We start from the raw sequence: 60,948 nt of genomic DNA on the forward strand, positions 1-60,948 counted from the left end.
CCTAATTTGGGAAGGTGCATCCAGTGTTTTAGGGGGAACTGAGCCTGCAGGGACCGGGAGCTTGGCATCTATTGAGTCTGTTTCCGGCACGCTATGCTGTGTGGGCAAGTGTATAATGAAGCATGCTGAGTGTGTGCTTGCGTGCGTGTGTGTAAGAGAGAGAGGGGAAGGAGAACGAGGGGGAGGGGCGACAGGCGAAAGTGTACGTCTGTGTGTGCATGCATGGATTTAAGAGGGGGGAGGAGGGCTGAATATGACCCACTATTCTTTTTTTGGCTTGAAATGACTAATATTGTCACGCTTGACATATTTGGGCTAGGCTATGCAGGGCAAATCCAATGGCCAATCATGCAGGTTGAACTCAACAAAATCTCCACAAAATACTGTAGGGCCAGCAATCCACCCACAAAACTGTGTCTGAGAATTGAGAATTATCAAGCTCATAAAGACTAAGGGACTTGGAACAAATACGCTAAATGTGTTTATTTTCATACACGTTATTCATTTAATGTTTGTTTGTATATTTGCAAAGCCTGTCCCTTGATGGGTTAAGAGAAAGTACAAAACCCAAACTCAACAATAAATACATATATTAAAAAACACAAATCTCATGTTCAACAAACTATAATACTGTACAATAAGACACCATAAAACAAGAAGAAGAAGGGGAACCAGAAGCACGACAACAGCACGACAACATGGCTGCTTCCTCTTCAAAACTGTTTCAGTTTGAGTTTCAAAGGACTCCAATCAGGATCCATTTCTGAGCTCTGCAGGTAAGGTACACGACAAGTTGATCCCCCAAACAGAACAGGCTGTTTGTAAAAATGAGGATTTACTTAAGGGCACCCTATGATTCCTGTTGGATGCTCGTGTTGCTGAGCTGAAACTCTAAGTGGAACCACGAGGTCACTGAACATCTGAGCAGCCTGATTATGTAGGCATTCATAAATGAGTTTAAGAGAAGCAAATTTAATAAAATGATCAAAGCTTAACACATTTAACTATAACATTTAATGTGAAAAAATCAGAGTGCATGAAAACTATTTGCAGCATGAAATGGTAGGCACTTTCAAATAGGCCTAAATGTATGTCAGTTTACCTTTGCAACCTTGCTCACCATTTTAATGTGCTTCTCAAATTTTAGGTGTGAATCTAATATAAGCACAGGTACTTATACTCTCAAACCTGTTCAATACATTGCTTGTTAATCTTTTGGCTGATGGAGCCCTGGAATAAAAGCAAAATGACACAGTTTGCTTAGTATTGAGTGTAAGACTTCAGTTCTCAAGCCATGCTGCTATGGACCATAAATGATATGAGAGCTGTGCGGAAACTGACAGAGCAGTTCTACCAGATACTTGCATGACTGTATCATCTGTATACATCTGAAAACCTGCTCCAAGACATTATTGTTGTAAGTCCCATTAATTCAAAAAAAAGAAATGGACCAAGAACAGAGCCCTGTGGGACTCCTTTTTTTTTCATTATTAACAATAACACATTGTTCACAGTTGGATCGATGAGATTTAAACCACTGTAAAGTTTTATCACAGAAATAAAACCATGACATAAACTCCTCTGCACTCACGGTTCTCTTGTTCAAGCAATGCTCTACTGTGCAAGTGCTGGTCACTCCGTCTAAATGTTAGTCTTGTAAGCCTGTTATTTGCATCACTGTGTGTAGCCTCCAGATCCTGTTTTGCCAGCCACCCACAGGGCCTCTGTTTTTCCTGTTCCCTTTGTTAATAGAAATAAAAAAAATATCAGATTCATTAAAAATGTGCAGATGCCTATGTAACGGCAGCAGTTCTCACAACTATGTGTGAAAAAGAACAAATGACACAACAAATCCTAATTAGAGCCCAACAACCATGAACTTTACAACTTGTAGAACAGAAAAAAAATATTTTCTGTGTATTTTTGATATTCTCTGACTTCCATAGGTATGCATTGTTCTAAACAAACAAGTTTTAGAGATATTTTTTTTATTTAGGTAGTTTGCCTTGCGATAAAAATTCCTTGCAGCAGCAATCATTCAGTGAGAGAGCCTCACTAGCCAACATTATGGTGTAGCTAAGCTAGTTAGCTTATCTAACTGCTTCACAACAACTTTAAATATGAATCTGTCCGTCCAGATAGCTGTCAGTTTTATTATGTGTGCCTCTGTGTCTTCAGGTTGATTTGTACGTCCATCTTTGTCTGTCTGTCTGTCTTTTGTCCTTCAGTTTGTTTGTCTCTCCAGTTCACCAGTCTCTCTCTGCCTGAATCTTTACATGACTCTCTGCTTGCTTGCCTGTCTGTGTCTCTGTCTTTTTGCTTATCTGCAGGACTATTAAGTGTGTGCATGTGTGTGTCTGTGAGTGAGTGTGTGTGTGTGTGTGTGTGTGTGTGTGTGTGTGTGTGTGTGTGCGCGTGCGTGCGTGTGTACTGAATGGATTTGCATGAGAGCCAGTGGGGTGACCCTGCTATCTCACGCCAAGGCTTCTGTGGAACAAATAGGACTAGTCGGATGTCGTGACAGCACTCACATCAGTTTAAATAAGAGTGCTGTGCTGCAGCCGTGTGTGTGCGTCTGTGTGTGAGTGTGTGTGTTTAAGCAAGCAGCCAGGCACGCATTTAGTCAGAAAAGCTTTGTGAGGCTTTGTATGTGTGAATGTGTGAGTATGTCTGTGTGTGCAGGGCTGTGTGTTTCAGTCACTGAGCATGCAATATCTTGTGAGGTTTGAGGTTTTGTGAAGAGGAAGACAGCGATATTAACAGTTTAATGAGCTCAGTGGGGTTCACACACTCTGACATACAGGCCAAATGCGCCACAGAGTTCCTTTGAAAAGGAACAGGTTTGTCCTGTAAGGCCAACCTGCCCTCTGAATAAATGAACGCTGTCATGGGGTTAACCAGAGTTCACTTTGACATACACCACTGCAATATAAATGAGTGCCAACCACAATTATGAATTATAACTCCTCATTTTAGTTATGATGCCTGAGAATTTCAATCATATTTTAAAAGGTGCAGTCGGGGCCTGCCAAATGTTTGAAATTAAGTTAATTATTTTTAGACTGTTTACCTAAACAACGGTTGATTTTATGTTTGTTTCCTTCCCTGCATGCTCCCATTCTGTCACATAAAATGATCTTACTTTTCATTTCCTTGTTTATGCCACATAGCCACTGTATAATTTCCTGTGAATATAAAACCTCAACATGCTCACCTAATATGAAAACTTATTTTACAATCTTCCATGAAAAGACTTGTTTTTCTCTATGAGAGAAAAAAAGTGTGAGGTGAGGTGATTTTTTTCTTTCAGCACGACTGAACCCTGACATCTCTAACTATCCTGTGCAGACAGTGTTACCCTTTGAGGGTGTCAACAGCATGTGTTTGTATCCTGGCTGTTCACTGGGCCTTGCAACTGTGGGAGAAGAACCATACAAATGCGCACTTACACACTTTAAGATAATGACAGTTTTTGTCCTTGTGGTAGCGTAACTACATTTTCTAGTTTTAGATTTATTGTACAATGAAAAATGTTTGTTTTGGTCACAAAACCAAAGACAAACACTTTATGTGTTTACAGTTCATGCTTACAAAAAACAATGAGCCTGGAAATTGCAGGTTCAGCTATTCAGCTCAAATGAATCCATGGGGAGTTTTATTCTTTAATTCTTAACTGTTATGCAAAAGGTTTAGGACATACAGTATAATGCTATGCAGTAGCGCAACGGGTGGGAAGAAAAGCTACATTATAAATAAAATAATTCAAACAAAATATTCATCTGGTATAACAAATGGGACAAAGGATGGTCCTGGTTTATCACAGCGTGGGTCTCATTTTCATAGGTCTGGGAAGATGAACAGACAGGTCATAAACAAGCCAGCAATTTGTAGGTAAACTGTGAGGGATGTTTACAGTTTGGGTGATAATTAATCTCCATTTTCTCTTCAGTTTGGGGGATTTGTTTAAAACTTGTATGATCATCTGACTGCTCATGCTTCTTGTCCCATTTGACCTTCTTTTCGGTAATGTGGCTGGATTTCCAGATCTCAGTGATTGATTTGGTGAGCATAATGATACCACTTATGGGAAAGCTGGAAAATAAGATCCAAGCTATAATAAGCCGCAATTATCTTTTAAGAGTTCCCCTACCTAGTTTGTTTGCAACTTGATAATGAATATATATTTAACAGCTTTAACCAGTTTGGGTTTTAACACTGTCAAAAAAATAAAATGTCTTTTATCGTGAGGGCTTCCCTTAAACTGACCTCCTGTGAATCTTGTCAGGTAGTCTGGAATCAGGATGCCCACACAGCTTCTGCGTCACCACACACCCTGAGGCGTGACGGCTGATGAGACACAAAGAAGATATGCGTCACAGTGGCAGGACGGGGGAGAGGAGTGTGCTGCATGCAGCGGATGACTCTTTCATTGGAAACTCCATTCACTATATGGCAAGTCACGAAGGCATTTGCGTCTCTTTTTTCACCCTGAAGCTGTAAAGGGACTCCTCGGCAGGGTAGCAGCCACATTGCATGGCTAACACTGCGTCATACACACACACGCACATGCACTGCAAGACACCCTGAGGGGACCACGACTCTGGTCTGCTGAGAAAAAAGAGAGAGAGTGGGAAAGAGGAGAGAAAAAAGAAACAGAGTCAGGGAGACAGGGAGTCAATATATGTGTGTGACTGGGAGTGAGCTTGCTGTGAGACATAATTACAGCAGATTAGTGAAGCCACACTGAGAACCTGGGTTGGAGCCGTCTGGGCCGAGAGACAATGACCTCTGCGATAGAGGTTCTCACACGTCACACACACATTACACATAACACACAGACATGGTCACACACACACACATACACACACACACACACAAACTAGATTAGAGTTCCTCACAGAAAGGCAGAGTGGAAAAAAGCTTTTCCCTTGCTTGTGAATTCCTATCTGAAATGCATGTTTTTAGTCTGTCAGCCAGGTCGTCTGTTCATGAATCTCTGAGGAATCACAAAGTTTCAACATGAGTAACATCAGTAAAGCAATGACATCAAGTACATTTTGATTAATCATCGTACAAAGGGCACCTGTCATCCTTAGATACACATACTACTGCGCACATGGTGGAGGGCTGCTGTGGTGTTAAATTTGGTTTTGAGTAAATGACAGTTGCTTTGCTTTAGTGAAAATGCAAAATCAAACAAATGAACCAAATGAAGCTGAGATATGTCATCAAGTCTGTGAGTGTCAATTTTGAACATCTGGAGCCAGTTTGACAAAAGCACTGCTTCTACACAGATCTCAAATGGCGTCATGTTGTGTCATCAGCAAGTTGCAGATACATTTGTGTGTAAAACAGGACACCAGTGAGGTCAAATATAGTAAAAGGTTTCTGGGTGAAAGAAAAGATGCATTTTGACTTTTCCTCTAAAAGTTGTAAGGTGTACATTATCAGACCCCCAGAATGACAGAACCAGAGTCTGGGGTTGTATGAACTAAATGCAGCATCACTGTAGACCTTAAGTAATCAATAAGTCAGGAACATAAAGGGTGAGGAGGTCACTGATGTAGTCTCAAGCAATTTATTTGAAAACCGTGAGAAGCACCTTAAATTACTCAGACAGCAGTTCACAGTGCACTCAGGCTAGATATATTGAATCAGTTGGAGATGTTTGATCAAGTGATTAAGAAAGATACATTTACATAAAAACAATAGCATGTTCTTTAGATGGTAAAAGGCTACTTCAGTAGTGTTCTGAATATGTGCTTCAAATCTTTATTTGCTATCAAATTTTACCCCAGAGATGTAGATGTGAAATGAGGTTTTCTCCATATCCCTGATAGCCAAAATCTGTTCCTCATTTAACTGAGGAACATTTTGAGCTGACCACTCGCTAACTTCTGCAATGCAGTTTACAAGGTTGTAAACAGGGCTCAGATCATCAAGTGAAGCTGAGATGTAGAATTGTGGGTCATGTGCGTAGTCATGCCATGTCAGCGAATTATACAACCCAGTGGGAGCATGTACAGAAATTAAGGGGGACCTGGACTAAACCTTGGGGCACACCACAAGAAATATTCACTCTCCCTGGACAGAACTCCCCAATGGAAACTTGGAGAACATCTTGATCTATTTGTTAAGACCTTAATCAGCCTAGAACTGTGCCAGAAACCCCCTGCCCTGTTTTATAATACAACCTTTGCATACCTGCTTCTATTTACTCTCAGATAGTTAACTAGAGTAAGAAGAGCCACCTATAGACAGAAACATAAATAAAAACTGTTTTCATTTTTGTGAAGATAAAGGATAGCTACTTGTAAAAGATGCAGTGAGGAAAATGACAAACGTGAGTGCAGTAAAACAGTATATAGACACTCATGTTGCAGGCCCAATACAAAGTGTACGAGCTTGTTTAACAGAACAAAGAACTTGCAGCCTTCTGTTTCCACTCTCTTCTTTTTCTCTTCCTGTGAAAGACTGACAAACAACAAAGAATGCAGATTTTTTTCTTTTCTTTCTACAGAATGCCTTTTTAATTTCCTCCTCATTACTTTGAGTGTGTATGTGTGTGTGTGTGTGTGTGTGTGTGTGTGTGTGTGTCTCGGCAGCGCTCCAATCTGTCATCTCAATCTGATCTCTATCACCCACGGCTGTCTGGCTGGGGTTATCTTGCCAAAGGACCACCCCTGCTGAAGGGAAGAGGAGTGCAACACAGAAGCACCACTTGTCCTACCCAACATTTTTACATCCTCCTTCCCACTTCCTCCTTTATTTCATCTGTGTCACTTGTCATTCATTAACACCTGTCCTATTCTCGTCATTGTCCTCTCACCTGTTCTTCTGTTCTTACGTCCGCCAGGATCATGCGTTTGGTTGTGTGTGCGTGTGTGTGTGTCTATATATATGGGCCGACTGTTTTATAACGTCACTGACTGCTGACTTATCACGCCTCTTAACCGGCTGGTAGGGGCCACAACTCATCAACAACAGCTTCGGTCTGACATCACAAAACAAAAGAAATTTCTAGCAAACGACTGCGCTAAATGACATCCCACATCTTCCTTTTTTATACAAACAGTACATACAGTAAGTCAGTATAAACCAGAACATTATGGGAAACACAGTTATTTACTTTTTTGCCGAGCATTAGATCAAAAGGTACCCTCATATATGGAGATGGTTATCTTAGTTTAGCGTACTGAGAGCAGGAAGAGGCTCACTAAATACATTATCTTGTTTGATTTATTCATAGAAAAAATGAGGTGTAACACCTTGTTGTGGTTTCATGGGAGGTTATGTGCTGGTCTATCTAATGATCTTTATAACTCCTGTCAGGCGCTTTACTTTTCACAGAGCCAGGCTAGCTGTTTCCTCCTGTTTCCAGTCTTTATGCTAAGCTAAGCTAACCATATCTTCACAGCTTTGTATTTAATCGAGAGATAAGAAAGGGTCAGTCTTTTTATCTGAAAATGAAAGAGAACTGTATCCCTTTAATATTATGTACTAGGTTATGTACTTCATGTCAGATAAAAGTGTTACTGTATTCTGAAAATTAAAAAGCAGATAGAATGACTTAATTTGAGGTCTGCTTCCCAATATGTTCTGGCACATGCAGTTTTCATACATGTATATCACACGTACACTAAGTCTGTCTACTCTACATTAATGTACATACCGTTTTTTTCCCCTTTGGTTTTGTTTGGTGGTCATGCATGCCATTAAGCCTTGAAGCCTGACCATGAAGTAGTGATAATAGTATTTATTGTGTGGCCCTTGCATGTAGCATTAATCCTGAGAAAATCCCTCTCTCATCTAATTTGTATCCATGTTGTAATGCTCGGTGTCCAGATTAAAAAAAAAGAGGTCTAGACAGGCCTATAGCCACTAGAATAAGCGACATTCTAGACCCCCCAACTAAACTAATGGAAAACTGCATAAACCAAAACACAGACGACTCACATTGCAAGTGGCGCACCCTTTGTGTCAGTGTTGATGGTTCCTTCCTCACTTCCTTGCTGCGAGATAAGGAGTTGGTCCGGCCCTTTGGAGGGGTGTGTGTCTTAATCAAGATCACTCAGTACAAAAACACACACAGAGTGAACAAATTAGACTTGGCAGAGACCAGGGGAGAGTTTATTAGGATTGGGATCTTGGAGGGCGTACGGGGATATAGCCTTATATACAAAGTTATCCATTTTAAATTTGCTACTCATATTGTTTTGTCTCTTGTTGACTCTGGTGGGGCTGCCAACACTGAGGCGTAACATTTCCTCTCTTACCACAGTAAAAAAAAAATGTAGAAGTGGGGAACAAATTGCTTTCCTCATAAGAAAATAGGTTCAGGTTTAAGTTGCAGAACATCTTTCAATTTCTCCGCATTTGCTTTTCTATACCTGCCTAATCCATTCCTTGTAGTTAATATCTGGCAAATGAATCCTTAATTCATCCCAGGCTGCGATCCAAAATCAGATTATAATCCTTTGATCATTACATCTGCCACTGAAAGCTACACTTTATAGTGTCAGTCTGATCTTTTGCATGGCTAGGCAAGGTGTTTGCATTTGAGCTGTTCCAGATCCATTTGCCCTGATCCACAATATTCCCTTCATATTGTAGCCAATTAACACATACTGCCAAACACACATAAGGAAAAAGCTGACATTGCAAATACACACTTACACAGATGTGAGTTTTGGGTTTCACACAGACAAACATACACACAACGCCCCCCCCCAAAAAAAAGCCAGCCATGAATGCTTTCTCTGTACAAAAAAGTGCACATTAACACATCTTTAAAACCTGACATTTATATCTCTTGACTCCCCCTCTCAAAATTGTTTGCTATATTGGCTGTGGTGTTGTTAGCCCCATTTAAATCCCCAGCTACTAATTAGGCATTTGTTTTGAATTTTTCTCTTGATTTTGCCTGGTCGCTACTTTTCCCACGTTTGCATGCACGAAGCGTGGGCACGCCCAGCCATTAAAACCATCCCAGGGCTCTCTGGGAGAACGACACATGACTGACATATGAGAAAGAGAGAAAGGGAGATGACAGATTATCAAAGCCACATTCGTTAGAGGTTAAGAGGTGGAGCAACATAATGATAAATGTCTTGTTACTTGGAATAGAAAGCAGTGTTCACACAATCAAACAATTATACTACTATTATATATATATATATTAGAAAACTAATAGGAAACATGCACAGATACATCAATATGATTCTATATGAGGATGTGTTTTTCTAGTGTTGTTGGACACGCTGCAACCAATACATCATTTTTAAAGTCTGTGTTAAAGTAGGACACGAGCTGTGAGACTGAAGATACGGCGTCTTATAAATAAAACTCGTGACGTGCTGCCAACTTTAGATTCCCACTCATCAGCTGAAGTCGTGAAAGGTTCCTCTGCTCCGGCCTACAAACACTCACGCTGCAGAAAGAGCTAGAGTGATGTATTTACTGCACATGTCTGAGCATGTGTACGTACAGCAAACTACACACATCACCTGTGTGTCTGTGTGTGTGGCTCCTGTGTTGCCTTGACAACCTGCTGCCATTTCTTTTTTGGTTTGCCCTTGGAGCCGAGAGCGGACTCACACCGACGCAGGGGCAGGAATCGGAACAGAGGGAGGACGGAGAATGGCATCATCCTGTTCTTTTCATCTCCCCTTTCGAGTGAACGACGCCCACGGCCCTCCCACCTGCTTTCACCTGTCAAGCAGCAAATGTAGGCTGATCATGCTGTTATGTCTACAGGGAGGGAAGAGGGAAATGTGTCTCATCTGTGAGCTACGTGTTCTCAGGAAATGTTTGAACTGCTAAACTGTATGCAACATTAAGGTCCACGTCGGAGGTCAGCTACTGCACCGTGTACTGTCATGAAATGATTCAACATTTTTGGAAATATGCTTACTCGCTGTCGTGTCTGGTAAATTTAGGAATACGGCCAGCAGCTGGTTAGCTTAGCACGAAGACTGGAAGCAGGGAGAAACAAGTGGAATTGGCCCTGCCTGAAATGAACGTCCACTTACCATGAATGTATGAAGCTCACTAAATAAGAGTACAAGTTGCTAAATCGCTAAATAAGGAATAAGTTGCAGTTGAATTACAGCTGAATTAGTGAGTTTTAGCGCTCATAGGCCAATTATGATACCTAATTATGATTCACACAAAGCCAGGCTAGCTGATTCCCCCTGTTTCCAGTCTTTATGCTATTAAACAGCTGCTGACACCTGACAGATGAAAGAGTAGTAACAAAGTTCTCCTCTAACTATTGTAAAGAAAGCCAATAAGCATATTTTGCAGTACATCAAACTATTGCTTTGAGATCCACGGCCCTAAGAGGTCAGAGGTCAGAGGTCAGGGTCGGCTATAGAACGGTTACTACTGTTTGAAGGGCAACTTCCATTGCCAAAGAAAAGAAAAGGACAGAAATGGCAATGGAGCAGAGCAAAGCTGTTTTATCTGTCACCAGATTATAGGCAGAAACTAGTGTTTCTGGGGGCCTGTACTCCAATCTGAATCTGAATTCTGAACAGATGCAAGAATTTGAAACAAGCTAACAAATCACCCTTTGAGGGACTAGCTGATCAGTCTGTAACACAACCTTTAACCTCTTAAGACCCGAGCTCTTGTTTGATATGCATTTTTTTTATTTCTCCTTGCTATTTGGGCTTATTGGACCCTGATAAGTATAAAACCTAAGCATCATCTTTTTACATGGTTTACAGTGATGAAAATGTGTATCGTGCCCTTCATGCTGCTTTCCGTTCTATCCCACAATCTCCATTTTACCGTGCAGCTGTGTTTGGCAGTAAACATCAGTTGGCTAGTAAGTACAAACAGCTTAAGACTGAGTCAGTGAAAATGACCTGAAACAACTACCGTCCTCTGCAGCAGAAATGCTCTGAGAGTTTGGAATAGAAACAGAGCAGGTAAACCAGCCCCCGGTGAATACGACGATCTGTTCCTGGAGCTCTGGTGTTTCTCTCTTTACGTCTCCCTTGTTTAGGGTGTGTGTAGGATATTTACCAGAGAACCAGACACTGTAGCCCTGACCTCACCAATATCCTGTAAACCCCCTTTAGCACCTTGTCAAACTACAGTATGTGTGTGTGCACATGTGTGCAGTTCAATCAGGCGGGACTGCCAAAACGATATCAGATGATTGGGGACCATGACGCCCCCAAGGCCTGTTGCCAAGGTTTCGAGAGAAAAGAAATAACAACAAGCATTTACTAAACACAGATGACAGATTCAGGCTGTTGATGCACTCACTACTGGCCCTCTTTCCCTGCATGTTACAGTAACGGCCTCTTGTTTTCCTGCTAACACTGATGGAGTCAATAGCAGCTACCTTTACATATAAAGCCTTTACAAATTGGACACGAAGTGTTTTCTCCTGGACACTTGGTCAGGAAACATGGCAGTAATCAGTAATCCTGGTGCCTACTAAGTAGTGATGTCATACATGAGACCTAATTCATGAATGGATTACGTGCATTAAATGCAATATTCATATAACGCAATAAAGACTTTCCAACATTCAATCACACCCGCAATGTTTTCTGAACCATAACCAAATGCTCTGAGCCTAATGCCTAAACACAACCAACACATTTTTTTTTCTTATATTTGTTTCATTATTTCTATTAATCTGTTGATCTGGTTTTCCCTAAACCTAATGACAAGCTTCATTCGTCTTCAAATTAAAAAGGACAAACTTACAGTCCGAATGCAATTAATTATCAAAATAGCTCCCAAAACATTTTCTGTTGATCAACATAAATGTGACTTCTCATTTAGAAGCCACCTGACTCCAAAATGTTGGTTTTATTGTGGATCTCTGAGCGATCAGTGTTTAAAGAAATAATTGGTGTATTCAGGTGTAATTTGTTATAGTGTGTATTGTATATTGTATTGTGCATAACAATAGAAGGAAATCTCTTATCATGTTAATACAGGATGGATGATTATCTACTGAAGAGGCTGCGAGAGGACCCTCACCACTGATACAGTTAATGTGCTGTTCATTTAGAAATAAAAAAAACAGAACATTTTCATTCCCCTTTTTTTTAGAAACAGAGAGAGTAGAACATTGAGCTACTCTGTGAACTAAATGTCAACATTTTTGTAACTGTGTGACGTGGCTCAGAATCTGGAGACACCATAGGAAAGTCAAAGTCAAGACTGACAGCCAAAGAGACACAGTGTGTGTTATGATACTACACCTCTGTCACACCAGGCCAGTGTTTCCCAACATGAAGCTGACCCACGTGGGACCCATTTACACTAAATCTGATGACCAAGCCATTTATAGAAGATGTGAACCAGGCACACGAGTCATACAGTGAGTCACACTGTGCAGTCATTGTTTACAGACTCTGACATTTCCACAACTTCTATTTTCTCTGGGAAAATATTTTGAATTTAATTCTATACACTTTTGAAATGAAAAACACAATAGAAGTATTAGTATCCATATTAAATTACACACAGTCTAATTAGGATAACAAGTGTTTTTTTCCTCCCTCCCACACATTGCTGGGTACTGCATCCTAAATAATTGGAAGTCAGCTTTGAGGCTTTATTGATGAATCATGTGTCATTTACAAGGCATCAGTATAATACTTTAAGATACATTTCAAAGCTAATTATATGCATTGGAAAATGAGATTAGTTGAAAACACCACAAAAATTGAGACATTTTTCTGTACAGAATTAAGTTGAACTGGTTCACATTATCATGTGGCAGACATCGTAAAGTGTGCACAGCACAAGACTGGAAACTGTTTTCATGTCAGATGTTCTGGTCAGTGGTGGAGGGTTTTCACTCATGGAGAAAACAACACATGCTGTAGGCATTTACATTTACACTAATGCTTCTCCTTTACCAGCCATTTTTAAAATGGCCTTCCTGCCGGTCAGGAGGTAATTTGGCTGAAAATGCGACCATCCGGCTCATTACACCACTGAATGGACACATTTAAGATGCTTCTTATCAATGCTAGTGCATGATTTCCAACATGACTGATCTGTTTTATTATCATTATTATTACTGTTCTTATTATTATTGTTCTTCTTCTTCTGCTTCTTGTTCTTCTTCTTATTATTATTGTTGTCGTTGTTGTTGCTGTTGTTATTGATATTATTGGTCAAGTGAATCACTTTGGCTACAAATTTCAAAAAGTAGGGAACAGAGTTTGCAGGCTGACTGCAGAAGGCTGGAATGCAGGCCTGCTGTGGCTGGTTAGCCAGCCAGAGCTAAGCAGCATGGAGCACAATGAATAAAGTGCAGTCTGTACTGTTCTTTTACATGGTCTGCTCTGTTCTGGTCTCCAGGATAATCAGGACGAATGGAGAACAGCTGTTTTTCGGGGGGGTGGGGTGGGGGGCGGTGTGGGGTCTAGGGAACAGGAGGGGATGTGCGAGAGCGAAATAGAGGAGGCAAGGTTTTTACATGGGAAAAGAATGTGGATGAAATCAATGGGAAGGGAACATGCCCAAGGCTACTTGTCAAAAAAAAGTAAGATCCGGCCTCATATATGAGAGCTGCAGTGATATAGGAGGCAAAAGTGCAGGTGTAAGGTAAACGATACAATTAAAAGTCAGATGAGAGATTTCTTTACGGCTTCTCTACTTTTTGAGATACTTCGCCGCAGGAAGAGTGTGTGACACACAGGCCAACAAAGCAGCCCTTGAAGCCCTGGGCTGCACGCTGTAGTCATTCACAGGACTCCCCTGAGATCCCCGGGTGACTCATGCTACGGCAGCAAGATGTGACGCATAGCACTAAACTTTGGAATCACCAGCTTGTGTCGTGGGGGTGGGGGGGTGGGGGGTTACTTGTTCTCACTCTCTATATCTATCATTCCCCCTTCGAAAGGCAATAACTCTGACCTTTCTTACATATCCCAGATCCTAAAGGCCTTTTCTCTCCCTCTGCCCATCACCTGTCAATCTCTCTGCATTCATCCTCTCTCCTTTAGTTATTCCCACTATCTCAGTTTCAGATGTCCCTCTTGCTGCCTGTGTGACAGCTGTCCCATACAGAGAGGGGTGGGGGTGGGGTGGGGGGGGCAGTCAAGGGGAGACTGAAGGGAGGAAAGAGGGAGAAAAGAAAGAGGAGGTGCAGAGGAGGAGGGATGGTTTTCACAGACGTGCCATCAGGCTGTACACATTCCTAAAGGGCTATGCATCCTGTTGTTTCGTCCCCACCTCCACCGAGGCTGCACGTACACACGCCTCACACACTCTCACACGCTCTCAAACAAATACTCCCCTCCTCCTCCCACAAAGGTGCCCACTTTTCCTCCAGCACACTCCCTATAGGACAGGAAGTGATGACTTTTTCCCTTCTTTTTTATTGCTTTCTTTTTTTCTTTCTTTCTGTTTGTTCATTATTGTTTCACTCTGCATGCTGCTTCCTGCACCACAGCGACCGCCGGCATTTTTCCTCTGACAGGGAGAGCTGTTTTCCATTTTACTTACATACTGGCCTGGATGATGGCGAACAAAATGGTTTTGATAAGCTCAGTTTGCCCCGTCCCTCCTACTTGTCACCATCCTTCAGTTCCCTTCCTTCCCTGTAAGGTTTTTTTTTTTTAATTATTGCATAATTCTGCCTCAGGGTTTGGCAGCAGAAATGTTTTAGTTGTTCCAATGGTGATTTTGGACAATGAACTTCTAGTTAGGATGGTGATCTGGATGTTCTTCTTCAAAATGTACATATACATAGACAGCACTTATATCTATTGAGGAATATGTGTCAGAAGCTGTAACGGGAGCTGATACTTCTTAGGCTTTCTTCTAGGCTTATTTCCTAGGAATCCAGAGGCTATCATTGTTTTAAAAATACATGACATTTTCTGTTAAACTCTCTTCATATGGACCAGATTAGCTAATGCTATGGTAGCTGAAGTAAACAGCTGGAATAAACACTATCTATCATACAGAAACAGCAGCATGTCTAGAAATAGTGGGAAAAAATAGCATCTAATTGTAGACTGGAACAACTGATTTACTGTGAACCGAAAAAATTCCTGTATTTTTACATAAACTACACAGAGATGACTTGTAATGGAATAAAATTGCCAGTGTGTTCTTGCATTGGAGCCGAGGAGCTTGTGTTCTGTTCCATTCGGGGACAAAATCACATCTAGCCACAGTGTCCCGAGCTGGACTTGGATGGATGAACAAGACATACAAGTTAATTTATCATGTCGGGAGCGGCCAGACCCATTTTGATTCCCAGCCCATTACATTAAGAAACACTGCAGCACAGAGTGTGAAAACAGGATGGGTGCGCTGATTCATTACCAGTCGTTATTTGGCAACTGCTGGAATTTAGTCACCGTACAGTTGAATTGTTGAAGGTGTACACACGTCTGAGTAAATAGGGAGTGGAACGGATTAATAATGTTCTGGGCGTGAGAGACCCAAAACCAAGTGTCTACGTGAACTAGATAGCCCATTTGAAGGAGGCTGAGTAACGATGAGATTTGCAAGACTAAACGAGTATTTGTGAAAAGCCTGTGTGTGTGTAGTGTGTGTGCACAAGCTATAATCCCTGAGGCCTTGGGGAGGTGTGCACATATTCAGTCTTTTCCTGTTGCTTCCCATTAATTCCACCTGTATACACTGGGAATGAGCCCCTGCTGGCCCTCACCCTTCCTGCCTCCTCCCTCCTTCCACTCTTCCCTGACTCTAAATCCCCAGATGTAGGCTTACTGAACACCCAGAGACCAGGCTGCTCCCTTCTGTTGCATGCTGGCCCTCACTTTGCACTGTGTCCTCAGCTACGGCTCCACATATTACAATTTGAATGGATAGGATGAGCATATTTATTCAAATCAACATTTGAATGGCCATTTCACTGGAACACGTAAGACAGCTGCCACATGGCTGCAGAACGTTTGATAATGTTGCCATGGGAATGAGCGCTGGCACAGGGCTCGAGCCTCAGAGAGCTGAGGTGTTGCCAGCTGTGTTGAACATTTGCATTGTGTGATTGTGTGCGCCTGTCTGCCCTGCACACACACAAACACACAAACACACAAGGAAGCAGCAATTTAGTGACAACACGGGTTGTTTAGGCCACTAAATATTTCCCATTTTTATTTCCCATCACAGTTACATCATTAGAACTATGACGAGTAATATCACTCAATTTTCAGTGTAATCTGATTACTCTCGGCATCTTTCAGTTTACTTTGTCAGACTTCACTTAAAGCTGTATCTGCAATGACAAATTCCAACTTTATTTCACATTACATGCCAACTAAGTAACCAGAAAAATCAGCTACAGTAATAATATTTTTTATCAAACTCAACGAACAATGGTTGTTTGTTTCTGTACTCAAAGGGTAAATCATTGTGAGACAAAAGGCCTTTTAAAGGCAGCCTAGACGGGTCTAAGTAATGTGATTCCTTGGAAGTAATCCAGTGAGCACAAAATGCATAATACCTGCTCATTGTATTATCCAACATGTAAAAGCAGATACTGATGCCTACTATGGTCATGCCCTAAAAAAAGAACCAGACGGAGATTTGAAATGTTATTAATGACATTACTTAGTAATCCTTTTGAGTCTCAGACTTGTCTTGCTGGTTTATGTCTCAGTGTTAAATAGACAACACAGGACTGACTGTAGATGAAAAGTGCATATTCATGCTATGAAACTGATATCAGCTTCCTGGTTTTGGTTTTTGTGCAGGGTTGAGAGAAATATCACACCTTCCCTGTGAGAGAGATGTGGGGAGATTAGTGGTGTTTTATCACTGGTGACTAATGGGTGAGTGGGTAGGTGTGCTCCTCCTACTGCACATCACAGCCTTTAAAATTCATAAAGAACTAAACTTTTTTTTTTTTTTTTTAATAACGCATAAGAGACCTCTCCAGGTGAGAAAAGAGACCGGCTTCACAGGGGGCACATGAACTGGTGAATAATTGAGTTTGGACAAACAAGCTGTTTTTGCTGCTCTCATGTCTGAGCCCTGACTGGCTGAGAGGGGGGATCATGATGTTTTAACATGTGCTTGTTAAGCCTCAATTATTAAGACAGGATCTGCAGCGCTGTGGCACGGCTAACCTTTTGAACTCAGCGCAGACGAGCTTGGTTTGCGTGCATACTGGCATACATGCGCCAGCATGCACGCACGCTCCATATGGCATAATTAACCTTTTGAACTTCAAACAGACACACAGTTAGACGGATGCACATGAACATATATTGATACACGCACATAAATGTATCCCAGAGACTTTCACACGCAACCTCCTGTGAGTATGTTGAAAGCTCCTAAATAAGTGCTTGATAAGAAGCCATCTTTCTCTTCTTTCTTCCTTGAAAGGCCGTGTTATGCATGGTTCGACTGGTGTGATAAGAAGCTACCTGATTGTCACGCTTTTGAATAAGAGTACTTTGCTGGGGAGAGAGGACTGGTGTGTTAGGAGTGGCAAAGACCTATTTTCTATGCTTTTAATTGCTCAAAATGGCAAACAAGATGTGTTGAAGGTTTATCTAATTCATGCCATGATTTGGTTGCTTTTAATTTAAGCTTAATTTAAACACTGGCTTCATTGTACAGATCTACATAAATTGTTAAGTTCCTCTTCTGAAATACGTAATAGATCAAAACAATCAAAATAAAAAACCTTGTATCAAGGAGCCTCATTCCATCCAAATCTAACATGTATCTATCTAACATGCTTGTTTGAACTCCCTCTATGGTGATGGAACATAGCAAGACATCAGCTAATGCTGCAACAGAAACACTTTACAGGTGTAGTTTGTTCAGGACCGGTAATGTCACACTTTGTGAGCAGAATAAAGCTGAAATCATTTTGGCGTGTTCGTTGTGCCGTTGCCCCAAAATGATGAGATTTCTGATGGACCAAACCAGAGTCGTAAATCACTAACAAGCAAATGCATGTTTTGCACACAGCTAACGCTAAAGCTAACATACTAGCAGCATCCACATTTTAAGAACAGAGGGTTTTAAAATGATGTTTAGAGCCAGAGCTTAGTGATTAGATTACCCCGCTACTGTTTTTTTTTTTCATTTAATCATTACAATAAGTCTAGACGGTAATACAGTATTATAAGCAAGACTATGAAGCCCTGACTTATTGCCACTAGTGGATTTAACAGGACTGCAAACCAAGAATCCTTCTGTAGGCTTAACACTGCAGACTCCTAACTTCCTGATGGTGCAAACATCACTCCAAACTGATTAATTCAATTTCATTTGAATATTCCGGCCTTGTCAGGCACCTATGGGCCTGTCCCTAAAGTCTCTTTGTCTCTGTGTCTCCGCCTGCGTCCTCTTCCTCCTCCTCCTCCTCCTCATCTCTGTCTCCTGTCCCCCTCCCTGCCAGACTCAGGTCCTCTGAACCCCAATTAGATAAACAGGAGATGACAGCAAGACTGGTGGAGCACAGCCAGAGAGAAAGATGATGATAAAATGGAGAGAGAGAAAGGCTGACAGAGCTGCACACACAAGCGGAGATAGAGGGCCTTAACTTTTGTACCTGCTCAGATCAAGCACAGAGGAGGCTTTTTTCTTTTAATTTTGCATGTTTGCTACTTCCATGCCTCATCATGACATGGCTTGCCACAGTTTCAGATGGGAATGCACCAGACGGAAATAAAAATCAGGTGGCTCAGAGGAATTTTGGTACCCACTTCCATATCTCAGCACAGATGTGGTTGGATGTGGAAAACCCAAGAAGTAGCTTCATCCAAGACCTTTGGGAAATTTCACTCCAGCTCCGTCTCCACAAGAAGAACCATTGTGGTAACTTCTAGCCACTAAATCTTATGACAGAAGACGGTTAAATATATCTATATACATATATACATACGTGTTTGCTCAGTTTGCGTAGTTTTCTAGTTTCACCACCTGTTCAGTGGCTGGAGCGGATTACCACTCTATACTGTACAGTTCCATTTCCTTAATATTTTACACCTTTAAGAGGAAGAAATAAAATGTCAGAGAGAAAGAAAAAATGAGGCCATAAAAATGTGCTGGAGATAATTAGGAACCCATAAACTAATATACAGAGATAAAAAAAAAAAGAGCTACTGAATGGTCAGTATTGTTCAGTAAGTCACAGGTCATGAACCGTCTCTCGGACTTACCCATGATCGGGTGCGTACATGCACATGCACATCTGACCTCTCTCTGTGTTCATGCAAAACGGTGCCTAAAGCTCAGCCTCAGGCAGGGTCTTAAAGGTCACGATCTCTATGCTGCTTTAGAAGGTCGCGCAAAGTTCACGACACAAGCCTGACCATATTTGGCTGCTGGCTCTCTTAAAGGCTTAGAGCTGAAATTTGAAATGATAGAGAGGGAGGGAGGGAGGGAAAAAAAACAGTAACTGGAATGTTCATTGGTTGCAGCTGGGCATCGTTGGAGCAATATGGACCTGGGCTTAATGCAGGAAGTTGTGTGTGTGTGTGTGTGTGTGTGTGTGTGTGTGTATGTGTGCATACATGTGTGCATGCATGTCAGTGTGTTTATGTGTGCATGCGTGTGAGAGGGGAGGGACGAGTTATTGGGTTAATACAGACCAAAGCTTAGACATTTCCAGATACATGTGTGTGCAAAAAATAAACACATGTATGCAAGCTCCTGCGTGCGTGCCTGCTTGCATGCCGGCATGTGTGTGAGTGACAGAGATATTAGAGCAATATGAAAAAGCTTAAGCCGGAAGTACGGGGCTACACTGTGAAACCTGTGTGTGTGTGTGTGTGGAGAGTTTTGGCTGAGCAGAGCAGAGCAGAGCAGTAGGGAGGAGGTGAGGACAGCAGAGAGCAGCGTTTCAGAAACTACAAAAATAATCCCATAATATAAAAAAAAAAAAAAAAAGTACACTATCACAGATTGGAAAAACAAGAAGTTTTGTGTTTTAAGCCATTTTCAGTGAGAACATGAGACACTCATGCAAGGTGACATTTAAACACACAGTGATATGAATGCTGAATGACTCACTTGCTTAAAATACAGAATTTTAGAGGTGAAATAAAGTAAATAAAGTGCTGTTGGATACAGAGAATACTTCTGAACGTGTCTCTGAGTAACTGTATCTCCCGTGGAGAAATAATGTGTCTGGTTGCACAGCAGGTTAACAGAGGTAATGTTCTGCTGCTTTTCTTGGTAACACCGTCTATTAGAGGTTGAAATAACATTTCAAGTCTATTACAACCCTTGATTGAAAAATCAGCGAAGGCAATTTTGCATGCGCTCAGTCACTGCAAAAACAGCATGTTACAAATCAGTGTGGGAGTGTTTAACTGTCTCCTCTCTCTACAAAGAAACCCCCTTTTTACAAAATGAATAATTTAGGTTGGAAAATTTAATAAGCTTGATTTAAAACGATGTGCGCGTAAACACACACACACACACACTTGAATCTAATTTACAATGAGATCCAAATGAAATATTAAATGCATCCAAAATGATTTGTATCTGTTTTAGAAGCCTGGTCTCCATTCAGAGACTCACTTTGGACGAACGAGCGGGGACGTAAGATGTAAAAACATGGTTGCTGTGGGACTGCATCAAACATCACACACAATAATCTTGACTCCTTTGAATAATTCAAAGTTCTGTCGCTGCTCTTATGAGGGCTCTACCTCACTCTCTGCGTGCCTTTATCTTTCTCTCTCACACACACACACACACACACACACACACACACACACGGCCCTTCTTTCGGCAACCTCGTCCCTCCTCTGTCCCCACTTCCCTCGTCTCTCTCATCCCCACCGTCCTCCCTCCACATCTTCTCCTGCTCTCCTCCTCTGACTCTTTTTCTAATGCCAGCCAGCAGGTCTACAAAGTAGTGCTCTCTGTGTGCCAGCAGCAATTCCTAGAGGGCAGTCAGGCAAACAAACCCAGCCAGTGCCCGCTGCATGACTCACAGAGAGACAGAGACAGAGACGGAGAGAGGGAAGGAGGGGAGGGAGACAGAGAGAGAGAGAGGGAGGGAGAGAGAGAGAGAGAGAGAAGGAGGTAGAATCATTAAGATGAGAGGACAAAGGGATTTTAAGCTGTTAAGAGCTGATGAGAGGGGGCAGGTTGGAAAAGGAGATTGGAAAAAAAAAAAGGGGAAAGAAGACGAAAGGCTGTAAGAGAGATTAAGAGGGGGAGGCTAGGAGAGAGAGACTGGGAGATAGAAAGAGAGAGATGGGGGCAAATAAAGGGCAACCTGCGCGATCTTGCATGCACATGAGAAGAGCAGACAGGCACGCAGCTCAGCGAGGAGGCACGAAGAGAGCAAAATAACTCCTCCTCCTCCTCCTCTCTCTCTCTCTCTTTCTCTCTCTCTCCCTCTCTATCTCCCCCCCTCCCTTCCCTTCTCCCTATCTCTCCCGCTCCCCTCTCCTCTGCCAAAAAGCAAAGCTCAGCACGACAGTCTTACACGACACGGTGACCAAAGGGCCGAACGAAAGAGAGGCAGCGCGGTGCACTTGCAGAGAAAGGAAGGAAACGGGAGTAAAGGGCAGCACAGGAAAATGAGCTGATGGATGAGGATTATCTAGATACTGGGGCCTTCATATTGGCTGTCAGTCATTGCGATGTTATGTTTGGTTGAACTTATACTTCCTGCCGTCATTTTTCTTGTGAAATCAAATTTTGACAGTCTGTTTTGTAAATACATTTTACAATTCTCGTAACGAGGCGATGCTCCTGTATTTTAACGTTCTACAAGCCAAAAAGGTTTGGAATCACAGCAGCATGATTTAGAAACAGGACCAAAGCTAGGATTTTAGATATAATGAGGTCCCCCGCCACCCTTTTTGATTATTTGGTTTCATCCATATTATATTTCTTTGTTAACTGTTAAATTATTAGTTCATTTTAATTCCAGACATAAAGCAGCATTTAACAGTGTTTTGCACTAAATTTCTGGGGGCTAAATATTATCATTGTTGGTCTTTGAATAATCAAATTTAAACATATAGGTCTTAAAAATACTTGTATCAGCTTACAAAATAACCACCATGTGTACAATTAAAGGAATAGTTCAACAATAGTTATGGATTATAAACTGGAACTACTTTTTCCAGAGGTCACAAAACCCATGGAGTCACTGCGTCTGGCCAAAAAATAGGCCCGCACATAAAATAACGCACAGCTTGTGGTTCTTTGCCCAACTTATGAGTTTTAGAGGTGCTGGTAGGCACGCTAGTCTTTTCCTACTGTTTCCAGTGTTTGTGCTAAGCTATGCTAACTAGCTGCTGCTGCTGCTTCATATCTAGCATACAGGTGTGAAAGTGGTGTGAAGTTTCTTGTAACTCTCAGCAGACAACCAAAAAAAAAAACTGTATTTCAAATGTCAAACTATTCCATACATCCGAAAAAGAGAATCAAATAAATAAATAGTGAGGATATGACCTCATTCTCCTCAATGGCAGCTATGACTTTGGAAACAAAAAAAAAGCAGCAAATGAAAACAAGCCAGCTTGAGATAAAGGAAGGTTAGATAAAGGGATTAGAAAGACAAGAGATGAGGTGAAAGATAAGACGGGAGGGAGAAGTTTGTCTGAGAAATGAGAAGTGAGAGAGCTGCAGGGGAGGAGGAGGAGGGGTGGTGTGAGCTGTCTCTGGGCTGGGATAGACATCTACCTCCGCCAGCCTCCCTCTGGACCGCATTAGACATGGCGCTCAGATAATACACTGCAGGGGATGTGTGTGTGTGTGGGGGGGGTGACAGACAGGAGGAGGGCTGAGTATGGGAGAATTCTTTTCTGACTTAATAGCACTGGACCAAGACAAGCACAAATAATCAAATGAACAAAACTCTCCTCGAATCCGTTAATATCACGTAGGCCTTATTGAGACCAGTGAACAGCATGTGGCCGACAGAACGGACTCGCTCACTGCTTACTGCATTGGCTAGAACTTCTTTAAAGCCACTGATATTTGGGGAAAATATACTTATTGAATTTCTTACCAAAAGACTGGCATCACGCTCATGTCTGTGCAGTAAATAAGTAACAGGAGCCGGCAGCCAGTTGGCTTAGCTTAGCACAAAGACTACAAACAGGTGGAAACAGCTAGCGTGGCTCTGTTCAAAGGTAACAAAATCTGCCTACCAGCACCTTGAGAGGTGTTGGTAGGCAGATGTTGGTGGTTAATACTCACAAAAACCAAGTTAAAAAAACAAAACTTTGTTGTCAAAGTGAGTTATGTCATTTCTTGGTAGGGACTACTTACTAGCTAGCTAGCTAGCTGTTTCTCATTTCCAGGCTATATGCTAAGCTAAGCTAAAATAAGCTAAACGTTTACTGCATTTAGCTTTATATTTACCGTACAGTTGTCAAAGTGGTACCAATCTAATCTAACTCTTGGAGAAGTAAGCTAATAAGTGTATTCCACAAAACGTCACACAATTTTTAAAACTCTTTTAAGAAACGTGCTGAGACAAAAAACTCAGAATACAAAAGCTGCTTTTAGTGATCTAGTCTTGATGGCCCATTTAAACCTCCTCCATTGATTGTAAGAGCCATTGGTGAGTGCTGATTGGCCAAATGTTTACAGGAATATCTAGAAGGGAAAAGGCATTATTAATAAGTCTACATCAACATGATTTTAATAAAGCCAAGTTCACCAATTAATGTTTTTTTTTCTTTTAGATTCTTTATTTAATCAATGTTGTTACATTAAACTAACATAAATAAAATTTTTATGAACAAAAGGCACACAGTTCAAATATAAACAAAGAGAACATCTGTACAGTTTGTCTCAATAAAACATGTCTACTGTCTCTGTGAGAGAGCGCGGTTCAAGAGAGATGAGTTTCAGGGTTGTGTTGACAAAACGCTACAGCGCTGCCGCCTCTAAAGCAGCACAGAGTCTCAGCGTGAAACTGTACACTCTTCAAACCCCGACGAGGAACTAAAGCGGCGGGCGCCAAGGCAAAAACACCAACCGGGAACAGCACTGGCTTCATGTGAAATCCTCTGCCTGGAGGTTTTCAGTATGCGCATGTCCATTTGTAAAAGTCCTGCTGAAACTCACGTCCTTTGTCTGTTGAAGAGGCCACAAGATTCATGTCCACTAAATTAAATGAATCGAACACGCAGCACATAAACTTGAAAAAAAAAATGAATGGGCTGGAAGCTGGGTAAACACTCACAATGATTTTTGTAAGAAATTGATGGGGGTCAGTGTTGCCACGGTTTCTCTACGGAAGCATTTGATTGGTTGGTTGCTGCCTCCTCAGAATAATACGGCCAGGTGGTCATTCACAGTACTGGCAGGATGCTAACTGTCTACTACAGTGTTTGTCCTGATGTGGAACTGAGTTCATATACAGCCATACCACTATGTCAAAATGATAAGAGGACTACGTTTGGTTTTTCCTGCTTCTGCTCCAGATCAACAAGGTAAATGACACCCTCTCATGCCCGATGATCACCACTAGGCTCCTGTTCATACAAGATAACAAAGTGTGACATATAAGTCCGGTCAAGTCTGTTGTGGTCGCAGCTGTTGTCAGTTGTCATCCACCTCTGAACACTGGATAAAACAGGTGTTGTCCTTTGCTAGTCCAGTTTTGGCCAGTTTAATCCGGTCTGGACCAGTCTGTTGTTCCTTACTGCAGTCCAGTCTGGTTGGATCCAGTGGACCGCAGACCTAAATCTCTGAGTATTTGCAAACATGTCTTAGACTGTTTTAATGTGTTTAGAGCTGCAGATGGGTGAAGTTTAGTCTCACAAAGTGGGTCCAATAGAGTTGGTCAGAGCGACAGTCATCACATTCACATACTTCAGCTTGTTGCTGGTCTTAAATGTTCCTTTTCATCTTAAGTTGCAAACTCCACACATCTCGCACCTCAACAGACTAAAACAAACCGTGAGCAAGTATTTGCAAATACAGACAGTCCCAGGTCTGATCCAAGGCTTAGATGGCGACAGTGCTGGGTACCTCCTCGTAGTGAATGATAAAGTATGGGTAGCTCTGGTCATCGTTGAAGATGACATAGATCTGGGGGTCCACCCAGTTGTCCACGCAGGAGTCGTAAAGGTCACTGGAGGGGTCGCGGGGGTTGATCGGTGGAGGTCGCCGCATGGAGGGATTTCCTACAGTAAACCTGTGTAAACATGACAAAGAGGACAGAGTCATGGTGAGTTATGTGGTCGGGACTGTGCGTAGTCACACCGAACGTTGAATGGAAAGAAGTGGTCTCTGTATTTCCTCGTGTTCATGAGGAAAAAATGCTTGTAACAGATTTCCATTCAGTTCTGCCACAGCCTGGAGTTACAGAAGAATAATTTACCACCTAAAAGAAGACTCCTCTAAATTTAATGATTACAAGCACGCTGTGACTCGGTGTGTTTTATGGCACCCTAAATAATATAGCATATGCCGTAAGTGCATGGAATGAATGTACTGTAAGTATATGAAATGAGCCAGCACGCTGTAACCAGTTTGTTTTTCCTCTCTTAAATATTCATGTCAAGCCCTAAAGAGCCCTAATCCATCAATCGTTGAACCACTTTCTCTAGGGTCATAAATAAAACATATTAAAATAAGAACATTTTGAGCTACAGACAGACAAAGGCAATGGGATAGATGATAGAGTCTGTGTTCCAGATATGGTTTCAGACAGGAGAGTTAACCACATTGCACAGATAATGTCTTTACTGGTCAGGCCTGGAAACAATGTCTCTGTCTGTGCTGTGGAACAGACTGAACCCAGGTTTGGTGTGTGTGTGTGTGTGTGTGTGTGTGTGTGTGTGTGTGTGTGTGTGTGTGTGTGTGTGTGTGTGTGTATAATGTGTGGTGTGTTTCCAAACCACCACACCATCCTCTGTGTGCACCACAGACTGTCTGCCACAGCATAACAAAGCTGGTGATGTATGATGGGTTCAGCCAAATCAGCTGTTTTACATATGTGGCTCCAGATTTGACTTGCATCTTAAGGAATGGGAGTAGCATGACGCACAGCAAGACTGAAAGATGGTTTATGGAAAAGAACCTCAGGATTTCCATGATCCAAATTAATGCTGATGTGTTCTCTAAATTAAATTTGAAAGGGAGAGAAACAGCAGGCCAGATAACAATGGGGTCAGAGAGAGATGTTTGTGCAGTGGTCTGTGCTGGGCGGGGGGGCGTACTCGTCAAATGCAACAAACAGCTCATTTAGGGACACTAAAAGATGTAACCCCAATAAAAACTGGATATATAGAGCCTCAGTTGAGCATTTACCAGCCTATGTCAATTCCTGCAAACACATTAAACCAAAAGCACGGTGTCCTAGTTAGGAAATACCACTGAGGTAAAGAAGAATTTAACATCTTATGTCACTAGCATTAAGTAAATGGTGCTTTTGGAAACAACTTTGTCTGATGATTTAGAGGCAATACAATTCTGAGGCTCAATATTACGTAACACATAATACACTGAAATTTGCTTATACTGAGGCAACTTCCTGTGGTGTCTCTGGTTTTAGGTTATAACTGACAGCGTTGCACATCAATGGGCAGCATTGCTTTAAGGCAATATTGGATTTAAAGGGTTTTTCATCTATGTGATGCGTTTATCAAACATTTCATTCAAAGCATTAGCCAGAACCAGACCTGCCTATCTGGATATTCTAATCCATTAAAATAGTTCTCAATTAAATGTTAAAAAAAAGTGCAGAATCTTATGATCAATATAGTGATATCAAATTAATATCAAATGTTTACAGTGATGCAGAAAAAAAATCAAAGACACAAAGACTGTTTTGTTTTGTTTAGCACAGCACCCTCACGCACCTTCCAGTGAGGACTTTGGCCAGGAACATGCAGTGGACTCCTTTGGGCGAGCGTTTGGAGAAATTGTGGGAGTAGACGGCCTTGCGGGCGAAGTAGGAGCCCTGTCCAAACATGGTGGCGTGTTTGCCGCAGACCCTGGGGTCGAAGTTGTGCTTGCAGATACCCTCCACCACGTCGGCCGAGGTGCCGTGGAAGAGGTGGCGTTCGCTCAGCAGCCGGTCCATCTCTGACATCCGCCGTGACATGTACTCCTTCTTCCTGTTAGAGCAGACAGACGGATGATGGGATTTAGTGGTTGGTAAAATTCACGACTTTTAGAGGTGTTCTTAATTTTAACTGGACAAAATCTAATTAAATAAAAAGAACACACTGATAAAAGTTTTGACTAGAAACAAACAATGATTCAGGCTGATGCAAAAAGACGGGTCATCTCTCAGCTGATGAATTAGTGAGCAGTTGGGAGCGGCCCTCCTATTTCTGTTCAAACGTTGTGATCACAGCCTTGTTTTCTCCAAAACCGAGTAAGAACATTGGGCCTAATCTGGTTTCTTGAGCAACACACACATACACACAGCTTGTTTGATGTGAGCGGATCAATCAGTCATGCAGACGAGAAAGCATTGTGACCCGGGCATGACCTCCTGCCACTTGTGACCTGACATAGACCGACATGCACGCATCCAAGCATACGCACACACACACACACACACACACACACACACACACACACACACACACACACACACACACACACACACACACACACACACACACACACACACACACACACACACACACACACTCAGTTTCCTCCCATCCAGTTTTATCTTGAATTTTAGGATGAAGTTGCTCAACTTTCTTTGAGATCAGCAACCAGCAGCTCACATGCTAATACACACACACACACACACACACACACACACACACACACACACACACACACACACACACACACACACAAACATACACACACTTGCGAAGTAGCAGTTATGGTTTCCCTGTTTTAACCCGAGTGTGGGAAGAGGAAATCAATTGGCATTCATAGAACGGGGTCACTTTCAGAGTCTCACACACACACACACACACACACACACACACACACACACACACACACTGTCAGTCATTGTGAAACTGTGCGGTACCAGTCAGTGTGGGAGCGTCTAACTGTCACAGCTGATAGGACCTGCGCTGCTCTACCCACAGTGGTTAACATTCTGTGTTTGTGAAAGGAACATAACCATCACCAAACATCTCACCATCCGCCGTGTTCACACACCACTGCTGACTCGTTCTCACGAAGTCCCACACAGCTGCTCCCATTTGGCCTATTTTCTGTTTCTTTTTTTTTTTCTTCCTCCTCACACATTGTTGCTCATTCACCCCGGGTTTGTTGTTGAGAAATGTTTTTGTTCGTGTTTCTGTCTGCAAGTAAATATGCAGCTGTGTCTGAAATATCCTTGAGCTCAGCGACAGAAATCGGGTTAAAGGGGTCACATTTTGTGCCACAGCGGCAAAATATGCGAAACAACGACAGAAGAGGAACCAAATAACTTAAAACGACAGAATCCACACTGCCCTTTTGGTACAACTTTATCACCACTTTGGTTTCATAATATCATATAAACATGGATACAAGAGACTAATTTCTGTGCTTAAAACCAAAATACTATCTTAGGTCTCCAAGTGTGGTCCGAACAAATTACTATCAAACCAACTTAATCCACCACTTAAAATCATACCATTCTCGTGACATGGTAGCTGGAAATCATGTAAGCAGTTCAGCAGACCTACGCTCAATAAAACAACCACAAATGCGTCAAGGTTCGTATGTCACAGCTGCACCACAGAGCATGAAACAGCCAAAGAATTGAAGACACACAAACCTGTTGACAGTGAACTTTCTGACCCTAACAGAAATGCTTTTCTTTTTAAACATGGTGTCATGGAGGCAGTTACGATTATTGGAAATGAGTCATGATTTTGAGGTTAGATTGGCAGATGGTATCTCAAGCAATGAACTGAGTGCTTTCAGTAAAAGCCTGTACCTCTTGTATTTCTCCCAGAGGAAGGGGTTCTGCACACGCTGGATCTTAAGGATCCTGAACTTGGTCTCCGACACCGTCTTGTGGAAAAGGCTGTACACCGTCCGGTAGCTGCGGTCTTCGCGAGACACCGGCACTTGCAGGAAGTCCTGGCTCATCGTCATGGGCAACCACGTTTCTGGAAAAAGGCTGGGTGGGTTGGTGGTCGTCGGCGAGAGGGGATGTGAGGTGGAGAGATCCATGGATGAGGAGGATGAGGAGGAGGAGGAGGAGGAGGAGCACGGGAGGGGAGATGAAGAGAGGCCACCCAAAGTCCTAGAGAGACAGAGAGAGATAGAAAAGGCATTAGATAGAAAGAATAACACGTACAATTCACACCATATATAATATATATATTTAAAAAAAGTCAGCACTCAACAGAGAGGAATTTGTCACCGTACAAGAATACAATTTAACATGGTATGTAGAACAATGCATGGCAATAATCAATTAATAATTATTCTGGTTCAAATGGAGCAGAATTTCCACTGGAAATGATCAAGGCAACTCAACACAACTAACTGAAATCAAATAACTGTCTCAGAAAGTACAAAGTTCTCTCCAGGAAACCTGTAAAGGAAATTATTAGGACGTCCCTTTCCACCAAATTAGGCACTTCCTACAATGTATTTACTTCTGTTCCACACCATGATGCGTTCACTGCATCTTTGGCCAAAAGTTATGATCAACCACACTGTGGTAATCACCTTATTTGTTGTTCTACCATTCAGCTATGGTAGCGCTGACATGGAAATAATACATCTAAGGATAAAGCCATCCCTGCTGAGGGTTATTAAAGCAGCATCCCGGGCCAGTTCCCTTTTAACAACGAAGGCGTTGACCACAAGCTGTACATCACATCTCTACTCTTTCCTGCAGCTTCATTCCCATGCGTTTCCGATCAAAGCTGCATCCTCACATAAAACAAAACCTCTGTCTGCGCTTACAAAATCATATTCAGCCAACTGTCAACAATGACATCACTGCGCTGGTGGAGCTCCACAGCAGCCGTCAGCCGTCAGCGACCAAACAAAACAGCAGGGCCGCGCGAAAATGAAACCCAGACACCAAACACGACAACAGGGAGGCAGAGCGAGGGAGACAGGAACGGGAAGGAGAACAAGAGAGGGGGGGGGTAAAAATGCCAATTGCGGAGCTGTCGTGGAAGTGACAAAAAAACTATTGTGTCTGGCATTTGAGTCAATAACAGTGGTTTGGCTGTCAAGTTATCGCTCTCTAAGTGTAAATGCTGTTAGTCCTATCAGCCATGAGAGAGTGTGTGTGTGTGTGTGTGTGTGTGTGTCGTCAAGAGACTGTGATCAGTGTGACTCTGAGTCAGAGCGACAGTTTTTCTCATCTCTTTTCCCTCTCCCTCTCTCTCTTATCTTGTCTCTCCGGTCTCGATCCCCCCCCCCCCCGCAATCGATGTCTCTATTCCCCGTGTGCTTTGAAGGGATCACAGACAGCCTGCTGCAGAAAACAAGTGTGAAATGAAAAGGGACAGATAACAAGAGAGTGATGGAGTTGAGAAGAGAACGAGTGAAAAGGAGAAAGATTGGGACAGATAACAAGGGAGGGAGGGAGGGAGGGAGGACGCGGCTGAAAATAACATCATCGAGAAAGAGAGAGAGATGACAGAGGGAGAGGTGGGTAGGGAGCGAGGGAGAGTGCCAATCAAGCTAATGACCGCAACCTCTGAGCCTAGCACAGACTGTTCCTGACACACACACACACACACACACACTTGTTTTGGTCACTTGGAAGGATGCTGCATTGGCGTGCATTAATTCCCCTGGGAAATGAATCCTAAATTTAACCAAAATCCAAGCGCTAAAGCTAAAATGTTTACAATTTTTGTGCTTTTTATCCCCTTTAAGTGACTATGTGGTCAGATTTATGTCCCCACAAAGTAATTAATTGAAGCGCACACACAACAAACGGATGAAAAAGTCCCAGGAACAAATCCCCTGATCCAAATTCCAGATCCCTGCAGACACATTTCACACTCCCTCACTGACCAGCTCTACTCTGCTGTGTACGCAGTCTGGAAACCATTTAGACTTCCCCTCACTGTGCTCTTTATCTTGCCGTCTCCTTCTCCCTCATTCCTACCCTGTCCCCTGCTTCCTCCGTCTAATTTCCTCTCTCTTTCCACCGTCCCCTGCTCTCCATTTTGTCTTCTCTTGACTGTCGAGCCATGCAGGAACAGCTCGTACTAGCGTTCGCTCTGTGTGGGACACTGGCAGGACACCGTGACAGCAGCCTGCTCGGCAAAGGAAGTGAGAAATTCTGCAAATGGGTTGAGATGACTCCACTTGTTTCCAATCTGGTGTCGCTTGTTTCAGGAATATTACTGAGGGGAGTTCAGCGAGGTGGACGACTTCGCTGCTAAAAAGAAAATGGTAGCTGAAAGATGAAAATTCCTAAAATCAGCTTATATCCTCTCTAAAAAAAAAAGTGGGCAGATCACAGAAAATGATGGATGGAGCTCACTGGAGTGAATTTGATTTGTGCTACTCCTTTCACTCTTTATTTGTTCTCTCTCCCCTCTCTCTGTGCATCTCTTGTCCTCTGCCTCATCTGTTCTCATTTGCCTTATTATCTCATTTTCCGTCTGTCTGGTTCAGGCCTGCTTCATTCTGCACAGGGCGGCTCCTGTGTCCCGGTGACTCTGTTCGAGTTGCCAAAAACTCTGAAGTGTTAATACGGGTTTCAAGTTCAGCTTAGGCTGCCAATGTGCAACAGTACTGGAATGGATATAAGCTGAATGTGGCATTCAAAGGCTTTTGAGTATTCAGCCTTGACTGTGACATTAGCATTGCGTACCGTCCTCTGGGTGCCTGCCTGTCTCCAAACGGGGACTCGGGACGCTCACAGAGAGCCACGGGCAGACAGTGTATTACATAGTGAAGAGCAAACTTTACGTGTGTGTTATTGTGCATGTGTTGCCGAACACTTAATGTAAAATCGAGGGCTGTTTCATTGTGGCTTCATATTCAAAATACTGAATGTTCTCTGACAAGATTGAGATCTGAGTGCTAAACGATCAGCGAGGCTCTGCCAGAGAGTACAATGGGAACTAGAGGAGGGGGGGGGAGAATAGAGACAAAGGGAGACTGACGAATGACCTCTACCTCTCAACTGAGGAATGACTGTTCCTGACAATGTGCCTCACTGTTAATTAGCAGCAATTCTAAACCCTATTATTTACCAGAATGCCCTCTACAGAGGTTAATGGCATGCATATTGACACCAAGCATGTTTGAAAATGTCCAGCTCATCCTTTGACATTCTCGGCAGAAACAAGAGTCAGCAGACGAATGTCAGCATGCTAACACGCTCGCAATAGCATGATGGTGTTTAACAGGCCTGTATAATGATCACCTTGTTTATCATCTTAGTGTAGCTAGTTCTTCAGTAAAGAACTGGACAAACTGAAACTTTGATCTAGATCAAAAGTCAGAGGATTGCCAAAATTAGTACAAGTCATCCTGAGGGGGACGTGAAAGTCTCTACAAAATGTAATTGCAATTCATCCAATAGTTGACCAATGGTGGAGTGACCAACGCACCAACATCACCGTCCCCACAGCACATCCAGGCGTGGTCCCTATATGTGGGGGATAATGAAATCAAGTGCTCAATGTGACCCTTCACTTACTGTAGGTGGGGTGTCAGCATCACGGAGGAAATGAACATGGGCCGCTTCTTGATCTGACGTCTGAACCCAAAGACCGCGTTCTGCTGGAAGCCCTCCCTGATGTTGAGGATATACTGGTTCTGGAGCGTAATGAATCGCACCTCCTTAAGACCCCTCGAACTCGCCTCCTCTATGAGCTTCACCACTGGCTGTGGGGGAGAAGAGGAGGACAAAGACATGAAGAAGAGTTTAGACTTAATGCAGCTGGCTCTTTTGCGTTTCCATGCAGCAGAGTGAGGAGGAAGGGAGAGTTTGGAGAGGGAAATGCCAGCGAAGTGTTGTGCACTGTGCAGATAACAAAAAGCCGAGCTGATAACCAGTATCATCATGAGACACAAACTCACACATACACACGGATAGAAACAGTCAATCTTTACTGATTTGGTGAAATAAATTGCTATTGGCTGGGGACAGCTGTGTCACAGCGGTATTTAGGTGTGTGTATGCGTGCGTGTCTAAATTGATCCAATCACAGAGGCTAGACGATCGATTGGTGTGAGGAGGGTTAATGCGTCTGGCCTTATGTTCATAGAGCGTGCACGCAAACAAACACCGAGTGGCTCACCTCGGAGTATTCCCTCCAGCCAAAGTTGTCTCTGCAGTAGTACTTCCACACTGTGTGACAGCTGGGGGTGGGGTTTGGGCTCGTTGTGGGTGCGGGTGTGGGTAGAGGGCTGGCGGGAGTGGTCAGTCGTCGCACTCGGTCAAACTCCAGGTCACACACTTGCATTGCCCCGAAGTCTAGGGAAAATACTCGACCCCTGAAACACAAAGTTACAATCATTGTAAAAAGGCAGCATGAAAAAAAAGATGTCGTACACATTCACACAGTCAGCTAACATGTGGCTGTGGCAGGGTGACCCTGTTGTTAAATGGTCACGCTTTATATTTCCATCTGCAACCACATGTCTGGTCATGTGGCTGCTGATTAAACCTTAATTTAACCCGAGTGCCCTGAAGCAAGACGACCAAACCTCTAATTTCTCACTCAGAATGAGTCATACAGGGTGACAGTGTCAGCTCCTTAACTTATATGCCACAACATGTATGAGAATAGAAACAGACAAGACAGACACGATGAAAACATTCTAGTTACACATGCTGAAAACATGAATATCGCTGTATTGATTCACACATTAATCTTATTGTAATAACAGCTAAAAAAAAAAAAAAAGAGATTCTGTTGAAATTTGAACCAGAACTAAAAAATTTAGGGATTAGGCACCTTTGGACAAAGCCAGGCTAGTGGTTTCCATCCATTTCCAGTCTTTATGCTAAGCTAAGCTAAGCAGCTGCTGGTTGTAGCTTCATATTTAGCGTACAGACATGAGAGTGGTATCAAATATGCAAATATCCCAAAATGTCGAGCCACTCAATCAAAACTTGGCCTCTCCTTATGTGTTACTGACATTTGACCCTCCTGCCCCTTTGCAGAGTGGTCATCCGTCACTGTGAAACAATATGCTAAAGTGTTCAAGCATCTGCTAAGTAAATAAATTGTGAAAAACGTATACGGTTATCATGTGCATACAACCTCCGTTAACCTATCTCCGTCTCGACAAGCGTGGGTCAGAACCCCATTATGTGTGTCTGTGTGAGTGTGTGTGTGTGCATCAGTCTCTCTGCATTAGTCCACCATGGGGCCTCTGGCGATTCCTTTCTAGGTCAGACATACCACTCGCATAAATGTGGGCATCACACACTGGCACGCTATGCCATGGATGGGAGACAGACAGAGAGGAAGATACACACACACACACACACACACACACACACACATATGTATATACACACACCCACATGCATATACACCACATACACACAGAGAAACATGCAAACTTTGCACACTCACGCTGGCAAAAAAAACACAAACACACACACACACACACACACACAGCCTGGTGGTGTTAATGGACTCATTGATTTTTGCCGGGAAACTAATCGGATGTAACGTCAAAGGTTAGACATCAGTGAGTGTGTGTCTGTCTGGAAATGCTTGTGTGTGTGTGTGTAGCAGAGGTTGTGTTCTGGTAATGTGTGTGTGCCTCAGGTTTGCTCTAAATAAAGCACATGAATTATAGCCTTTAGATGTTTCCCATCTAAAACACAGAGAAGCTGGTAAGACATGGTGAGCCATTAGTTCAACAGCCTGGAGAAGTGAAACTCATATTATTATGGGTACACAATATAGTCAGTATTCAGTTTCATCTACTGTAAGTGCATTTACTGGTCACAGGTGTCACATGCGCATTTGTATGCACACACAAACACTTCAGTTTCGGCCAGGAGGGTGAAAATGGGAGATGCTGAGTCATTTTTTCCAAAAACATATCTGCATGCTGATATAAATACTAATTAGACACACTATTTTTACAGTCTGTGTTTTCTGCTAAGTCATTGGGTGACTGAATCTCGGTAAGAGGAAGTGAAATAGGAATTCATTCACTGAGCACGTGCAGAAACAGCAACTCTGAAGTGAGTCACTGATTGTCAGATCACCAGATCACCAGAAAGACCAGGCAGATGGATAACGCATGTATGCACGAGCTATTGTTTTCTGAGCTGCACTCAAGGAACTAAAAAGCATGTTTCCATTTCACACGAAAGAAGCACGGAATTAAATCTGAATTAAAGGCGTAAATGGAACAGAGAAACAGAAAAGATAGTAAAATGGAAAAGACAGAAATACAAAACGACGTTAAAGGCAAGAAACTGATACTTGCAGCGGAAACAAATGAACTCTGGTCAGCCTGTTTTCTCCTGTTCACTTTGTTTTCTTCATTTTCACTGTCTTTGTTCTGTCATCTCTCTGCTCTGAAAAAGAAAGTACTCTGGATGCACCTGCATGGCCTTCTCTGTTTCTGTCTCCGTCACTCAGTACGGAACGCTTTGCCTCTGTATACGTGTGTGAGGACTCCAGAGTGACTTATGATTCAGGTTTGATTATGAGCAAATTAAGTGGACCGTGTCACACTTCCAGGCAGCCTCTCTGACCCACACACACACACACACACACTCAGACAAAGACAGGTCCCCAGAGAGGTCAGTCAATGATTTTCAAAGCCTTTCACAGAGTTCCTTGCCCCGTTTGCTCCCAGACTAGTTTGTGCTGTTCTAAAAATAAAATTCCGCCGGTTAAATTAAGTGCACTGAGAATCTGTGCTTTCGACGTGGAGGCCAATCACAAGTTGGAAAGAGACGTGAGGCACGCCCACTCTGGCAAGGAGTGACGCTTTCAAGACCACGCTTGAAATGTCGGCCTAATCCAAGTTTATGCAAAAGGCACACACAAGAACGTCAACTGAAAATGCAAATTGAGAGGTTGATTAGGAGCGTATTTTTACAGGAAAAAGACTAGGGTGGGGTATTTGTATGTTAAAGGTGAAAGAAGAAAGCCCTTGAGCAAGGCACATGGTGCTGAAAATGCACCCAACCTGTTCTGTTCTGTTCTTGTACTTGGCAGCTCCCTGGTGTGAATCAGTGCTGCATGTGGGGTCAGGGTGCTGCTGGAAAAAAAGAGAAAGGAAAACCTTTCCCTGGATAAATAAAGAAAATTCACTACACTGTCAAAATGGCTGTCAATCCCCCACACTGCCTTTACCTCACACACACACACACACACACACACACACACCTTCAAACTTTCTCACGGCTGCACGCACAAGGACCCGCATACCAGCATCAGTCATGCTATTGTGAGCGTCACAGGCTAGGAAAAAAAGAAAAATACCATGAGTGCTCACTCACACACACATACACACGCATTCTTTCGACAGATTCATGTACACACGCGTAATCTTCATCCAGTCACGCCTTGATAAGTCAGTCAGTCAACCAAATCTGCTGACGAAAGCTTCTTTCACACACACACACACACACACACACACACAACCTTGGTGTCATGCGTTAGCGTTATTTCCTCGTGTTTGGGCTATTTCCAGTTATCTATTTAAATGTGCTTCATTCTAATTCGTTTTCGAAGCTCTTAAGGCCGTGAATAACATGAAGTCAACCCCACACGCCCACATGCACACACGCAAGAGAGAACAGGAAGAAATGTACACCGCTGTCTCCTGCATGTCCTGGACTGTTCCTCCTGTTAAAAGAGTGTGTCCCTGTCCTCTACAGCAGATCATTAAGCACACAGTTCAGGGTGTCCTCTCCCGGTGCTTTAAACCTCTCTTTGAAAATTTAAAACCCTTCCCAGGGTACGAAGAGTGAGCGAAACACGGGGTAAGATGGGAAGATAAATGAGTTTGACATTAAAAATAACGCTTAGTGTCACTTGAAAAAGAGAAGAGCTGATAGAAAAAAGTGAAAAGGGATACTGGATGAGAGCAGAGGCACTACACACACACACACACACACACACACACACACACACATTTCCATATCTCTTACACCTCTTCAGGCCTTTAAGGGATAGATTAAGGAATGAAACTGAGATACAAAGAGAGGGAGGAAGGGAGTAACAGAGGGATGAAAGAAGGAAACGCAGAGGATGAAGGCTTGACAGAGATGACGGAGATAAAGGAGGAAGAGGTGGAGAGGAAGAAAAAGGAAGAGAGATGAAGGCAGACTGAGTAATAAGAGGCAGAGCGACCCAGACCTCACCCTACTGATTCATTGCATGGACTGCCTGACACGTTATAGCCACACACTCACACGCACGCACACACACACACACACACACACACACACACACACACACACACACACACACACAGTGGACACATTCAGTCTGATTATCTTGACACCGCCTCTAGTCACACACACACACACAATCACCACACGCAAACAAGCTCTCATAGACACAACCATCTTTGATTTTCTTTGATTCGTGACACAATGAGGTAACATGGAATCCCCCGCGATATAAACACACACACACACACACGGTGACACAAACGCACACACACACCTTGGTGTCAGGTCGCTCTGCCCTTGGTGCTCAGTGACTCTGTATGTCAGTTAATGACAAGCAAGGCTTTTATCACCTGGCTAACAAAAGAGTCTCCCTCAATCGCTCTCTGACACACACACACACACACACACATATATATGAAAAGTGTGAACTTCATCTGAGTAAGGCGAAAATCAGAAAGATTTTTTTTTCAAGTCTTCAAGTCCTCTCATACACAGATATGATCGGAAATTGACCTAATTATAGGAGGTTTGCTTCTCTAATTGTGTTTTCCTGTAAATAACAAACGTCATGTAATAATCAGCTGAGGAGAAATAAAAACACAGACAATTTCTCTCCCTCACACACACACACACACACACACACACATTACAGTAAATCTGTTAACAGGAAACTGTACAGCGAAGATTATCACAGTATAACTTTTAGAAGCGATGACTGTAACATTCCTCCTTACTGCTGAGTTCATGACTAAGGCGGATTAAGCCAGACTTCCATTCCTGCTTATCATATGGATAGGATTAACCTGTGCTATGGATCATACACACATGGGAACAGCTCAGCACACGAGACACACTCGCACACACTACAATAGGCTGTGCAGGACATAATCAGATGCAGACACACAAAAATGCTGTCCACTCCCTCTCTTCCGCGCACACACACACACACACAGAGCAGAAGGAAAAACAGGCCTGTGTTGCCATACCGACAGTGGAGCTTGTTAAGTCATCTGCTGCTCTTTAGATCACTAACGATGTTATCATTTGGCTCTGGTAACCACGGTGAAGCCTTCGCCATCTGTGTGTGTGTGTGTGTGTGTGTGTGTGTGTGTGTGCGTGTGTTTGCTTGCGTGCATGAGAAGACAGGCTGGGTTGCGTCTCTAAAGAAAAGTATCAAAAGGGCACTCACACACACCCCGCGCAACACAAAGCTTCGCATAAATGACTGAACTGAGGTCTGAATAACCAGAGCAGAGAGAACAAAATGCAATTTACTGACTTTCTAGTTTGTTTCTCATCGCCTGAAGCGATGGAGCCCCAAACAGCTTCCACATATAACCGAAACGAACAATTCAATAATATTTACACTCATTATAGGCAGGTCAGCCACCTTCATTTACAGTTGTAGCCTGTGGTGTAGGTAAAAATGGGATTAGAAGAGGTCAACAATACAATAAGCCAGTTTTTAAACCAGGGATTTACACCTACAAACATGTGAGTGTCAAATAAGTTGTGTGTTTCAGGGGTGAAAATGTTCTACGCCATGTTACAAGCTCTACTTTATGTTTTCATTCTACCACTTTTTAACAGTTGAACCTGCTTTGGGGGTTTTTTCAGGGTTAGGAAAAACTTCAAATACGCATTCTTGAGAGTTTTATGTCTCGGGAGCTTGAAAGTATCCAGAAACGCAGTTCAGAAGAAGCAACGAGGAGGGTTATGATAAAGAATATCCATGATGATATTATATTTGACATTCTAAAAGGGGTTGACAGCGCCTGGAGTGATATAATTAAGTGAAAACCGGTGTGACTTTAGTGATGATCTAGCTTGTAACAAAACTTGACAGCGTGTCCACGAGACATCAAAAACTAATTATGTCAGACGCAGCCTATAAAATATCAGAGAAAATCAAAGGAAATATCTCTAATAACGTGTGTTAGTCGGCCCGTGAACAAAAACAAGTATTTGTGCTAAATGTTTAGTGCGCATTACAAACTAAATGACAATTGTCGTTTCATCGCTTTAAAAAACATCAAAAACGGTATATGTCAAAAGCATTCTAGTGTTTCTAGTTTCTACTGGAGTTTCAGTCGAGCGAGCCTGATGATCCTGTCTGACTGTACGAGAGAGTAAAACACTCAAAAGGCCTCCTAAGAATTTAGGTTGACACCACCAGGTGCATATCCTGTTTGTGGAGCAATATGTGCTTTGCATAGAGTTTCAGTTGAAAACATGAGTCAACAAGTCAAACACACGGACACACACAAATCTTTGTGCACACAGGCAAACCTGTGTGTGTGTGTGTGTGTGTGTGTATGTGTAGTGTCCACAAAGACATAAACATAGACAAACATGGCCGCTCAAAAGGATCAGTTAATCATGAAGGAGCTGATGATGTGATCGGGGGTGTGGACGTGGTTGATGGCTTGAGGGTATAATGCCTTAACGCTGTGTCACGGACTATATTTACTTAGACTGCAATTCGAGCCCCGTTCAGACAAATAACGTGACATTTTCTGATTCCATGAACACAGTTTGATCACACTGTGTGAACATAAAAAAAAAAACCTTAGATGCCTTAAAGACATGTCAACACCCACACCAAACAAAACTATCTGTGTTTGCTGATTTCTGGACAAACACGACAGTTCAACCGCTTCACCATGTCTCCTGTGCTTAAAGCTGACTAAAAGAAAATGAATCTGCAGCTATTTTGAAGAACAATTAATCCAAATCGCTTTTTCAAGCAAAAATGTCAAAACGTTGTCTAGTTCCAACTTCTGAGTTGCTGCTTTTCTCTAACTTGTGTGACAGTACGGCGAATATCTTTGAGAGCTGAACTGTTGGACGAAACGAGACATTTGAGGATGTCACATCGGGCTTTCAGAAATTGCGACTGCGAAAATCCTACAGAACAAACAATTAATGGAATAAATATTTAGCAGACTGATCGTCAGTGAATGAATCAGTAGTCGCAGCCCTAAATGTCACTGAGGAAAAATATGTGTGACATCAGAAAAATTAACCGTTTGCTGGCATTATTTTGCCATTTGAGTTTAATGAACTCATATGATGAGATAAAATACGAGCCTGAGGCTGAAAGGGGACTGGGGCTTAGTCATGTGGGCTACTGTGGAAGGGGGATATCTTGAGTCAACAGGAACAGAAACAGAATTAATGATAAGCAACTCATCTTAAGTACAAGGTCCGTGTCGACGTACTCATTGTGTGCGAGCGCTTGTGTGACTGTGCCTGCATATAGTGCAGTTTCACAGGAAGCGGTGCATGCTCCTTTATGTCACCCCACTGGGGCTTGCCAAGTGCTTGCATGTGTGTGTGTGTGTGTATCTATGTGGGTGTGTGAGAGAGTGAAAGAGAGGTTTATCTCTGTCTGCTGAGAGCCGTGCGTGAGAGCGCTGCAAGCCACTGAGCTCCTCTGTGCAGCCGATTCGTGTGAGCGTCTGCGTGCCAAGCAGTGTGCGAGTGTGTGAGTGTACACAGTGGTGTGCATGTCTATGACCGAGGGAAGGAGAGAAGCTGCCAAGTGCGTCTGTGTCAGTGACCGCACAAGGCAACCGGGGGTCATGGAAGTTCACAGCTTTCTGCCATGAGTGCTGAGAAGTCTGGTTTGGACGGAGCTCCAGCCAATCACAGGGCGCGTTTGGGGAGCAGGGAAATACAGGAAATAGATAACCAATATCAGGGCTGGGAGATGGAGTGCCGTGTCTACACAAGTGCACGATAGCTGATATGAAACACGTTAACTAGCAGACACGTGAAGGCCAAAACACACACACGCAGGAGGGGGCACGGGCACACTCTAACACATGCATTAACAAGACACATTTACTGTGGAAGTACAACTCAGAGATCCACATTCACTCGTCCACAGTCCGTCTGCCACACACGCACTGAACAGTGGTACACTCAAAGCCTTCAGTTTGTCGCTGGTGGTGATACCAAAGAGGAAGCTCAGAGGCAGAGGTCTACTGTTTCAAACACGCCGAACCAGAAGTGCTTATCATTCACAAGCAGCCTATCAGCTTACTTCGCCATTGTTGCCGTGTCACAAGTGTCAAATATTTGTTAATTCATAGGTAGTTGTGACATGGCAACAATGCACCTATCGATTTACCACACAGTGGCCTTTTCAGCAGTGCCTCTGACTGGGCCGTGTGCTGGTGTGGGAGCACTGCGCTGGGCTGTCCAACTTTATTGATCCAGTGAGAGGATTTTAGTTGGAATTTTTAATCGAGAGAGTATAATAAATAACATTTAAATGACACTGTTCAAAGTAAAGAAGCATGTTGGAAACTGATGCTCTTCCATTAGTGAATCAATTAAGGTTTCAGTTCCTATTTCAATTGATTGAATTGAAGGAGAATTGACCCCCCGCCAAGAGGAACAGATCCAGAGCAGAAATATAGAAATACTCTGTCACTGCTTCCCTCTACAGCAGGATCCTGTATCTAACCAGAGGGTGTACAGAAGACACAGTATAGGATGATACATCCTGCAGGTTGCAGTAAAGTCTGTGCAGAGATACTTACTGAAACTTGAGCCTGACTTGCTCATTGTCCGGGTTGCAGTACAGTCTCTCCAGCTGTTCCTGGGAGTCGTCTGCTATGCTCTGCCACGCCTGACTGCTGGTCCTGCGGATCTGCCAGTGGTAGGGCAGGACAGTGTGGTGGTGGGCACAGTCATTGCCATAGACACACTGTCCTTGGAGGAAATCCACACAAATGTCCACTGAGTCTGACTGGTGCGTGTGATACTGGAGCTGGGTGAGCAGCTCGAACACGAGGTCCAGGGAGGCCTCTTCACTTTTGTCCTGAAATAGCACTCCTTTGTCAGGCTGCAGGAGGAGGGGAAGGGGGTCCTGGATACCGGGGCAGTCTTTGACTGGAAGGTTTTTAGCCCCAGAGGTTAAGAGGTCATTGCTTTTGATGCCCCCCTCCTGGTGAGGAGCCTGGGGTGCAGCTGTGGGAGGTATATCCCTGACGGGGGGCGTTATTGTCACTGTGCTCCCGGCCGCCCTGAGGCCAGATTTGGGCTGAAAGCAGCGGCTGTCGGGGGTATTATCAGGGATCTTGGCTCGCTCCCCTCGCCGCTCGGTCTCCTCCAGCTCCGCAGTAGTATCGGCTATTTCCACATCACCATCTCGGGGCATCAACCCGGGTACTCCAGCCCCGCCTGTCACATCAGCAGCTGCCGGGCCTTTGAGGCACACCTGGCCCATGCAGCTCTGTTTCACCACGGCCGCTGCGCACAGGTTTCCCGGAGTCCGACCAGGCTGGTTCCGGGGAACAAACACTCCATCCCCGGACACCAGCGCATCCGTGCTCAGTAAGGTGGTCAGGATCGGATCCCCCAGGGCGCGGTGGAGGCATTTGGCGTCTAATTTCCTCTGCTTCTTTTTGAAATAAGGTTTCACCAGAGGTATTTTGTCCGAGATCCCCACGATCTGCTGTTCCGTGAAATCTTCCCCTTCGTCCATATTCAGACTCACATCCAGGGAGATCCCAGTCGGCACACCGTCTGCGGATTTCTGGAGAATGTGCAAAGTTTTATCCATGATCTCCCCCCCCCCACCTTCTCAAACTCCGACAGTCCTGGGAGAGAAAAAGAGAAAGAAAGAGGTAGTCATAAAGTTAACACCTATAATCCTATAATCTTAGTTTCCACGGTGAAGTCATCCTAGCGCATGATTAATAGGTTGATTGGCTCTAAGCAATTATGCTGTAAAAATAAAACCCCTCGGTCCTTCCCTGGAAAGGAAACCCCTCGCTGTCCATATGCTGAAACGAAACCTGTTTACCCCCCTTCCCCTTCCCCTTCCCCTCCTTCCCTTGGACAAAAACTAGACTCCACGCTGGTCTGATCCCATAATGACCCTGCAGATATAACAGGAATGTCACAGTGACGGCCACCATAATGATCGGCTGACACACACACATGATAAGATGAGCCCTTGTAGGAACACAGCCTGTTATAATGATGCTCGGAAAGCAGCCAGTAACTGAAGCGGAAAAATATTACCTAATCCTGCTGTGGGGAACCTGAGCACAGAGTCACCAGCCTCAGACTAATCATGAGAAATATGAGGACAGATCATCGGACGGGCTGTTTCTGCTTTTATTCCGGTGTCTTAGGTCTCTCTCTAACGTCAAGCCTGCAATTACAGCTGCGTCTCCGAGCCGGAGCGATAAAATCAGCACTGTAACAAAACCTCTCTCTCTCCAGGGACGATATATTTTGATCACGGGAGTCCGATACGCGGCCCCTGCCGTCTACGTGCCGCTTACACATTGCCGCCCGAGCAAGTTTGCACGTAGGCTACAGTCGAGACACACACACACACACACACACACACACACACTCACATACACACACCACACACACACACACACACACACACAAGGCACTGCGGCGGAGCAGCGACAAAAGACACCAGGGCACCCCGGCGCTGTGCTTCAGCTCTCCGGCTCGGACACTTCTGGAGCCGAACGAGCTGCGGAGTTCAGCCGCTTCACAACAACAACAACAACAGCAACAAACAAAAAAAGCCCGACGCTGAAGCGCAGCAGCGGACACACAGGCTGGTTTGTTCCCGGAGCTACTGTGAGAAAAGACGAACACCTTCCCCGCATTTCTCCAACACCGAGGACGACAAAAACCCCGTACCTGCGCGATAAAGTCCGCCCCTCTCCCCACGGTCTCGACACTCTTTGGTGGGTAAAATCCAGTGCGCACATCGGCGGAGCTCCGTATCCAGTCTGGGGGTGATGGTATCCGTGTCTGGACTAGTCTGTAGTCCGGTTAGGTTTGTGGTGTCCCTCTGCTGCCCCCGCCGCTCTCATGCCCTGCCTCTATCTCATGCTGTCCGTCCCTCTCTTTCTTTGTATCCTTCTACCGGACAGAAAGGCGCAGGAGAGCAGAGACCGACAAAGAGCGGAGCACAGCTGTGGAGGGAGACGCTCTGCCTGCCTCCCGGTTCCGCACGCCAGGCCCCGCCCCGTAACCTGCTCATGGGCGGGGCCTGGCTTCAGCAGACGGGAGGGAGGGAGACGGGGGGAGGGAGTCGTCTGGTGGTGATCGGAAGAAGCTGCATGGGGGTGTGGGGACCCTCAGGAGCTAATTCCGGGCCCCGGATGTAATAAAAAGCGCCCTTGGCGCTCAGGGCTTGAAGACAAGAAATGTCATTACATCATTCAGCACGAGGGCAGACCAGTGCAAGAATTTAGATGCTTTATTTAGATATAAATATTAATAAATCAACAAACACAGTCCACTACAAGTGAAGCATCTGTATTAAAAATCAGTGGGCTATGTATCAGGATTAACCCGATGATGGGCACCAAATCCACCCAGCCACAGTGCTTTGTGTGTGTACCTCGTTACCACGTTCCCAGTAAGTGCAATAAGCAGTGCAGTAAGTTTTTCTTTCCTGAATTAGACTGAGGACAGCTGGATTTATTAAAGAACACGCATCACATAAAACACAATATAGGGTCTTAAAAGTAGACCACGAAACACGACAGGTTCATGCAATTAGGTAGTAATGCAAGCCTACTTCAAGCAAGCTGCACGTTCTCCAACAAACTGACATGCAGTGACCTGGGTTCTGGTGGGGGGGTAAGGTGCCTGCTTTGTTTGGTTGATAAACTGGATTTTTATTAGTGTAAAAGTTTTGTGAGCCAAATTGATTTTTTATAAAAACAAAATTGACCTATTTCATCCTATGACTGATGCGATGTCCTTGTTGGCCTAAATGATTTCATAAATATGAATGAAACCATTAGTTACTACTTAGCAACGCTTTATAGAGCCAATACCAGGAACTAATCTAAACGGATGCACTGTATGTACTTGGATCAATAACCATGAATCACACTTTGTAAACGGATTATATATTTATTAAGTAAAATCTTAATCTATAGAGTTAGCTGTCAGATAAATAAACAGTATTTGTATGTGAAATGCAGTGAAACAGAAACAATGTGAAGAACCTTAAAACTGTACAAGCTCCTGTTCATTCCATCACCTAGAAATGCTGTAAGAAAGATATCACTCCTCTCATGATGGTTCTTGGTGAAACTGCTTTGGGAACACTTGGATGTGTAATCACTCCGGATTATTTCACATGAGACTAAACATGAAACTTGTCGAGACATCATTTTAATTACATCAGAAGCAGATGTGAGGAGAATGAGTCTTATGCTTATCTGGTATTTCTTGGTTAATTAGCAAGGCCGTCTCGGTCCTGTGCAGCTGATCTGTCACATCTCCATAAGGGAGTGTAATGTTTACTGACTGTGTGTTGAGTCAGCTTCCCTCTCCTCCCTGTTTTACCAGAAGTAGTTTTTTAGGAACCTGCTGTGCTGCACTGCCTTCCGGCGAAGGTTTCGTTGTTTGCTGACGAGCCTGCTCAACCAAACAGCTTCCAGTTTCTAAAGAGAGGATTTCTGGAAAGGAACGGTCAAAGCACAAGATGTACACTTGTCACATACACACATATTTGTGTATATTTAAATCTGATTATAACAATGAGCAATATATAAGCAATACTTGTGAGATTCTTATTTGTTATGTAACATGCATGGTGTGGTGAGAGTTATCATTTTATGCAATCATTTCCAAATAACAAAATGTGAAATGTGATGAGTGCCTTTAAAGATAAGCCTGCTGTGACAGCCTCAAGCTGTGCTCTATTATTCCCTTTCAAAAGGAATTAAGAGGCAGATTTCTAAAACTAGTTAATATGAGGACCCCGACATCAAAATACTCAATCAAGCATTTAACCCATTAAAGTTAAGTGTGGAGTTTGACTGCGAAAGGAGAGGAGATAACAGTAGGATGAAACATTCAGTCTTGTTCTTATTTCTATTGTTCTAGAAAGTGAAATAACAGGAAATTAAAGTAACCCTCATTTCCCCTGAGGGGTAACCTGAGGGTTGCTACTTCCCCTGCGGGAGCCACTATGCAGGAAACACTAAATTGAATATGTTATTCACAAGATGAATTGTCTTTTGATAATCCCCTCAACACCATTTAAGCCAGTGTGTCTCTTTTAACATCTCCCATCATTAACCTCCTGAACTTTAATGACAAAGGTCAAAAGTGAAAACCTCCTGATAATGTGCAACACCCACAAACCACCACTGGAAATCTGCACAGATTTTGAAATATATTTTTACATGCGCAGGCCACATGCTGTGGTTCAAGAGGTCAGAGATTCACCGAAATGTCGACAACCATCCTACAGACAAACAGTGATGCCGTCAAAGCAGTTCCAATCAGGGTTAGTAATTGGGAAATTACAGGCTTGCTGCTGAAGACATGGGAGAGCTGACGTATATACGAGTAATTGCCTGGTTGCATACCGACGGATCTCGAGCATTCCGCCTCGGCTGACATGCAAAACGATGTCCTATTGTTCAAGTTCTGACTTGTCTCCGAGGACGCCCTATAAAAGAGCTACCTGCCTGCCAACTCCAGCTTGCTTGTTGCCTTACAAAAGTCAGTGAGTGATTTCAACACATGAAACAACAAGTACTGATGATCCTTTAATACAGCTGGGAAGCAGTGCTGCTGTGAAGTGTGACCACCTAAAGTAAAAAATTATGGAAATACGAGACTGGAGATAACATAAGTGTAGAAATAACACAATGCACCATGCAGGTACAAGATCGTACTGAGATTTGGAGTAAAAATGTACATTTACTGATGCTTTATTGGGACATGTGGTTGAGTTTCTGTCCACCTCCTTCCTGAAAAGGAGGTCAAAGGTCAAAGCGGCAGTGTGGGTGCTTGCAGGAGCAGGAACATAAACCCAAGGTGTGTTTTTAAACCCATGGCGGCCACGCTCAATCCAGAATAAATCGGACCGTAAACTAATCCTACTGACCAAAAACACATGAAAGGGCGTTGGGTGGGTCTTTGTCAGTGACAGAGTAAAGGTGCCACGTTTCAGCCCCCACCCTTTGAATCTTATCTGTTCACATGCCTGCACACAACACAATTACTGGAGGCTGATCAGTTAACACTGGTGACGGGCCTTCAGCCTTGACACGCCTGTTTTATGCACTACACAGCTCCATGGCGTGGAAACATAAAAATACATTTTATTGAGGTAATTGGACTGGCAGTGGAACCCGTGGGTGCCATAAACAATGATGAAAGTCTAGCTGTGTCATTATTGTCATTATGGCCAGTGATTTTTTTTTTCTCTTTCATGTGAATCACAATGAGTACATTTCTGGATTTTGTGTGTTGTGTAAGCTTTATAGGTGGAAACTAACACGTCTTCTCATACACATACTGTTCTGCATTCTGAGTATTTTAGGAAACACTTTTCTATTAATTGTTCGTAACTTTTATTGAAGTGAAATATCGATTGCAGGGTTTATGGAGTATTTGTACATTGTTGTAAGAGAAGGATCTGAATACTTCCTCCACAACATATCAGGTGTCACTGACATGACAGAAAGCCGCGTGAGTGTCCTGAGACCGTTGGCTTTATGTGACTAAAGGTCCGGATACGTGTAACTTCCAACGTCCATGGCAGGTGCCTTATTTTGTGAGTCAGCTTGAACCACTCTCTTACATTGATTCTGTGTGTGTATGTGTGTGTGTGTGTGTGTTATACCACCTTTGTGCAGAGCCAAGGCCTTTTTTATGACCACTTGTTTTGTGTGAGAAATAAAAATACGCCATGAAAATAAAGGAGTGTGTGGGCTGAATGAAATAGCCACATGAACGCTGGAAAAATCCTGCTAATAATGCTAAAACGAGGGGTAGTGATATATCTATATATCTTATTATCTATTTTTCCCATTCTTTTAATAATCTAGCCAAAGACAGAACACAGCGCATGGAAAATTACATCTAGTACACGCAAGAATAGAAGAGATATGCATAAATCAAACTAGCAGAACATTTAAACACGCCTGCATGTATCTGTCATATCCAAACCATGCATTTTTAGGTAACCGGTTCAATGAAATCCAAACTACTCCTTTGTAGTGCATGCAGCGTGACCTGTATCTGGGTCTACACCGTCAACAGAATGTCAAACAATCTGACTTAACGACTTCTAACTGCAAGCAGCCATTCACAGAGAGATGGGCAGCCTCATAGTGAGCTACCTGCAGCCTGCATGTACCCAGATAGACCTGATATACAGTCAGTGTACATTTTCCTGAAACGACGAAAGCAGGAACCACAGAAAAACTAGTTTTTGCAGGGCGGCTTTGACATGTGAACACACCCAGAGGTATTCCAGGTGATTGGTGACTAAAATAGCTGAAGTGGTTTTGTGTCCCCTCCTTGTGTACAGTTGCTCACTTACAAATAAAAAAGGGAAGCACCAGGGAGACGGATACTTTTTCTCTGTTAGAGATATGTGCAAGTTAGTGAGAAGCATAATTTACTTTTTAAGGACAATGTAATTTGTCAAAAGGCACAATGGGCTAAAGGCGGGTAACTAAAATGGTTGAATGGCATGTTAATAGGCCACAGTGCTGGAGGCGATAGTGATGGTGATAACCCATTATGAGTCTCCCTTCCCAGCTGACCAGGAATTTCTCACAGCTACTGTTCTGTCCATCAACACAGCTCGGGATCACTTTGCAAACCTCTCTCTCCTTTTTTTTTTTTACACACACACACACACACACACACTCACACTCGTTATCCTCTCGCTCTGAGACAGTCACCATTTTCTTTGTGCTCTAACCAGTCAGGCTAGCTGTAAATTTGTGTTCGTCTCTGCCTGAAATAACTACAAGAGCTATGACAAGCACGGCAGTTTAAGAAGACTGAGTAGAATCCTAAGATACCAGCTCCTTTTAGTGTTTGTTTGCACATTGCATTCCTGCGTATGTTGTCTGCACAGGTACCAGTGCATCAGATTGCACACATAAACTTTCTTAGACAGTGAGTTATGTGCCCCCGTACGCTTTTACAGCTGAGTCACATGCAGTAGCATGTGTATTAGGGCTTCATACTGTGGAGATGTGGGCTGGAAACCAAGAATGCAGCGGAGAGTGAAATCACCCCAAATGTCATCTTTGCATTTGTTGCATTGAGTTTACCTTCTTTCTTTTTATATGTGTAGACTAATATATGATTTAATATCTACAGTAAAGAGCTTCAGATGTGTGTATGCAGCCTCAGCTTTAAATATAATAGTTTTAATTAATGTTACTCTGACATAGCTATTAGTACATCTAGTTAAACAAGACAAAGAGCCTACAGCCATGCTGGCTTCTCTGGGAGGCTCAGTGGTGTTTTGACCTAAAAGCTGGCCACCATGAACGCATGTAATCCATCTAATATTTGTAGATACATTTTAATTTGGACCAAAGGACGGACTGTCTAACAGACAAACAGACCAGAAGCCATGCTGCTAGCGTGGCTAAAAATTGTTGACGATTAACTAGTTTATTCACCTTTTTCATACCTAACATGTCACTGTGTATAATGCTGCTGAGACTTTTCAAGCTTCTAAACATACATTAACCTTTAGAGGGAATCGTCTCAGTGTCACACCTGATCTGTCTGAGTGGAATATAAAGGTGAGAATGACCTACTCGCATACAGGTTCAAAGTGTGGTATCAGGGATCACTGCTGCTATGGCAACATAACAGGAATGCCTCTATGTGTGTGTGTGTGTGTGTGTGTGTGTGTGTGTGTGTGTGCCCTGGTGGTCTCTTTGATGATCAATTCCAAGAGTTTGGCATTAGTGTATGCTTGAGGTTCAAGGAGAGAGGGAAAAAAGGTCAAGAATAAAGAAAGAGGGAATGAGGGAGATGGAGAGGGGCAGAGGAGAGGTTGAGGGTCAGCTAAACAAAAGGCTCTTTGGCCATGGTTCCCCGGGTCAGGGCTTAGGGGGCAGGAAGTAGTGCAACAATATCCGGCACTTCAGGTTAGGACCTCCCACCCCCACCAAACGTCTGTCTCTGTCTCCTACACACACACACACACACACACAGGTCACCCGGTGTGCCTTGACAATGTGTGCTGATCAAAGGCGAGCTCTGGCTCTTGGGGAGGGGGCCCAGTAGAGGAGATTAGCCCGGGAGGGAGTGTGAGCTTGTGTGTGGTTGGTCTTGTATTCTGTGGGTCAGCAGGTCTTGTGTTATTTCCCCACGGCCTGCCATTCATCAGTGTTTCTCCAGAGTAGAGGGCATTTTTTATGATTACACAGTCAGAAACGATGGGAGGTTTTCTCTCTTTGGTCACACACAGCTTTAGTGGCAGGCATTGGAGTTAGATAGTGTGTTAAAAAACATTGGAGTTTGCCATATTAGTAATAATTGTTGTTGATGGGTCACATCTAAGATAACCCTTTAGCAGCAATCATGGAGACTAGCTGGATGCATGGTTCATTTTGATGACATGCTCCTTTAGCTGCTGGCTTGTTAAGGCTATTGGTACCACTCAAGTGATTTAGTATTGCACTTTGCAGGATTTGTAAAAGACAGATTAGAAAAAGAATGGCACAATGGATCAAGCTCCAAAAACGGTGCAGCTTACATTTGTATCGTGCACCTCCTGTGTAGCTTTTTGTTAGCCCCTCTCTGCCTGCTAAATGCCCACGTCTTTCAAACTCCACGGAGCCCAGATAGCCCCGATGACATCATCATGACATCATCAGGGTTATTTTGTCAGACTTGACAAAGCTCGTCCAGAGCGACCAGCTTTTTCTCCACCTGAGTAGCACTCAGTGCGCTGTGGCTTTCAAACTGGCATGGAAAATCGATGGAGAGACATAAGGCAGCTTTGGTTTGTTGAGACGTCCTCTTGGTATGATGATGGTAGTCTTGATAGATTATGTAATGTGCTTTGCAGAAATGTGAACCATTGACAGCAGTGTTGATGGTGGCAACAGTTTTTTGCTCTCCCATTTGTTTTGCCATGTTAATGCTTCAAATATCTTGCATGCAGTTAGAAGTAAATGTGTCATGTCTGAAGTACACCACAATTGTGGGGGTATGCTTGGACACACTGACGTATTTTTCATTGCATCTTTAGCAAAATGTAAGGTTGCCAGAGCAGCCTTTGTAATATGGACTCAGCCACTGTATCGATCCAAATACATAGCTCAAGTTGTGTTACATGATGGTGATCCTCAGTCAGCATGTTCTGCCGACATCAGATAGTGAAGGCATTTGCCAACTTTGCTTTCAACATGTGATGTTGAAACCCAGGGCTGCTCTTGTAGTAACTGCTGTTGTTGTTTCCTCTGTTGTGTAGGTGACATTTGGAAGTGCCTGCAAGCTCAGGTTGCCTGTACCCATTTTCCTCAGGTCATGGCTGTTTTTGTTGTGGTTGTTGGTGTTGTCAGGGGATACTTAAACAATTGGTAAGGAGTCTGGGCAGGTTTGACGTTTACTTTGTTTGCTTCATCATTTCAGATCTGAGCAGAAGTGACACTCCAGAGAATACCGCCTTACACGCTTGGGTGGAGAGAGAGGGAGCAAACACAGAGGAGACGAAGGTGAGCTGAAGAAAAAAGAAAAAAAAAAACCCTGAAAGTTGGGAGGGAGAGAAAGGAGACAAAGATGAGGGATGACTGACTAGATCTGTGCCGTCAAGGAGAATCTATTGTGATCACAGATGGATGTAGAAAGGAAAGGAAGACGGGGTAACAGAGAGCGAAACACGAGGCAGCCAGAAAGACGCAGAGAGAAAACTTCTAGGGAGATTTGTCTTCCTGACTCACAGGGAAAGCAATGTGCTCTGCAGCAGGGAGATAACAGAGAGAGAGGGTGGAAGAGAGGAGGCGAGGCCGAACAGGTGGACATGAGCCAACATGTCGCTTGGGGCAGAAACCGTGGCTTCGGAGAGGAGAAGTGAGGAGAAGAGAGGAGGAATTTTAATGACCCAGAAACCAACCCGGCAGGTTTGGAGGGGTGGAATGCCACAGATACTTCCCTCGTCCTCCTCTAAATCTTCTCCTTCACGTTAGAGAGAAGGACCTCTCCCTCGCTGTGAAGTGTCATTATTAGCAAGGATCATCGAACACACCTTTATATCTTACTTTTATTACTCTATCGATGCACGGTCACGCTTCACAGAAGTGATGGTCTTTGTGTGTTTTGAAACAGAATTCCAAAGGCCTATTTCTATTCATGCACAAAGGTTAGTTAATGATTCCTTTAAGTTTCTGTTTACCAGAGCGTTACCAAGTGTTGACTTTCCCTTTCCCTCCTCAGCTGATGTCCAAAGCTTAACTTGGACCCGGGTGTAATTTGCACGTCACGATCTGTCATAGTGCTGTGATCTGCTATTTTCCTTTCTCCATCAGACTCCTGATTCCTCTGATCAGAACTGGAGCAGATGACTTAGCTGTTCTGCTGTAGTTGTGCTGGAACTGAATGCAGAGCTCTTGTGTGCACGTGACCTGTACTGGTGTTTGTGTGTGTTGGGTTGTAGAAAGTAGAGGGGGGGGGTTAGTTTTGGTTTCCCTTCTCCATCCCTGTTTTGATCCTATGGCTGGGACACGTCAAACAAACACAATGTGCAATGATTTATTGTTATTTACACACACTTTAATGTGACTCAATCATTGTAGCTGCTCATAGAAATGTTTTATTGTTTTTAAAAATAATTATTTATTCTTTTATATTTAGATTATATACTACAGCATCTTATTTTGCTAAAACTGTTGGGTCATATCTCTTCTCTTCCCTCTAGACTAAACTGCATCTAAGGACTCTCTCCTGACTGTCTCTTCTTTTCCTGGCATTTGTCCCCCACATGACATTTTCATGCTCACATTACACGAATCTAATCAAGAGATAATACGCTGTCTTTATGATTTGGTTGCTTTGAATTGGATTATTTTGGAAATGAAGCCTATTCTGCTGTTGCAATTAGTCTCAGCCTCGGCTCAGTGGGTGAAATGCAGCTATGAATATCTTTATTAGAAATAAATTTGAATTTGACTGAAGTCGGTCAGTGTTATTCCTGGCCTGAAATCAGCCATCGCTGCTGCATCTAAGGCTGCGTTACGCCGGCTGACCAGGGAATGAACTCGACCAAGTGGTACCATCATTGCCATGGTGACCAGAACCACCCCAGGCGTGCAGGTTTTAACCACAGAAACTTGAGGTCCCAGGAAACAGACAGAAAAGAGGACATAAAAGATCTCTTTTTGTTAAGGAAGTGGTAAAGGTTGCTTTGCTTGCATCTCTATAAATGGTAGAAGTGGTGGCATTTGACAGGATGTTGAACATCTGTTTAACTGTGTAACCAACCTCATATTATTCAGCATTTCATTCTGATCACTATCTGTATGGGGACGTGTAATCTGCTTTTCTTTGGTTAGCTCATTCTGGTTAGAAAAAGGAACTTGAATGTTGCTTGTTATACTATCAGGCACTTTTTCTCCCTCAAACATGTTGATTGGTTTGATCGCGAGCAGAGGGAGTAGGATTTGCAGTGTCAATTGTTTGGTCCATCTGTCCATCCCTCCATCTGTCCAAACCCTCCCAATGATTTTGCTGACCCACCGACCTTTCATCTGTCTTGATGAATACTTAAGTCCATGGAATGTCCCAAAAAGTAATAGCTGATAATCACCAAATTTACCGGGGACTTCCTAACTTCTCATCAAGCACCATTGGGTCACATTCTACAGAACCATTCGAACCTAAGAAGCGGATTGTCTCTTGTTTACGAGCATACTTACGCTACAAAGAGGGTGAATCCTTTCTATTAGCTTTCGTCTTGTGCCAAAATGTCAGCTTTTCACACCCACGGTCTACTGGGCAGATTAAAGTGAAAACTGCAGCACATTTACACTCCCAAGGAGAATAAGCCCTTTGGATTTTAAAGACCCAATGACCTTTGCTCTTATTCCACTATCAAGACAAGTATCATCAGTATGTTCTGCCTGTAACTTTAATATCTTACGTTGTGATGAATGTTACAGACTCTAGCGTCCACTAGCGAGACTCTAAACTTTTTGTTTAACAACCAAGAGATTAAAGTAGCAGTTGAGTCATTGGCGTATTGTAGTGCTACAAAATGTAATATCTTGCTTGAACTCTGGTGTTTAACATCCCATTCTCACTCCCACTCACTGACCACTTTAAAAAGATGTCTCTCTCTCTCTCTCTCTCTCTCTCTGCTATTCCTCTACATCTTTCTGGGTTTTTTTTCCTTTCCCCAACTCTCTGCCTCTTCAGTCTGCCTTGTCCGTCTCTCCCTGTCCCACAGATCTGTGATGCCCCTTTCTTCTACTTATCCTGTCATATTATGTTTCCTTATCCTCCTCCCTCACTGACCATCCATCACTCCAGGTGACATGCACACAAAGAGATCAGGCGCACGGAGAGAGAAAATAGCAAAAACAATGAGAAAGAGAGCTAGATTTCAAATATATTGACTGAAGGAGCGGTGGAGGATGATCGAAAGAATGACACTCCGCTGTTTCCTGACTGGAAAAACAGTTGGGCAGAACGGTCGAGCATACACTCACACACAGAGATACAGCAATGTTGACAGGAAAACAGCTTGTTGCCAGGACAGAGCATTCATTTATTGCTTCCCCTCTGCCTCTGTGCATACACCATAGGGTACTGACAAACACACAAGCATTGTTCTGTACATTGTTCCGTATGTGTTCCTGCTTGCATGGCAACCGCAGCATTCAAATTATGCAATAAATTCGCAATAAGTGCCAGAGATGAACTATGAGTAATGGAGGCGAAAGGTTTGTGTGTGCTTAAGCGTACATGTTTTTTAAAAAGGGAGTACGTGGACACTAACTACACATGTATCCCCCCCCGGTGTGCTAGTGTGCGGGTTGTAGGACGACTGACTCACACATAGGGCAAACTTTATCCCCTGTACGTTCTCCACAGGAAGCATGTGTACAGCAGTTGCCTTTGTGTTTGAAATGGAGTCAATCACCTCATTTCCTGGCAAAAGGGCAGAGTGGCACAAGAGGAGGAGAGGATAAGAGAGGAAAGGAGAGAGAAAAAAAAGCAGAGGACAGATCTACTTTCATGATACAAAGTCCAGGAAGTGTGGGCAGCGGCGTGGTATAAACAACAAGTCGTCCTCCATCCACAGTTCATGACCTTCGGAGGATAAACACACTCCCTGCTGAGGTGTCCTTGAGCAAGACTCTGAACCTCTATCAGCGCTCTAGAGGTGCTTTATCTGACCCTGATCTCTAACCTCCTCTTGAGAGGGAGCAAAACAAGACACGATTTCTCTGCAGGGAGCCACTGGCTATCATAGTCATTTCATTATTAAAATCACTAAAGTCATTAGTGAGCCTTACAGAGAAATATGAAGACTTTAGCTCCACCTCCTGGCCTGTTGCTTTCGCACACCCACTGCGTGAGAGCCAGAGACAGAAGGAAAACATTGTGTCAAAAAAAAATAGATTTGAGTGACTCAGTTCCTGTTAACTACGAATCAACATACAAAAATGTCTCACACACCTACACACACACATGCACGCACACCGCCCTGCATTCTGCAGTCTAAACATGTGGGCATGAGCCTATTCAGTCTTCGCAGAAAATATACACGGCACTAATCTGGACCAGTTGGATTGCTTCTTGCTGTTAGAACGTACCCATATGTGAAAGCAACACGCCTCCCTCTCTCTTTCTCTCTCTCTCTAACATAGACACACACACACACTGTTTCAGACACATGAACTAAAGGGACAGTTCGACATTTCGGGACCTACACTTTCTTGCTGAGAATTAGAAGAGAAGATCACTCTCATATCTGTCCATTAAATATGATTTATTTATATTTTTGTGTAGAGCGAGGCTACCAGTTTCCACCTGCTTCCAGTCTTAATGCTAAGCTAAGCTAACTGACCACTGGCTTCAGTGTCATATTAAATGGCCAAATAACAGCATGGTATCCACCTTTTCAACCAACTCTTGGGAAGAAAACACATTTAGCAAAATGTCAAACTATTTCTTTAAAAGGATAAATAAAAAAAGGGCATATTGTTGGTAACTAGGTACACAACAACAGATGCAGCGAGATGGAATAAACCATAAAGGACACTATAATAGAAACCAGTGAGAGACTGAGTCAAACAGATAGAGGGGAGTAAGAGTGGGAGAGGGAAACAGACAGGGGTGGGAGTTACATTAACACAGCAGTCGGAAGGAGGTGTAATATGGAAAATGTGCTGCTTGCTACTGACTTTGTGCAATGGTTAAGTCATAGAGATTGTATGATTCACTAGAGGACCACTGACCCATCTGGAACACAGCTGCAAGTGTGTGTGTGTGTGTACATGTGCATGTGCAGAGTGTCAGTGTGTGAGAGATAAAGCTGCCATGTGTAAAAACTTTCCAGCTTTCTTGAGAACAAAAGGGTTCATCCCACTCATAGACTGTATAAAAGGAGTGGACGCAGCCACCGTGACATCATCTACTGGTTTGTGGACCACCGTTTTGAAGCCTTGAGTTCAGCTTTATGGGAGTCACCATCTTGGTTTCACAGGCGTCGCCATCTTGGTTTTTTGGAACAAAGACCTTCTCTGGTTGGTTAGCCCCAGCGTAGCGCCGCCCTAAAGTATACCCTGCTTTATTGTCTATTTTCCTCTACATGGGACCACAATTTGCTAAATGAACATCATGCGGTATTGACGAAGACTTGACACTAGCAACTGAGATTGTGAGAAAGTGTTTACTGAGGTAATGAATCAAGTGAGAAGCAGGGTAATTTTTTTCCCCATAGACTTCTATACAACCGAAGGTCCTTTATCAACCAGCATAGTCGCCCCCTGCTGGCCATTTGAAAGAATGTCCACTTCTTTATACAGTCTGTTCATTTAAAGGCTCTGACAGAGATAGAAACAGAACTTCATAATTCTTTATGGAGAGTTATGGAGAGTTCGCCACTCAAAATAAAGTTTTATTTTGATGACGCTTGTATCGAGTCCAATACAACCAATGTGGCTCATGAGCAAGTGTTGAACATTGTTACTGTTGCTATGCCTGTCAGGCTTTCCATTCGGGCACAGTTCGTTTTCAGTGATAGTGGTGGCAGAGATTCTTAGTCATTTTTGAAACAAAGTGTTCTTGATTTCACATAGGCGTCGTCAAGAGCAGCTTGACCGTCTGAAATAACAACTGTCGCTACAGCAGATTTAATCAGCCATTGCTAGCATTTTAAAGATATTATATAGAAAACAGCATTATTCTTGCAGTAGAGCTAGTTTCTATTTTAAGTATTTTAAGTAAAATTGCAAGATAACACACACTTGGACAAATAAATACCATATTACCTTATTGTTTGTATTCTCAAACAATACTTTCATTTTTAAAATTACAAGACTATGACCGAGCACTGTGTTTGGTATAGAGGTTGACCTGTGTTGCATATTCAAAGGCTGACATAATAATGATAGTTTAGAGCAGGAAAAAGCCAATCTTGATAATTAAGATATATCCACTGTTGGTGGATTGATGAGGTGGAGCGTGAAGTTGTTGGAAGGTAAAACTATAAATAACAGACTTTTTGGCTCATTGCCAGGGGTTAGCAAACTAGGCTATCACACTCAGACTGCCTCTATCCATGCAAAACAGTGATATACGTCCCTGCATGACCAGTGGAAGCTGTGCAGCCATCACACACTATTGGAGCACCAGCTCCACCATTAACAATAGTATACAATGTCCCATTGGAGCCGATTTATCAGCCAAACAGATCAAGTGGTCTGTTTTAAGGAGAGATTTAGCACATGGTCAAAAATGTTGAATTTAAATGGTCTTACACAAACACCAGCAAGGTGGTCCTTCAGTGTTTTATATACTTTCACACAACACAATCTGGAGCCTGAAACTCTCCATACACACACACACACACACACACACTCACACTCACACTCACACTCACTCACACACAAGGAACCACAGTGAAACATGCCATTGTTATCCTGGTAATGCTCCCCCGTGCATGTCAGCAAGGCTGTCTGCTTTTCTGGTGTCAGACCCGTCTATCCTACACGCCAGCGGCTTCATGACCTACTGCCTAGCGTGCCTCTGTCTGCATGCATGCGTGTATGTGTGTGTATATGTGTGTGTGTGCGTTTGTCTGGAGGCTCCTGGACTGCCAGCTGTACTCTCAACATGCCCAGAGAGAGTCTCGCCTCGCAGGATACAGAAGAAAGAGAGAAGCCCTCTTTCCACGCTAACGCTTCCATGTCAGCACGAGCTGTGCACGCATTTCTGTTTGTGTGTGAAAGAGGGAAGAAAAGAGAATAGACCCGGGTGTGTGTGTGTGTGTGTGTGTGTGTGTGTGTGCGAGAGACAGTCAGACGAGATTCAGCGCAGCACAGGGGAGGGTTAGGGGTGACTTGGAGGGCTTTCACATTTCATTAGAACAGCAGTTCACACATGTAACCACACACTAGCACTTACACACTTCCTGCCCACCTCGTCCACTCCTCATTTAGCATCCAATTCACTAACACGTTTATTCCCCTCTTCCCACATGCGAACACGCACAGCACTCTGCTCAGAAACCCTTGCCCTCTGCCTCAACCAGTAGCACACAGACACACACGCATTTACACTCTCATGCAACTCTGCCAATCTCTCCCAGGGAATTGGACATTAACACTGATTCACACATGCACCTTTAACATATGATCAAAGTGGCACGCACACCAGCAAACAAAGTACTTCCATATTCACAGTCTTACATGCATTCATGGAGAGTATCATGCAAATATGCTTTTTATTACCATGCCATCAGTGGCACATCATTTCTTCTTGACACACACATTAGCTGTAGGTGGTGTTTAACATGCAAATGTAACGAATACGCATGCATCTCACAGTGCATGCCAGCTGCATGTCATAGGAGCAGGATGTCATGTCGAGGGAATGTCTTTGATCCTGTACTGACAGAGGCACAGAAAGACTGATTGAGGAACAGCCACATGGAGAACTGAACAACAGTGCTAAAAAAACAGGGTGAGCCAGGAGCAAAGCAGAGAAAAGATTATTATCATTTTTGCTGAGTTTTTAATCAGAGATTTTTTTCTGCTGCATGAAATTAACTAGTCAGTAGTTATAACGTAAACAGATTTTATCCAGTGACATAATCTTTTAAAAGAGCAAAGTTGCAGGTGACCATAACCAGTTTAAACTGATGTAATCTAATATGTGTATCATAAATTCTTCAATTTATGAAAAAGATATTTTTAACAAATGCTGAAACTGTAACACAATCTAAAAATCTATTTATTCATTTGAATAGCGTTGTTTAAAATATTGGATTTCAAACGCAAACCAGGCCAAAGCATGCAAACTGTGCTTTTGTCCAGAGATAATCAGCAGAGAGCAAGTTTCAAAAAAGGTTTTTATCAGAGAGGCCAGAAAACACGTGTGAGGGATTCTGTTGTGAACAGGAAGCATATGGTTGACCATAAAACAACATGGAAGCTGTTAAGAGAGTCGCACGTATGATTTTTTTATTCAGAGACACATCTTTTATCTACATCACCATGAATTAGCAGCGCTCATGAAGCGCAACAGATGTAGTTCTTGGTCTGTTGTAGCTGATATATGTGCGGTGTGTTTTTGCTGTATCGTATAGTGCAGTATGTGATGGTATAGGCTGTCGGGCCTCCCATGTCACAGGCCTCCACCCCTTAACTTTTGCAGCAATATAAATGTCACAGTACTCCCTGCATTGCCACTGAACATAAATTATGTACTGTAGAACTTCCCAATATAAAAATCTAAACTGAGATTTTATGAGAGAGAAACAGGATGTATATTGAAAAGGATATGCCTAATTGTACATTACACAGGAAACAAAATAAACAATAATTAAAATTCATTTCTAAACCGAGACCAACATTAACTCTTAAACCTTGTGGAAAAACTGGGCCCTGCGCAAAATCTAAATTTGGTGGTATCTGTAGTAGTACCAGACAGTCTGCAGCCCTGCAGCTTTGATCCTGATTTTTATAAGGAGTAGGTCAGACATGCAGTGTTTCCAAGAAGAATTCCTGTTATCTCACACATGTTCTCCAACCGCCCCGTCTGATCACTCACGCTCCCCATATGGTGTGTGGAACATATACAAAGACACAAACAAACTCACCAGGGATGTTCACAGAGCCGTGTGTTTTGTACATACTGGACACATGTGCAAGTAGCAGGATGTATGCAGCCGCACAGCTGTGTGCACACACACTCAAACAATCCCTCTGCATCCACTCCTCATTTACCCTTTCATTCACTTAAATGCTTATTCTTCGGAGGATATACCAGGTGCCTAACTACCATTAAGTCTTTCAGTCTCTTTCACCACCTTTTCCTCATTTTAGTTTAGCTGAATGGGACCTTTGGGGAATAACCACTCACTCCAGCAAAATGCTCCAGTGTGGCAACCAGTGAGATCAAAAGGACAATATCATCTGCAAACAAAAGAAGTGCCGCAGTAATGTCACTGAACTGGATACTTTCCAAACCTTTCTGGCATCTCGATGTCTCATCCATGAACATCATAAGCAGCACATCTGACACCCAGCTTAAAAGAGCTTGACTTAATGCCAGGAATGCAAATTCAGCTCTCACACCAAGTGCATAAAGTCTGGCTAAACTCTTGGCTCTCCACACTCGGCACATACTTCTCTCAGTATATCTTTGCCTTTTACAAATCTATAAAACGTGCTGACACAATTAGCTAAGCTTTCATTATTCATGTATTATTTCTGAGACTGAGAACAGCTGGT

The 60,948-nt window shown here is 43.2% G+C and overlaps 1 protein-coding gene across 1 annotated transcript; it reads right to left on the reverse strand.

Annotated features, from left to right (window-relative positions):
* Positions 1-23,672: 23,672 nt before the first annotated feature.
* tiparp (TCDD-inducible poly(ADP-ribose) polymerase) lies at positions 23,673-44,173 on the reverse strand. The gene is made up of 7 exons (XM_070829480.1): positions 43,886-44,173; positions 41,752-42,813; positions 33,120-33,315; positions 32,516-32,703; positions 28,820-29,131; positions 26,775-27,032; positions 23,673-25,105 (listed from the first exon to the last, which is right to left on the reverse strand). The coding sequence occupies exons 2-7, from the start codon at positions 42,774-42,776 to the stop codon at positions 24,916-24,918; spliced, it is 2,169 nt and encodes a 722-aa protein (XP_070685581.1). The 5' UTR covers positions 42,777-42,813; positions 43,886-44,173; the 3' UTR covers positions 23,673-24,915.
* Positions 44,174-60,948: the final 16,775 nt, after the last annotated feature.

The sequence above is a fragment of the Pempheris klunzingeri genome, chromosome 4 (assembly GCF_042242105.1).
Source record: "Pempheris klunzingeri isolate RE-2024b chromosome 4, fPemKlu1.hap1, whole genome shotgun sequence".
Taxonomy (NCBI): domain Eukaryota; kingdom Metazoa; phylum Chordata; class Actinopteri; order Acropomatiformes; family Pempheridae; genus Pempheris; species Pempheris klunzingeri.

Bases quoted from the DNA above. Each gene is read 5' to 3' on its own strand.
- tiparp (XM_070829480.1), bottom strand. From the start codon at position 42,776: ATGGATAAAACTTTGCACATTCTCCAGAAATCCGCAGACGGTGTGCCG. The intron at 33,316-41,751 runs GTAAGTATCTCT...TTTGTGTTTCAG, and splicing joins CAAGTCAGGCTCAAGTTTCA to GGGTCGAGTATTTTCCCTAG. The intron at 29,132-32,515 runs GTAAGTGAAGGG...CTGTCTCTCTAG, and splicing joins ATGCTGACACCCCACCTACA to GACTTTGGGTGGCCTCTCTT.